The sequence below is a fragment of the Tursiops truncatus genome, chromosome X (genome assembly GCF_011762595.2).
Source record: "Tursiops truncatus isolate mTurTru1 chromosome X, mTurTru1.mat.Y, whole genome shotgun sequence".
Taxonomy (NCBI): Eukaryota; Metazoa; Chordata; class Mammalia; order Artiodactyla; family Delphinidae; genus Tursiops; species Tursiops truncatus.
In genome coordinates, this window is record NC_047055.1 from 46,265,553 (window position 1) to 46,337,641 (window position 72,089).

Here is a 72,089-nt window from a genome sequence, read left to right on the forward strand (position 1 = left end):
TTGGTTAGCCATGCTGGAAGTCTGATGTGGGATATAACAGTGATTTATCTAGGCCCTTTAAATAAAGTAAGAATGGATTACTCTCATTCCTTGTCTTAGCACAGGTTTTCCCTAAAATCAGAGGCTGAGACAGAGACAAAGGCTGATGGAGGTAGTTGAGTCTCAGAGGGCAGGAGTGAGGGACAGAGAGAGGGAAACAGGAAGGAGGGAGAGCCTTATATAAGGTGACTTGGAGAACTAAAATTATCTGATCTGAACATTCATGCACTCCTTTCCTCTCTGGGACCAACAGACTCACTCACCCCCTCTAAATTCCTCCTTCTGAGGAATACTGAGAAGAGAACAATTCTGAGACCAGGACTTCATGGCCTGAAATGGGCCACATCACAAAGAAAAACAACTTCTTTCGACAAGATTGCAACATCTGCCTGACCAAATCAAGCCACCAATCGTGCAACTGCACTCTGCTGTTTTTGTCTCCTTTCCCTGTAAAACCCTTATCATCCTCCAAATTCATTTGTCTGTCTGTTGCAACTGTTTGAATAAAGTACCTTACAGTTTTCGTGTTGGAAAATTTTTTGAAAATTTGACAGCTTCCTATCATTACAGGGTGAATGCTTGATCTTGAAGAGGACTTCTGAGGAGCCTTCTGAAATGCATCTCAGAATCATCTACCTAGGGAAAGAAAGGGATATACATTTATCCCTTATGAGTCAAAAGTTGGCCTACAGGGGGCTCTAATTCCCCCACACAACTGGGTGTTACAGGCTTGAATGTGAATAGGTTTCAATGGGTGTTTCACACTTCAGCCTCAGAGAAGCTCTGGGGTAGGAAGACCAAGACTCAAGGTGCCAGCCCAAATTGAGGTACCATCAGGCTACACCTGTGAGGAACTGAGAGCACCTGTTTCCATGTGAACTGGCTGCTCTGGTCGGGGCTGCAGTAGAGGTGAGGCTGAGAGGGTTTGAAGTGATGCTGGAGGTACCTTCATGTGTAGTACTTGTTTGGATGGAGTTCTCACTTTCCTATCTTCTTGACCTTCTCAAAATCTCCCCCACCAATATGTGTGTAGGGTTGCACCCCATAGGCCTACAAGGCCTGTGCTTGCCCAGCTTCAAGACTGAAGAACGAGCCCAGAGTCAGCAACAGAGACATCAATGGTTTAATGGATGGGGGAGCTTACACATCTGAAGCAAGGTCCTGGAGTGACACCCCACCCTGTGCAGTGGATGGTGGGCAGGACAGAGAGGCAATCTTTGCTCCTGGGGCTGGGGGGCCGGAGGGTGAGTAGGAAGGGGAGATTACCAGTTACAGGGTAATTGATGTCAGGTGGGCTATTAGTTACCAGGGAAACCAGTAGAGGGACACTCTGCTCACTGTCCCTTTGATAAGAACAATCACTAGCTGGGACCTGGGGCAATATATATGTAGGAAGGTCAGTCATGTGAGTAGAATGTAGGTGAATAAGGCACTGGTTGGGCAGGGCAAGCACAGGGTGACGGCTTGACAAATATCTATTGGAAGCTATATTTTTTTCTCAGCAACTTCCTCTGCCCTGGCTTGGTTCCCTCACTTCCCTATAGACCCTTCCAGAGAGTCTTCCCTCAATGAAGCACTTGTACAAGAATTCTGGCCTCAGACTCTGCTTCCAGGGAACCCAACCCAAGACAAAGAAAAGGAGAGTCAACTGCTGGGGAGTACTGTTCTCCTTAACCCTCTCTATAGGACACCATGGGTAAGGCCCCCTGGCTACCACTCCAATCCTGCCTCTTGTTATAATAATTGTGCACACCTTGTCTCTGGTTAAGACAACAACCTGACCTCTATTATGTCAGGATCCCTTGATCTACTATTATTTTCAGGGGACTCAGTTCAACGACTAACTCTTATTATCAATCCTTGCCTACAGGGAATGGCAACCACTGTACTTCTCAGTGCTCATGGTGCCTGTTTCACCAACACATTCCTCATTACTTTGATCCATGGGGTATCCTCCAGACCTTACTGGAGGAACATAGACAGCTGCTGCATTTTCTGGTCATTCAGAATCAATCCTCTCTAGCATGGCCACTTCACTAAGCATTTTGATATCTTTTTCCATCATCTTCCATGGCAGTTCTGAAAGTTTTACTTCATTTACTTTGGACCATCACTTTATCCAAAATCCCAAGTGCCATCCTAGTAGCACATTAGCCCCATCATCCAGGATCCTTGCCAGGGTGTTTAAATTGTATTAGAAGAGAATGTGTCAATATCGATAAATTCTCACTTCTCTAACTGAGAATTGAGATATTTGCCCACACCCTCCCTTGATCCAGCGTCCTCGGGATACAGTCCCATACATACTTTATCAGATCCCAGCACCTGTTGGTTAGGTTCTTCAGACTTTGCCTTGGCCTTTTCCTCCCTTCCCATGCTCCACACTTCCACATCCAGCTTATATGTGACATAACTCTAAATATTGGTTTGATGGCTAGGAGGGGAGCTAAGGGAAGACCATAAAGGGCCTTTCTTTTTCTTGCAATAAAGGCCTCTGTGGGAATTCCCTGTTGGTCCAGTGGTTGAGATGAGGGCTTTCACTGCTGTGGGCCTGGGTTCGATCCCTGGTCAAGGAATTAAGATCCCACAAGCCGCATGGCACAACCAAAAAAAAAAAAAAAAAAAGACTGCATCATTATCAAGCAAGGTGGGAACACTGCCTTTAAGAGGGAGAAACAGATCACTTCTGCAAGTCCAGAGAATTCAGGGGAATCAGAGAATTCAAGATGTCTCAAAAACAGCTTTATTGAGGCATAATTCACATACCATACAATTTACCCATTTAAAGTGCACAATACAATGCTTTTTAGTATATTGACAGATATGTGCCACAATCACCACGGTCTATTTTAGAATATCTTCATCAATCAAAAAGAAACACTGTGCCCTTTAGCCATCCTCCTGTCCCCCTGCCATGAATAGAGACCATATATGGTCTTTGTGACTTCTTTCACTTACCATCATGTTTTCAAGGTCCAACCATGTTGTAGAAGTCAAAGGTGTCTACCAGATGTCCCCATCCCACATCTCAGGCCTCCTCTCCTTCTCAACCAGGAGCTCCTCCTTTCTGTAATAAACATGCCAGAGATGGGAACATAACCCTTACCTGGACCTGCACTGTCGTTATAATTAAGTCCTGGGTCTGATCCTCTGGGTACAGAAAGTAAAAGTCTCTTTAAATGCTTCCAAGGCCCTCTGACTTTCACACTTCACCTTAAGTTGGTCATTAATCACCCTCAGCCTTTCATGGTTTTTCCCATGCATCTGTCACACTCAGCCACAACCGTCCATTGTCCATTGTCCTTATCATTCCTCCCAAACTCCTGAGCGATTGCCACTGCCAATGCATTCCCCTGCACCCTGAGAATTTTAACAATTATTTTGCTATAACATGCCAAAGGCTATCCATACACCACCTCCCACCAGTGGCAGCATTCTTATTTCCAGTCACCTGATGAGTGATCCAGATACAATATCCCATTTTAAAGTCTACTTTTTCAAAGCATGCCTACCACCTGAGACGCAATGTCAGGCTCTCCATGAAACAGACTCTGAGATGAATATTTGAGTGCAGGAAATTTATCCAGGGCTGCTCTCTGAAAAAACACCTATGAGGCAATGAAAGAAGCAATATTGTGCAGAGAAAGGTCAGTTGCAGATTAGTAGTAATGAAGGCTTCATTTGAACTCACAGGGAGCTCTGGAGCTGAGATGCCCCCTCAGAGCTTTAAACTGACCATTCACTGAATGTGGGCTGCCCCCATGTAGGGGCATAACCTTGGCCAAGGCAGCTACCTTCAGTGGAGGGCATTGCCCAGGAAGAGACTCAAATGTTTGAACTCTTAGCAGACAACACTCCCAGAAGCTGGGAAAATGAGTGTCCTTGTTCTGAAAGGAGGTTTGTAGCAACACATTAAAGCATCCACTGCAAGATCATAATTCAGAACTTGTCATTGACAATAACTGCCTTGTCCCCAAAATCTCAATTTCAACCTCCTATTCTTCAACCACCACCTTCTATTTTTTTTAATTTTATAACCTAAAATACTTTAACTCCAACAATCTTTGAACTGAGACTTCCAATCCACTCATCCTACTCTATATTTTCCATTCTTCACTCCCTTGAATTCCTCTCTCCCTCTACCCATCTTAAATCCATGATCAATTAATATAATCATTGACTTGTATATAATATGGGGTACTATTCCCTGCCTTTTCTCACACACTTTTTTGTTATGTTTTCTTGTTTTGTTATGGTAGCCTGAGCTGACTAATACACCAGCTCTCTGCCTACTCTGTGTCTATACCTTTGCAGCTGAACCTGGCTAAAGAAAAATACCCACTCACACTAACTAGCTCACTTTAAATTCATGACCATGAATCTCAAGTACACAGTGATGCCTGTGAATCATAATAAACTTCCTAACTTTATTTAATCGTCCCATTCTCTTAGATGAATATATCATACTTATTCTCATTCCTCAAACTCCTGACACTTCACTACCCACCCTCATGAGAGCTGCTGACTCTGATTCTTCATCATTGAGAAAATTGAAGCAATCAGAAAAGTATTCCCACAGTTCCCACCCAAACTATAACAACCCTCCTACCAGTATCCACAACCATATTCCTTGCCTTCCCACTTGCTACCACAGATGAAATATCCATGTTATCATCTAAAGTCTCTCCCCCATCTTGTGTACCAAATCCCATGTCCTCTCCGCTATACAAGGGGATCCATCCAACATCCTCTTCCACTTCTTTTATTTTTTTCCTCTCTCTGAGATCCTTCCATCAGAATACAATCATGTAATTATTTCTCCCATCTCAAGGAAAAAACTTTAATCCTGATCTCTCCACTAAATTATGCTCCATTTATTTGTTCCCTTTTCAGTAAAACTCTTTGAAGACTTGTTTATACATTACTGTTTCAAATTCCTCTCTTCCAATTCTCTCTTAAACCCACTGTATTTCAGCTTTCACCCCCTGCTACTCCACTGAAAGTGCTGAAGGTTATCAATGACCTCCATGTCGTTAATTTCAGTGGTCTCTTCCCAGTCTTCAGTTTACTTGATCTAACACAGCAGTTCTCAAACAGAGGTGATTTTGCACACCTGGTGCCAAATATCTGGAGACATTTTTGTTGTCACAATTCAAGGGATTGTGGGAGTGGGGTCCAGGGGATGGTGGACCAAACTAGCATCTAGTAAGTAGAGTCCAGGGATTCTGTTAAATTTCCTACAATGCAAAGGACCCCCTCTCCCTAACACCACCACCACCAAAGAATTATCTGGCCCCAAATGTCAATAGTGCTAAGGCTGAGAAACCCCAACCCGCATCATCTGACACACTTAATAGATTTTCTGCACTTGGATTTCAGTGTACCACACTCTCCTGATTTTCCTCCTACCTCACTGTGTGCCCCTTCTCGTATCTGTTGCTAGTTCCTCCTCTTCTCCCCAACCTCCAAATGTTTGGATGCCCTAGGGCTTGGCATTGTACTTTTTTCTTCTTTATTTATACTCACTCATTAGGTGGCCTCCTCTCTTCTCATGGATTTAATGCCATCTATGTGCTGTTAACTTCCAAAGTTGTACTTCCATCAGTCCTTTCTCCAGATTTCTGTACTAATTTCTGTACAACTGCTTACTCACACCTCCACTTGATATCTAATAAGCATTCCAAAACCTAATATGTCCAAAATGAAATTTCTTACCTTCCTTTGCAAACCTGAGCAGAGAGTCCCACAGTCTTCTCTATCTTGGAATATGGAAACTCTAATTCTTCTAGTGGCTTAGGCCCCAAATCATAGTCATCCTTGACTTCTCTTTTTCTCTTGTACCTTACATCCAATCTCTCATCTCGGTCTACCTTCACATTATATCAAAATCTGACTACTTTTTACTGTCTCAATTCTTGCTTCCCTGGTCCAACCCATCATCACTTCTTACCTCTGAATATAATCATCACCTCTGAATAACTGAAATATTGTTCTAATTGGTCTCTCCATGTCTACTGTTTTTATTACTGCAGTATATTCTTACATAGAAGCTAAAGTGATCTTTTCAGAAGCCATATCAAGTTACTCCTGTGTTCAAAACCTTCTAATGGCTCTCCATTTTGCTTAGTGTAAAACTCAAAGTCTTCATGATGGCCTACAAGTTCCTATGTGAACTCTTTCCTTTTTATCCCTCTGATCTCATCTCCTGCCACTCTTCCCCTCACTCATTCTGCTCCAGTTGCACTGATGTCCTTCTGTTCGTCAAATCCACCAGACATATTTCTTCCTTAAGGCCTTGGTAATGTGATGCTGTCCCTTAGATATCCACACACTTGCAACCTCATACCCTTCAAGTCTTTGATCAAATGTCACTTTTTCAATGAAGTTTACCCAAATTACCCTATTTATAACTCCAACCACAACGTACACTCCCTATACTTCTTATCACAGTCTTATTTTTTCCTCCAGTGTGATTATCACCTTCTAACATACTATATAGTTCTCATATTACTTATTGTCTATTATCTTCTCCCCTGAGAGCAGGGATCATTGTCTGTTTTGTTCACTGCCATACTCTCAAGTGCCTATAAAAATGTCTGGGGCTTCCCTGGTGGCGCAGTGGTTGAGAGTCTGCCTGCCAATGCAGGGGACACGGGTTCGTGCCCTGGTCCAGGAAGATCCCACATGCCACCGAGCGGCTGGGCCTGTGAGCCATGGCCACTGAGCCTGTGCGTCTGGAGCATGTACTCCGCAATGGGAGAGGCCACAACAGTGAGAGGCCCGTGTACTGCAAAAAAAAAAAAAAAGAATGTCTGGCACACAAAATGTGCCCAAAAAATATTTGTTGAATTAATGAATTTTGACTAAAGCGAGATTTGGTACCAGATTCTGCCACTAGCTTTTACAATAAATTAATTTTTGATGGCAGTGGAAACTTTATTTTTGAGATTTTGTTTTCTTATGTCTTTCAGAAGAATTGTGATTAGAAGTTCAAAAAGTCTGTATTTTAAACCAAAATTTAATTTTCTCTTATGTATGATGATTCCAGGCATCAACTTTATTCCTCTTGGGTTTGGATACATCTTCGTTCTTCTTTATTCACTCCCAGCTGCTTTAAAGTTTGAGAAGCATCGATATTTCCTATTTGTCTTGCAGTTTATCATAAAGACTACACTAATTGAGTTCATTTGCACACCTATTAGTTTTGAAGCAACACTTTGGGTCTAGTCCTACTATATCTCTCCCACCCTCATCCCCCACCTCACTTTTTTAGAGAGAAGAAATTGGCTTTCTCCAAAATGTTTCTTTGAAATATACTGTTTCCTTTCTCTTAATCAGAATATAGAAAAAACTTTGCTCGCTCTCTTATGCTAAGAACAAAAAAAAAAAATCTTGGAAGGCACATTTCATGACTCTAGGTACTGAGCAACTTCTATGGACAGCTTCATTTGAATCTTGGGAGATGATAACTGAATCCTTTCACTTGTCTGCATCCTGTCTTCTTTTCTCATTAATGTTTATTTTGCCTCAAATACTAAAGGTAATTCATTTAGTCACCTGGAAAACTCCTAGCATTTTATTTTTGACCTGACTCATTTCCAGATACTTCGTATAGGTGTCAACTCCCTTGCCTATTTTTTTGGCTTTTCTCTTCTAAAGATTTAAGTAAAAACTCAATGGCACATACTAAATTTTAAACAAAGATACACAGTCATTTCTTCACCATGGTTAAGTGAATGAGGTCTGTAAACCTAAGAATTGACAAGCTAAATGACTTTTTGAGGTCTTATATAGCCTATGATAGAGCCAAGCCCAGAACAAATGTCCTAAATTGCAAGGCTTGGAATGGCAGCACGGGTACTTTAGACTTATGCACTTGCTGCCATACTGTGCTTTGAAGCTGTAAGTCTCTTTCCTGACTGCTTGCATGTGTTAATTTTTATGTTTGCTTTCCTTTGTATAAGGAAATTATTAAAATCAAATGCATTCTGGTGATGTAGGTTTTTGTATTATGTTAAACTCTGAATTTTTGTGATTTATGATGTGATGTAAATTTTCTACGTATTTGTAGAAAGCAGTGTAGAGTTAGCATTCTAAATTTCTTAACTGTCTTGATATGAATGGAAGTCATATGAAAACATTATGTATTGGCAAGGTTCTGTCGAAAATCTACAACTGACCAAACTGAACCTGTGTCAGTTTACTGTAGTCACCACTGTTGTCTAGTACATCAGCCAGTCCTGAGTGACTCTGTTGGCCTCTGCCAACTGATATTCCCTCTCTGTTCTACAACCCAAATCCAGATTACTTGGGTTTAGAATTGATAGTCAAAAACATTCTTATTCCTATACATGCACATTTTGCTGATACCAATTAAGAATTTCGCTCAGTTTTCAGTCTCTGAGGTATGTGGGTGGGAAAGGCAACAGCAAAATAGTCAAGGGAATTGGAAGATCACTGGGACTTGGTGACACATTGGATGTGGGTGGTAGTCACTTGTAGAAAGCTACACAGGAAGTGCTTCCTGAGTCATTAGGCTAACTATCAAGATGTATCATGTTTACAAACAAATAGTAGGATAATGGCAAACTTGAAATTTGTTTTTCCCACTGCAATTTAAACAGGATAGAACTAATTTTAATTGTTCCATTCCCGGCCTCTCTCTGGAAATTTGATGGTCACTTTTCAGGCATTTTGTTAACATTGCAGTTGCAGCTTCATGAGAAGCTAGCTTTGATAAAGAGAATTTCTGAATACTTAGAACTGAAATGGAGTTCAGAAATTGTTTTTCCCATCCCTCTGATGTATACAGATAGAAAACTGAGGCACAGAGACTTGAAGGACCTGTCCAATCTATACATCAAAATTGGAGACAGAATAGAATCTAGAGGTCCTGACCCACATCTACTGTGTTTTCCTCTACACCACATTGCCTGACCTGGAAATTATTAATAATTTTAAAGCCTTCTTTTTCAGAAACTGGAAATGTGTTATCAGCTAGCCTTGCAAGTATATTTGAGTTGTGATATTCGGTCACTTGCAGCATCATTTTTAGATATCACCACAATGCTATAGGATTAGTTAAAATCCTCAGTGGGATTTGTTAACAATTTCCAAACATGGGGCAACTTCTATTTGTACTAAACAGTAACCATAGAAAATTTTCTCCACTGCTAAGGTTTATAACATATTAACCTAAGAGCTAAAAATGGCTATTAAAATAATGCTGCTTGATTGTAAGGCATTTATATGTGTTTTTCCCTAAGCAGTCTTCAGAAAGATCTGCTAGATACCACTAAAGGAACATCTGCAAGACTTCTCAGGGGTGAAATCAACTGACCTCACTAGCTTGAAGGCTCCATCAGAGGTCACACCAAAGTGCAGAGGGTTCCCACACTGTTGTACTACATTCCCCATATAGCTGATTTGCTTGTCACAAATTAGAGCAATAGCCCTGACTTTCTGTAATGTACTCTCCATATTCATGTTCTACATTGCAATTAATACTTGCAAGAAAGAGAAATGAAGATAAGAAAATAAATCCCAGTAAATCACATTTAATCAACTTCCATTTTTTGGTTGCCATTGACTGCTTTGTCCCTCCCATCCCTCACAGCTTCCCAGGACTGCATTTGAAGCAATGCTTGTAGTTGCTTCTTTCTATGGTTTCATGATTGATTGGCAAGCTGTATAGCAGCACATTATTCTGCTCTACCATTTTCCCAGTGGGCGGTACTGCACAATAGTGATGGGGAACTGTAATGACACTGCATCAAAAGTCACTAAAATATAAATATGACACAAATTTCATTTCATTAAGCTGGATTCCTTTATCCATTTACATGCATCACTTTTGCATGTAGCAGTGATGGAAAATGTTAACCCTCTGCTTTCCAAACCTACTCAAATAGGATTTGAATCTAAATGCTTTTTGAAGACACACTTTAATATAGGTGTACTTGAGGACTTAAAGTATGGTCACTCTTTGTACTTATGCAGTCTCCCTTCTAAGCACTTCCTATTAGAGGAGATTTAAAGTGAGTGGAAATTATTCAATGTAGTTATAAATTGAAAGCTCATAAGCTAGCTGCTCTTCAAAGTGCTCAGAACACCTGGGCCACCAGAATTGCTGAACTAGACAATGACATTTATACTGAGATTACAGCATCATCTTATTCTAAATGGTATTTTTGTCTTTAGAGTGCATAAGAGATTCCAACACTTCTCAGTGCTTAATTGGTTTTCTCCCTTGACTTTAATTAAACTTACCCTAAGCTTGCAAAACCCCAAGGCTGCCGCTTAAGGGTGAGAAGTCCCAGTGTTTCCAGCTTTGAATACAGTATGATAAAGAATCAACTGTATTGTTTGATTAATTGAGTATGCAAGTATTTTATGTTTTTAGACAGCAACATTGTTACATAATCAACAGCATTCTAAAACTTGCTCTTTTGTAGATGAAAAGGCATGATTTTTGTAAATCTCCAACAAAGATTTTAGAAAATATTTAACTTGCCAAGCTGTAATATACATGTTCACTGCCCGGAAATGCATCATTTATATTATGCCCAATTATAAAGCCTCATTATTTACCATTATGATATTATTTAGGTATCATTCACATCATTTAAAAAGAATCTCACCTTCCATATTTGTTTTTTTTAGTGGTATGGCAACGATCAAGGTATTAAGCATTCTGGACATAACCCAATTCCCATCTGCTTACTCAACCCTTTACTGGAAGGTCATTTGAATTGACTGAGTCAGTGGCACCTGAACCAGGAGAGGAGTCTTCTGTCTTTTTTGGGATGAGTCAGCACTCAGTTTTAATATTGTACCTGTACGTAGGGAATGGACAATGAAAACACGAATAGAAACACATATCCTTACAGCAGGTATCAGAGTTATGTATCACCTGAAGCCATCCCAGCCAGCAAACATAAATTAAATACTGAGTCAGGAAAAGAGGACAGAATAGAAACCTATCTAAAGTGCTCCCACACTACATACATATAAACGATTGAAACTCTAGAATAGCATTTCAGGAATGCAGAGTTCCTGGCCGTGTGTTTTCTTAATAATAGGTTCTGCTACTTCTTTAGGACTTAATATGCATCAAGCACTCTGCTGGGCATCTAAAATGTATTACCTAACTTAATATTTACATCAACCCTATGATGTAAAGAATATTATTATCCTCACCACTTAGACACAGAAACTGAGGCACAGAGATGTAAAGTAATGCACCCAAGGTCACATAGGTAGGAAGTGGTAGGCCCAGAGGAAAACCCTGGCAACCTGATGCCAACGCCTATATGTTTAAACACCATATTACAGCGAGACAGAATTAGCAGTTGAACAAATCTTAGTATACTGATTTGCAGAGAAGGGTGAAAGATTGCTTTTAAGCTCAATGACCCTGAAGATTAAACAGCTATTCTAGGAACATGATTAGTAATGTTTTAATAGCCCAATTAGAATTCAAGTAAATGTCCCCAGAAGCCTTATAGGCTGAAGACTGTGTTAATATTCTCATTATGCACTGTTCTCCCAAGAACATGACTGGGAAGAAGCACAACTGAATCAAAATTGAAGACCAGGTTCATCTTGTCAAAATTAATTTCAGCAATTTAAACATTCAGCAAATATTTATTTGGCTCCTCACTATGTGCTAGGTACCAAGCTAAGCAGTAGAATTTGCATTCCTCTCATCTGAAGGGAAAACAACATCGTGCACTAGAAGTACCTGCAAGTTGAAACGCAGAATGAAAACACAGCATGGGAAATAAAGCATTAAGTTCCATCAGGTTTATTAAGAGTGATAAGACCTGGTGACTGCCTTTAGGAAGCTTGTATTCTAAGTGAAGAGACAAGACACACCCATGAAAAACTAATTAGTTTAATCTGGTAAAAATATAGACAAGAACTACTGTGGAAATGTGAAATAAATGAGAGATCACTATGAGCTGAAGAAGAGGTCTTAAATGTTCATTTACATGCAAAAACCTGGGGATCTTGTGAAAAAGCAGATTCTGATTCAGAAGGTCTGGGAGGGAGCCCAGGGTTCTGCATTTCTAACAAGCTCCCTAGCGATGTTGGTTTGTTTATCCACAGATCACACCTGGAGTAAAGAAGAGCTAAGAAAATTAAGAAGATGTTTAAGGAGAAGGGGAGGCTTGAGCTGGATTTTGAAGGAAGGATAAGATATACATAAGTAAAGAAATATAGAGAGAACAGTGGCAGGAGCATAGGGGAAAAGTATCAGACTGGATCACAATTTATGTTGCCAAATACTAGGTGACTGGTGGAAAAATAGGTTAGGACTAGATCTTGAGGAGGGGCAGAGACAGGTAGGATACACCCGGGATTCAGGAATTTGAACTTAAAGAAATTAGGAAAGATAAATTATAATGTTTTAGATTTTTTTAAAAAAATCTATAAAATTAACTGCAAAAGTTTCTATTTGATTTTGATATTTGGACCTCTATTTCCTTGAGAAATGGTTTGAAATTATTTGCCACCCTAAAGCATTGAGTTCTGACTTTATGGAACTGTACACGACATAAAACATCCAGATACTAATTTTGCAAATATTAGGAAAATTAATCCATCATTATATTGTTTAAACAACCATGTTAATTGTCAATGTACAGATAATGGCTTACTGAAGATGATTTGAGGAATTAATCTATTTACAGTACTTCATTGCTGAATTTCCTGAAATTCCTACGAGCAATATTTTGTTTTCTTTTAGCTGTTGTAGACTTCTACTTCAAATGAGGACTTACCTACTATGTTGGAATAGTTTATTGAGAAGGAATTACCAAAGAACGCTTAAAAATGAGGAAGAAAGACACAAAGATGATGTGAATGATTGTGTCACAATGCCTGAGAGGTCAGCCTGCATCTTGTTCAGAATGCTAGTGGTGATTAGAATTCAAGAAAAGTCATTGAACGTTTTAGTTTTATTTCTTATAAAAATAAAATGGGTGAGTTAGTGCCTATATGATGACAAAATATGTCATCAATTCACTGAAAATGAGTTAGTTTGTTATTTTTAAAATAAATTTACTTTCACTTTTCAACCGTGGTTTTGACCTTGAAGACATAGCTTTACAATATTTTTGAAACATTGAATATTGTGCTGTTCATTCATCATTAAAATGGTAAAATTCTACAGATGGTAGTTATTACTTGACTCTGCAATCTGGAGATAAGTAACACTAGAGTATTGGATTCTTCTTCTTGTATACAGTGAATAAATAACCATTTCTCTCATGTAGAGAAACTCAAGGGTCTGAATACATTCTCTTCATCAGAAAAATGCAGATTTTGTGAAAAGTCAATATAAAACACAAACTCCTGTGTCTATCCTTGAATTCTGAAGTCAGATCACAACAGCTCTTAAATGAACAAGAACTATCCACTTCAGACATTGGAAACACTAGACAAAGACAGAAATAAAACTCTTCAACATTGCAAATATGTGCAAGTCCTAGCTTTATAAGAACTATAACAACCTTAGCAAAGAAACATTCATTTTATAATTGTATATGTATAAACACACTTCTCAGAAAATTACTCCAAATGATCAGACTCATAGTACTAAGCAGACACCAATCAATGTGGTAAACCTGCATGAGGTCAAAATCATTAAGATGTAACTTACAAATTAAACTTCAAAACAGTGGAATTCTTGTGGCCCATTTACAACATTGCAGATTATTATGCATACTTATATGTCCTCCTTGGCTCCTTTGCTCACAGGTCTCAAATGGAAAAAGCACTCAGGGAAACATCAAGTCACTTGCCACTATTATTGAAAATGAAATTATTCTTGTATGTATTTTATAGAGCTGGTAGGTCTGTCTTGATTTCTGTGGTCCTTGTAAGAATTTACCCTGCATTTAAGGGCTTTTCTCAGGATTGCAAAAGCAATCAGGCTATCAGCGCAGACCACACAGATGCGCATGAGATGCTAAGGTTGCTACTGCAGCCACCAAGAAGCCTGTGTGCGAGCACAGGTCACTATCCACACCACTCTCCTGGGATCCTCTACTGACTGCCACTGCCAGGATCCCATGATCCAGGGACACCTTCCCCTGGAGAATGCACAGCACACATCAGGCTGGTGCAACGTCACACTGGCCTCTGCTGCCGCAGGCTCGCCCCGCATCCATAGCCCTCCGTCCCCCTGGCCTGAGTGAGCCAGAGCCGCCAAATTAGCTGCTCCTTTAACTCTGTCCTGTCTGAGCGAAGAACAGATGCCCTCAGGTGACCTACACACAGAGGCAGGGCGAAATCCAAAGCTGAACCCCAGGAGCTGAACGAACAAATAAGAGAAAGGGAAATTTCTCCCAGCAACCTCAGAAGCAGTATATTAAAGCTCCACAATCAACTTGATCTACCCTGCATCTGTGGAATACCTGAGTAGACAACGAATAATCCCAAATTGAGGAGGTGGACTCTGGGAGCAACATATATTATTTTTTCCCCTTTTCCTCTTTTTGTGAGCGTGTATGTGTATGCTTCTGTACGAGATTTTGTCTGTATAGCTTTGCTTTCACCATTTGTCTAGGGTTCTGTCTGTCCGTTTTTTTGTTTTTCTTTTTACTTTTTAAATTTCTTTTCTTAATAATTATTTTTTAATTTTTATTTTATCTTACTTTATTATATTTTATTTAATCCTCTTTCTTTCATTCTCTCTATTCTTTCTCCCTTTTATTCTGAGCTGTGTGGATGAAAGGCTATTGGTGCTCCACCCAGGAGTCAGTGCTGTGCCACTGACGTGGGAGAGCCACTTCAGGACACTGGTCCACAAGAGACCTCCTGGCTCCACGTAATATCAAACAGTGAAAATCTCCCCGAGATATCCATCTCAACACCAAAACCCACTTTCACTCAACGACCAGCAAGCTACAGTGCTGGACACCCTATGCCAAACAACTAGCAAGACAGGAACACAACCCCACTCATTAGCACAGAGGCTGCCTAAAATCATAATATGGCCACAGACACCCCAAAATACACCACCAGATGTGGAACTGCCCACCAGAAAGACAAGATCCAGCCTCATCAACCAGAACACAGGCACTAGTCCCCTCCACCAGGAAGCGCACACAACCCACTGAACCAACTTTAGCCACTGGGGACAGACACCAAAAACAATGGGAACTACAAACCTGCAACGTGTGAAAAGGAGACCCCAAACATAGTAAGATAAGCAAAATGAGAAGACAGAAAAACACACAGCACATGAAGGAGCAAGGTAAAACCCACCAGACCTAACGAATGAAGAGGAGACAGGCAGTCTACCTGAAAAAGAATTCAGAATAATGATAGTAAAGGTGATCCAAAATCTTGGAAATAGAATAGAGAAAATGCAAGAAACAATTCACAAGGATCTAGAAGAACTAAAGATGAAACAAGCAATGATGAACAATACAGTAAATGAAATTAAAAATACTCTGTAAGGGATCAATAGCAGAATAACTGAGGCAGAACAACGGATAAGTGACCTGGAATATAAAATACTGGAAATAACTATTGCAGAGCAGAATAAAGAAAAAAGAATGAAAAGAACTGAGGACAGTCTCAGAGACCTCTGGGACAATATTAAACACACCAACATTTGAATTATAGGGGTCGCAGAAGAAGAAGAGAAAAAGAAAGGGACTGAGAAAATATTTGAAGAAATTATAGTTGAAAACTTACCTAATATGTGAAAGGAAATAGTTAATCAAGTCCAGGAAGCACAGAGAGTCCCATACAGTATAATTCCAAGAAGAAACACCCCAAGACACATATTACTCAAACTAACAAAAATTAAATACAAAGAAAGCATATTAAAATCAGCAAGGGAAAAACAACAAATAACACACAACAGAATCCTCATAAGGTTAATGGCTGATCTTTCAGCAGAAACTCTGCAAGCCAGAAGGGAGTAGAAGGACATATTTAAAGTGATGAAGGATAAAAACCTGCAACCAAGATTACTCTACCCAGCAAGGATCTCATTCAGATTTGATGGAGAAATTACAAACTTTACAGACAAGCAAAAGCTGAGAGAGTTCAGCACCACCAAACTAGCTTTACAACAAATGCTAAAGGAACTTCTCTAGGCAACAAACATAAGAGAAGGAAAAGATCTACAATAACAAACCCAAAACAGTTAAGAAAATGGGAATAGGAACATACATATTGATAATTACCTTAAATATAAATGGATTAAATGCTCCAACCAAAAGACACTGACTGGCAAAATGTATACAATGACAAGACCCATATATATGCTGTCTAGAAGAGACACACTTCAGACCTAGGGACACATACAGACTGAAAGTGAGGGGATGGAAAATGATATTCCATGCAAATGAAAACCAAAATAAAGCTGGAGTACCAATTCTCATATCAGAGAAAATAGACTTTAAAACAAAGATTATTACAAGAGACAAAGAAGGACACTACATAATGATAAAGGGATCGATCCAAGAAGAAGATATATCAATTGTAAATATTTATGCACCCAGCATAGGAGCACCTCAATACATAAGGCAAATACTAACAGCCGTAAAAGGGGAAATAACAGTAACACAATCATAATAGGGGACTTTAAGACCCCCCTTTCACCCATGGACAGATCATTCAAAATGAAAATAAATAAGGAAACACAGGCTTTAAATGATACATTAAATAAGATGGACTTAATTGATATTTATATGACATTCCATCCAAAACCAACAGAATACATATTTTTCTCAAGTGCTCATGTAACATTCACCAGGATAGATCATATCTTGGGTCACAAATCAAGCCTTGGTAAATTTAAGAAAATTGAAATTGTATCACGTATCTTTTCTGACTACAATGCTATGAGACTAGATATCAATTACAGGAAAAATCTGTATAAAACACAAATACATGGAGGCTAAACAATACACTACTTAATAGCCAAGAGATCACAGAAGAAATCAAAGAGGAAATCAAAAAATACCTAGAAACAAATGACAATGAAAACACAATGACCCAAAACCTATGGGATGCAGCAAAAGCAGTTCTACGAGGGAAGTTTATAGCAATACAATCCTACCTTAAGAAACAGGAAACATCTCAAATAAACAACCTAACCTTGCACCTAAAGCAATTAGAGAAAGAAGAAAACTCCAAAGTTAGCAGAAGGAAAAGAATCATAAAGGTCAGATCAGAAATAAATGAAAAAGAAATGAAGGAAATGATAGTAAAGATCAGTAAAACTAGAAGCTGGTTCTTTGAGAAGATAAACAAAATTGATAAACCTTTAGCCAGACCCATCAAGACAAAAAGGGAGAAGACTCAAATCAATAGAAATAGAAATGAAAAAGGAGAAGAAACAACTGCCACTGCAGAAACACAAAGGATCATGAGAGATTACTACAAGCAACCCTATGCCAATAAAATTGACAACCTGGAAGAAATGGACAAATTCTTCGGAACGCACAACCTGCCGAGAATGAACCAGGAAGAAATAGAAAATACGAACAGACCAGTCACAAGCACTGAAATTGAAACTGTGATTTAAAATCTTCCCAGAAACAAAAGCCCAGGACCAGATGGCCTCACAGGTAAATTCTATCAAACATTTAGAGAAGAGCTAACACCTATCGTTCTCAAACTCTTCCAAAATATAGCAGAGGGCGGATCACTCCCAAACTTATTCTACGAGACCACGATCCCCCTGATACAAAAACGAGACAAAGATGACACAAAGAAAGAAGACTACAGACCAATATTACTGATGAACATAGATGCACAAATCCTCAATAAAATATTAACAAACAGAATCCAACAGCACATTAAAAGGATCATACACCATGATCAAGTGGGGTTTATTCCAGGAATGCAAGGATTCTTCAATATACACAAATTAATCAACGTGATACACCATATTAACAAATTGAAGGAGAAAATCCATATGATCATCTCAATAGATGCAGAGAAAGCTTTTGACAAAATTCAACACCCATTTATGATTAAAAAAAGTGCAGAAAGTAGGCATAGAGGGAACTTTCCTCAACATAATAAAGGCCATATATGACAAACCCACAGCCAACATTGTCCTCTATGGTGAAGAACTGAAAGAATTTCCACTAAGATCAGGAAAAAGACAGGGTTGCCCACCCTCACCACTATTATTCAACATAGTTTTGGAAGTTTTAGCCACAGCAGTCAGAGAAGGAAAAGAAATAAAAGGAATCCAAATCAGAAAAGAAGAAATAAAGCTGTCACTGTTTGCAGATGACATGATACAATACATAGAGAATCCTAAAGATGCTACCAGAAAACTACTAGACCTAATCAATGAATTTGGTAAAGTAACAGGATACAAAATTAATGCACAGAAATCTGGCATTCCTATACACTAATGATGAAAAATCTGAAAGTGAAATAAGAAAACACTCCCATTTACATTGCAACAAAAAGAATAAAATATCTAGGAATAAACCTACCTAAGGAGACAAAAGACCTGTATGCAGAAAGTTATAAGACATTGATGAAACAAATTAAAGATGATACAAATAGATGGAGAGATTTACCATGTTCTTGGATTGGAAGAATCAACATTGTGAAAATGACTCTACTACCCAAAGCAATCTACAGATTCAATGCAATCTCTATCAAACTACCACTGGCATTTTTCACAGAACTGGAACAAAAATTTCACAATTTGTATGGAAACACAAAAGACCCCGAATAGCCAAAGCAATCTTGAGAACGAAAAATGGAGCTGGAGGAATAAGGCTCCCTGACTTCAGACTATACTACAAAGCTACAGTAATCAAGACAGTATGGTAGTGACACAAAAACAGAAATATAGGTCAATGGAACAGGATAGAAAGCCAAGAGATAAACCCATGCACATATGGTCACCTTATCTTTGATAAAGGAGGCAAGAATATACAGTGGAGAAAAGACAGCCTCTTCAATAAGTGCTGCTGGTAAAACTGGACAGGTACACGTGAAAGTATGAAATTAGAACACTCCCTGACACCATACACAAAAAATAAGCTCAAAATGGATTAAAGACCTAAATGTAAGGCCAGACACTATCAAACTCTTAGAGGAAAACATAGGCAGAACACTCTATGACATAAATCACAGCAAGATCCTTTTTGATCCACCTCCTAGAGAAATGGAAATAAAAACAAAAAAAAACCAAATAGGACCTAATGAAACTTCAAAGCTTTTGCAGAGCAAAGGAAACCATAAAGAAGACCAAAAGCCAACCCTCAGAATGGGAGAAAATATTTGCAAATGAAACAACTGACGAAGGATTAATGTGCAAAATTTACAAGCAGCTCATGCAGCTCAATATCAAAAAACAAACCACCCAATCCAAAAATGGGCAGAAGACCTAAATAGACATTTCTCCAAAGCAGATATACAGATTGCCAACAAACACATGAAAGCATGCTCAACATCATTTATAATTAGAGAAATGCAAATCAAAGCTACAATGAGATATCATCTCACACCGGTCAGAGTGGCTATCATCAAAATATCTAGAAACAGTAAATGCTGGAGAGGGTGTGGAGAAAAGGGAACCCTCTTGTACTGTTGGTGGGAATGTAAATTGATACAGCTACTATGGAGAACAGTATGGAGGTCCCTTAAAAGACTACAAATAGAACTACCATATGACCCAGCAATGCCACTACTGGCATATACCCTGAGAAAACCATAATTCTAAAAGAGTCATGTACCAAAATATTTATTGCAGCTCTATTTACAATAACCAGGAAATGGAAGCAACCTAAGTGTCCATCAACAGATGAATGGATAGAGAAGATGTGGCACATATATACAGTGGAATATTACTCAGCCAGAAAAAGAAACGAAATTATTTGTTGTGAGGTGCCTGGACTTGGAATCTGTCATACAGAGTGAAGTAAGCCAGAAAGAGAAAAACAAATACCGTATGCTAACAAGTATATATGGAGTCTAAAAAAAAAAAAAAAGGTCATGAAAAACCTAGGGGCAAGAATGGAATAAAGACTCAGACCTACTAGAGAATGGACTTGAGGATCGGGGAGGGGGAGTGGTAAGCTGGGACAAAGTGAGAGAGTGGCATGGACATATATACACTACAAAATGTAAAATAGATAGCTAGTGAGAAGCAGCCTCATAGCACAGGGAGATCAGTTCGGTGCTTTGTGACCACATAGAGGGGTGGGATAGGGAGGGAGGGAGGGAGGGAGGGAGATGCAAGAAGGAAGAGATATGGGGATATATGTATATGTATAACTGATTCACTTTGCTATAAAGCAGAAATTTACAAACCATTGTAAAGCAATTATACTCCAATAAAGATGTTTAAAAAAAGCAGTATGGTATTGGCACCAAAAAAAAATGCAAATAGATCAATGGAACAGAATAGAGAGCTCAGAAATAATCCCATGCACCTATGGTCAATTCATCTATGACAAAGGAGGCAAGAATATACAGTGGAGAAAACACAGTGTCTTCAATAAATGGTGCTGGGAAAACTGGGCAGCCACATGTAAAACAATGTGATTAGAACATTTCCTCACAACATACACAAAAATAAACTCAAAATGGATTAAAGACCTAAATCTGAGACCCAAAATGAAAAAGCTCCTAGAAGAAAACATAGGCAGAACACTGTTTGTCATAAGTGGTAGCAATATTTTTTTGGATCTGTCTCCTATGGTAGAAGAAATAAAAGAAAAAGTAGACAAATGGGACCTAATCAGACTTAAAAGCTTTTGCACAGCAAAGAAACCCATCAACAAAATGAAAGAACAACCTACTAAATGGGAGAAAATATTTGCAAATGATGCAACAGACAAAGGGTTAATATCCAAAATGTACAAAGAGTTCATACAACTCAATATAAAAAATAAAAAATGGGCAGAAGATCTAAATACACATTTTCCCAAAGAAGACATACAGGTGGCCAAGAGGCACATGAGAAGATGCTCAACATTGCTAATTATTAGAAAAATGCAAATCAAAACTATAATGGAGGTACCACTTCACACCAGTCAGAATGGCCATCATTAAAAAGTTTACAAACAACAAATGCTGGAGAGGGTGTAGAGAACAGGGAACCCTCCTACACCATTGGTAGGAATGTAAATTGGTGCAGCCCCTATGGAAAACAGTATGGAAGTTCCTTAAAAAACTAAAAATGGAGCTACCATGTGACCCAACAATCCCACTACTGGGCATATATCTGGAAAAAAACAAAACTCTAATTTGAAAAGATACAGGCACCCCAATATTCATAGCAGCACTATTTATAATAGCCAAGACATAGAACCAAGCCAAGTGACATCAACAGACAATTGGCTTAAGAAGATGTGGTATTATCTATATTCACAATGGAATATTACTCAGCCATAAAAAAAGAATGAAATTTTGCCATTTGTAGCAACATGGATAGACGTAGAGAATATTATATTTAGTGAAGTAAGTCAGACAAAGACAAATACTATATGATATCACTTATATGTGGAATCTAAAAAATAATGCAAATGAACCTATGTACAAAATAGAAACAGACTCACAGACATAAAAAACAAATTTATGTTTACCAAAAAGGAGAGGGAGGGAAGGGGGAAGAGATTAGGAGTATAAAATTAATAGGTACAAGCTACTATGCATAAAATAGATAAGCAACAAGGATTTACTATCTAGCACAGGGAATTTTTTCAATATCTTTTGACAACATATAATGAAATATAATCTGAAAAAAATGCATATAACTGAATGACTTTGCAGTACACCAGACACTAACACTATATGTGTACATATATATATATATATATAGAACTATATATCAACTATATAACCATAGTTGATACTGTAAATCAACTATACTTCAATAAAAAAAAGTAATATCAGGGCCTTTAAGAAATGTTAACTTGAATTAATTTTCTGCATATAGCCAACTACTGAATTGCCTTGAAAATTATAAATATTTCCCAGTGTATCTGGAACAAATTTAAAATTTTCGTGGTTCAGGTCATTATCAATTGCTTTCCTTCCCATTAAAAGTATTTTAATTTGTACTAATAGAACAGTGTGTGCTACATTAGGTGAGGAGTATGATATTTTAGGTTTAGAGAAAGTGGCAAAATATGGGCCATCTTTTTGATGAACTGAATCAGAAATATAAATTTTGTACCATGTTCAAATTGTAAACCAGAATTTTAACCTCTGGCCAAGATGTAGTAACAAGGACCAGATTTACTTTCCTGCCTGAAACATCAGAAAGCCAGTCGAAGTATATGTGATATAACAGTTTGTAAGACAGTCAGCATCAGATAGCAAAGGAGAGTGATCCCTGATTGACAGGAAAGAGACAAAGTGAGCCCTAGGATTGTTCCAGATTGCTGGTTTGAGAGCATTTATAGGCCATGGTTCAATGAGGGAAAAACTTGGCTGAGTCTGGCAGACAACCTGAGATCAGAAGATGGAACTAGAGAGGCCACAGCAGCTTGAGTTTATAGGACACAGTACTGGAGAGAAGAGAGCTGCCCAGAGAGGAAAGCCCAGAGATCTAACAGGAGATCGCTCTTGGAGTATTCTGCAGAGTGCTGATCAGTGCATGCATGTGAGGAGACTCAGAAAAAGAACCACATGAAAAGATTAGAGGAAATAGTATCCAGCGCTGTCACAGGGCCAACATTTAGTGCCTGTTCCCACCAACCAGACTAGCAAAGCTCCTAGCTCATGGGTCAAATACTTGGAGAGATATTGCCTCAGTAGTGGGAAATAACTGGCCTTAGACTAAATGTGGCTGTGATCCTCCCTAACAAGTCTTAAAATCCAGGCCAGAAAGGATCAAACTATTCCCAATTAACTTATCTGCATCCCAGAACACAACTCAATAGTTTTATAGTAATACAAAAATATCCAGCATCCAGCATTGAGATGTGCTACTTAGACGTTCTTCAAGAGAAACTGCCATGAAGTGCCTACTTAACTGACAGCCTCCACATGTGTTCTCTTGTGAAGGGTAAGGCCACAAATATGCCCTGTTTCTCTCAGTCAACGGGGGAGCATGGTAGGAGTACTAGTGCAGTCTCATTCCTGCCCAACTGGGGATTCCTCTAGCAGGCAACTGTGGTTCAGGGATTCCCAGATTGCCTGGCCAAGGCTTTCTCAAAACGGAGCTGCAGTCTAATTATCTTGTTGCCCCATTTTCCTTTATTCCTTCTCTTATTTCACAGGTGTCAGACTGGCACTGCATTCTGAAGGCTCTCCCTGTCTACTCTAGCTCCCTCTACCTTTATCTTTCACAGGTGTTTTCTGCAATTAATCTCTTGCTTTTCTAATCCTATCTTGGCATTAACTTCTTCTAGGTCTCAAAGTAACACAATCCAGGAAGTCCTTAAGTGGATATATTATTTAACTAAGGAGACACACCGTGGTATGCCATGCAAAATAAAATGAGTGACACCAAGGTTATTATAAAGATATTTTATAAAGTTATACACCTATGCTATTATTATTATTATCAGTATAATTATGCACTATGTTCCATGTACTATTCTTGGTGCTTTCCATACATTATCTCTTTTAAGTCTCCATAATAATTCTATGAAGCAGATACTATCAATTTCCCCCTTTTACAGATGATAAAACAGGCTTAGAGAAATTAAACAACTTACCCATGTCCATACAGGTAGTAAATGGTTAAAATATATTACAAACCCAGGAAGTCTGCCACTATAGCCCACATTTTTTATTATCACACCATTCAGTCTATATGCCTCAGTGGCTTCTCCAACTGCATGACCCCTACCAGCTTCAGACATCTCAGCCAGGTTTCAGAGGTCATCAGTTTACAGGCTGACTCTTGACCCCAGGTATGCTCTGACACAGATCCAGGGGCCAGTACAATAAAACGTGGCTCTGTGCTGCCTTCTGACCTCAAAGCTGAGAGAACCTCAGGATCCTAAAAGACCAAGGATGTTACCCTCTAGATATCAAGAAAAGACAGCACAGGGCTTCCCTGGTGGCACAGTGGTTGAGAGTCCGCCTGCCGATGCAGGGGACATGGGTTCGTGCCCCGGTCCGGGAAGATCCCACATGCCGCGGAGCGGCTGGGCCTGTGAGCCATGGACGCTGAGCGGAGCCTGTGCTCCGCAACGGCAGAGGCCACAATAGTGAGAGGCCCAGGTACCGCAAAAAAAAAAAAAAAAAAAAAAAGACAGCACATTGGAAAACATGGCTCCCCGGAATAGATGATCACTCCCTTTGGAATGTGGTCTAAAGGAAAAAGAAAGAATTCGGAAAACTTTGTGCACAAAAAGAAAGATGATGAGAATAACTTTTGCCTTGTTACTCAAATTACAAATGTTTACAAACATCAATTTCTTTAAAAAGTATCAATGGAAGTTGATGAATTTAAATTAACTTTTTGATGATTCTCGGAAGGTAGTGACTTAAATTTTTGCAGACTTCTGACACTCGTGTTGATTCTAAAACTTGGTTTCTAGGAGCCATACGTTTATCAGCATCAGTCTAAAGAATAAATATTCATGTTGAAATGTCTAGTAAGATGTGGTCATATGATATTTGCTTTATATACACAAATGTCAGTGTTTAGTAGAGGCTGAATGGAAAGCACCAGAACAAAATTACTCTTGTCTTGGTATACTCAAATAGAACCTAGGCTCCCTTCTGAATTGTGCAAAGCTTAAAGAAATCTTATTCTTAAGAGATAACTGGAAGAAAGAACTCCTTAAAAATTTCACAGAATTGACTTTTGAGTTCTTGGCAAATTCATATAGAATCACAAATGGATTATAAATGTTAGAAAGGTACGAGACATCAGTGTAAATCCATAACAAGGATGGACAAACCTGTTCAGATAAAATTGGAATGAGCAGTCTGAAACCTACAATCTTTAACCAAATCAGAACCTCATTAAATTTGGAAGTTTCATCGAATATTTTTAGAAATATTCCTCTCCTCATTTTCAAGTCTATTTCAAAGCAGAAATAAGACATAAGTAGGCTTATTGTGAGCAAGCCAGGTCTACTTTTACTTTTGCAAATGCTTGACAAGTTCAATAGATATTAAATCATAGTAATAGTCTAGGAAAGTCAGTTCTCAAAGAGGTATTGATGAACAGAAATCAGGAAAGATTCACCAATCAAGATAAAATCAGAAATCTTGGGCTTCCCTGGTGGCGCAGTGGTTGAGAGTCCGCCTGCCGATGCAGGGGACATGGGTTCGTGCCCCGGTCTGGGAAGATCCCACATGCTGCGGAGTGGCTAGACCTGTGAGCCATGGCCGCTGAGCCTGCACGTCCGGAGCCTGTGCTCTGCAACGGGAGAGGCCACGGCAGTGAGAGGCCCGCGTACCACGAAAAAAAAAAAAATAGTGCATGAAAACACATCAGCAAATTTGATGGCAAATCTAAGAAAATGCAGACAAAAACAAGGTACAAATAAAGAATGAGTCTTTTCTTTATAAGCAAAGTTATTATACAGCTTGTCAAACATCCGAATACCTACTACAATAACATGGATGTAGCAAGTGCTCAGTAGACAGGAAGATAAGGAAGTGTTATAAAATAAATAAATCATTAGGCTTATAGAAAATTATTCCTGGGTCCAGATCCAACCTATGTCATTTACTAGCTATTTGATATCACCTGGCCACATCATTTCTCTAATCCTGATTCTTCATTAGCAAAATGGGGATGATGATGATGATAATGCTTATCTTTTAAAGGGTGGTTTGAAAATTAAATTAAATTAGATAAGTTAAGTGGCTGGCATTTAATAAGTGATCAAAAATGTTAGCTCTTTTTTCTACTTAGTGAAGCTAAAGTAAATAACATACACAAAACTGAAGAATCTTTAAATAGTGGACATATAAGCAACAAAAGGAGACTTTCATGTACCCAAAATAAATGAATAACTTTTCCAGGCACCCACTGGGATTTTCAGCAAAACATAGAAGCATTAAAATATTGTCAAAAGTATTTCCTTTAATGTTGAGGGATGTAATATTAATATTTCAAGAAAAAATATTTCAGTTAATAAATCCTCACATATTTTCTAATTAAGCTATTCAGTTGTCTTTGTTTCTAATTGTCAATAGGTAATTTGTGTGACTTCATTTTATCATTTATATCATGCCTTAAAGTGAAATTCAAATTTCTTCTTAATATGCCAACATAGCTAATTTTCCCTTTTGCCCCATCAGGCTCTATTATCAAAAATTATTTGAGCTTGCTTAATTTTGAAAAGTAATCTACTCCTCCATCATATCTAAATAGTTATCTATAAAAGGTAGAATATAGATCTATGTTACTCTTTCTGCATGGTTTTCCCAAACAGCAAACACATGTACATGAGATGAATGTAAACTGAGATCCAGATGATTAAGTACTGGAGATTGTGACATAAAAATCTGCTCACGTGGGCTTCCCTGGTGGCGCAGTGGTTGAGATTCCGCCTGCCGATGCAGGGGACACGGGTTCGTGCCCCGGTCTGGGAAGATCCCACATGCCGCGGAGCTGCTGGGCCCGTGAGCCATGGCTGCTGAGCCTGCACATCCGGAGCCTGTGCTCTGCAACAGGAGAGGCCACAACAGCGAGAGGCCCGCATACCCCACCCCCCCAAAAAAAATAAAATCTGCTCACCAGCCCATCATTTTTTTGTTTGTTTGTTTTAATTTAATCATTGGTCCAATTCCACTAAATATGTTTATGTTAAATTGCAGTTATTTGGTTAACCTTTGAAGAGCAAAGCTAAAATAGTGACAATAGTCAACAAAGCTTGAAATTGTGATGGATTAAACTCTAGAAAACTGGTGATTTATGTCAAATCCTATATGGACAACAGATATATCCTATTAAATACCAATATGTCTGATATATAATTTACTCATTATACAAGGGGGTGCATTTTTGAAAATATAATGATCAGTCTGGCAAACAGTTTTTTTTTTTGTAAACAGCCTGAAGTTGATTTAGATAAGTTGATGTGGCACAGCACTTTTGTTCATTATTTCGTTTTTAAAGCATCACACGGTATAACTAAGATATCAATATTCACATTCAAATGGCTCTTGACATTAAATGTATAACCTTTGAGTGCTTTTAAAGCATTATCTTTTTTTTTTTAAAGCAGAGTTAAAAAAAAATAGCTTCAACAATTCAAGGCATTTTAGTGCTTGGATCTACATTTTTAAAGAACCACCTCATATATGCCTTTGCCAGGCTTTGAGATTTAACATAGTTGTCAGGCTGGATGAAGAGGATCCCTCCTGAACACCAGCTTCTGCTCTTCCTAGCCAAGAAGAAGAAAGGCCTTAACTTAATTGACCCTGTCTTCCACAAGTGACAATCCATGCCTGTTCCAACTCAACGTGAGATGGTTTAGCATGGCTACATTGGTGTTACCATGCCAAACCCAGGCAGAAGACTGATTCATTTAGTGGGAAAACTTTATCTCTTTATACTTTATCTTCTAAAATCTCCAGTCATTTTAACCAGTTACTTAAGGTGGGCAGCACTTTACGGTAATTAAAACATAAATATCTTGCTATTCACTTCTAACTTCAGATCCATAACAGTCAGGAACAAGGTAAAGTAAGGTGACTTAAAATGGAACTTTGAACTAAGCAATAAACCCTCAGTAGTGAGTTGTGATTTATCTTTTTTAGGATACCAGATATTCTCCTTATTTCCTAGACAACTTAGCTTTGAAGGGTGTTTTTATTTTATTTACTTCTAACTTTCTGACTGCCTTCTGACTGTCTATCTTTCAAGGCATCCTCTCTCTATAATGAAAGGATAAAATTATGTTTTCTGAACTCTTAAATTTTCATTGAGTCTAAAAACTGAAAGAGAATCATACCTGGGAATAGGAACTCCTGAGATTTATTTCCATTTTCATTCCTGGTTGTGACACTTAAGACAACTCATTTACATTCTTTTATACTCTCATTTACAATGTGCTCATGCACTGAAGTCTCTGTCACCAAAGTACAGGCAGTAAGAGATTTCCAACTAAAGAAGATAAAAATTGGAAATGAATTATGTCACTAGAGACAAACATGGACATCTAAAAACAAAGACTAGTCCAGGTCTTTGGGTCCCCACAGAGCACCTCACCCAGTCTATAAGGACACTGTAACTCTCTCATCCCCCATGACTTTCCACTCCTTGAGCTCATCATAGAGACCAAGAACAATGTCGTGACAATTAGCAATAAATATTCTCTTTCCTAAAACCATCAATAAATACACTGACTCAAGTATAAAAAAATAAACTATAATCTTTCTGTCTGTGGTATATTATTTGAGTGAGGTTCAAAGACACTGAATATTTGGCACTTATTTTCAAGTGTCCTTCCTCATTGTCAGAGTGAACACACATCTTATTCTTGTATATACATAAGTAGTCAGCCAACTGAATCAATAAACTGCAGGTAATAGGCAAATTCACAAATGAAAATCAACAAATAGAGGTTATTCTTTGCTGCTCACCAATCTTATTTTTTTGCAACTTAATAGTGACTCATAAAACCACACCCATGAACTATATGTTTCAGTAAAGGAACAAAATAACTCATAATTCAATGGGAAGCCAAGAAGACACCCAAGTCCTTCCTACCAGATTTACAATGCCCTGTCCACCCCATGGCCAACATTTTTATCACTTATCATGTGCTAAATTCTTTGTTGAGATTATGCCACTTGCCCCTCATTAAAACCCTATTAAACAGGTAGTATTATCATCCCTATTTTACAGTTGAGAAAACTGAATCTAAGCTACATTAAGTAACTTGTTCAGGTTAAACCAGCTGAACCAGGACAATTTGACTCCACACCCTGTCTTTTTAACCACACTATTACCTCCTATCCCTTCTTGGCTTTCTGGCCCTGTTGTCCTAGTTCAGCGATTGGAAAACTCTTTTCTCTGTGAAATGCCAGGCAATAAATACTTTAGACTTTTAACTACATGGTCTCCTTTGGAACTACCCAGCTCTGCTGTGGTAAACTGAATTCAGCCACAGACAATACTGAAACAAATGGGCACTCCAGTATTCCAGTAGACTTTATTTATGGACACTGAAATTTGAATTTCATATAATTTTCTGTATAAAAAAAGCATATTTTTCTTTTTATCTTTTTTCAACCATTTAAAAATGTAAAAGTCATATTAGCTTGTGGGCCCTATAAAAACAGGCAGGGGGCCAATGTGATCCAAAGGCTGTAGTTTGTTTGACCCCTGACTTAGCCAATTGCATAAGTGAGTTCCATAATGTACACTTGTAATTCTGTGTGTGCCTCACCTGCCCTGAGACCTCCTTTCTTATTCCTATGCCAAGGATGTCATTTGGGTTGGCTTCTAAAGCCATTTACTTCCCAAAGCTCCTTCCCTGACCAATCTCACCTTCTCTTTGACACATAAGCCTTCAGTTTCTTAAATTAATATTCTCCCCTCTCATAAATAACATCAGGAAATAGCTAAAAGTTTTGATAGTGAACTTTTAAAAAGATTTTGCATGCTTTTCTGTGGCAGATGCACAGTAATTCCAACTTCGTGCTTCAGTGTCTAACATCCCATAGTCAATCTGCCATCAGTTCTCTTTGGAGCTCCTCAATATCATTAGAGCCACAATAGAGAGATTTACATTAAGTTTCAAGAATACTGTCCACATATCTTATTGGTAGTAATCTTGTTTTTATAAATAATGACTTAAGCCCAGACCATTTGCATGGTAAAGGCTATGAAAAAGGGCCATGAGTAACACATGGCAAGAACTGGTTGGTACCATTGTCTCCATCCCTTACTATCATGGAGATTTATGCATTTTGCCTTGTATATTTTATTTTTTAACTGCTTTTTCTTGTTCCATTTCTTTTTCTATTCTTCTACATCTCTATTTTGTAATTTTGCCCCTATTATTACCTACTAGACTCAGCATGGGGTAGTGGAAGGAATCCTAAGCTTGTATTGCGAAGAATGCAGGGTGAGTCAGAACATTTTCAATTCTAAGAGACAGAAACCAAACTAAAACTAGCTGAATAAATTGTCAAGAGGGTAGGAGGAGAGTATAAGAATTAGTTGATTTGCATAACTAAGAAGTCCAGGGGGGCTGGAAATGTTTAATGCATACTTTAGTCCAGTTCAAATAATAGCATTAACTGTTTCTTTCTCCAACTCTTGACTACAACTCTGCTTGTTTCTATTTGTCTTCTTTTCCAGGAGGTTTTCTCTATGTGGCAACAAGATAGTTGCCAGTAGCCCCAAACCCATGTCATTCTTACCGCTCCTAATTCCAGAAGAATGATAGCATATTTCCTAATAGCTCTTGAAAAATTCCAAAGTATGTTTTAATTGGGCTGTGTTGGGTCACATGACTATCACTGAATTAATCGCTCTGGTCAGAGTCATGATATATTTTTTGGCTAGTTTTGGGACTGTTCCTGTCCCAAGGCCATGTGGGAGACCAATGTGAATAAAACCACATAAGCATAGAAATATTACAATGCAATGGGGAGGAGTGGTTCTCCAAAGGAAGGTAGGCTGAGAAGACGAATACATGTCCATGAACTAGTGTATGTGAATGACTTCCACTAAAGCAACTGTATGACACCAAATTACTCAAGGTACACTATAAAATGTGGAAAACTCTGTATATGCAATGGATCTGAAATATTCATATCTCTGAAATATACAAGGGATTATGGTGATTTAGGCTTGTCAGTGAACTCTAGGGTTACCCTAAACATTATTTTGTCCCTAGTGAGTATAAGGATCTAACTTTTATTGATTGCTTTCTTAGACTTTCTAAGAGGTAGACTATCACCATCCATAAAATTCTATCTATAGATTGTTTGTCTTATGTCATCCTGTGAGATTATTATTATATTAGCATCTTATTTTATAGATAAAGAAATGAGACTTGGAGAGCTAAGTAGGTAATAAAGACAGGATTCAAACTCATTTTTGTTGTTTCCCCTGATTCCAATTTATGTTCTTCCCTGTTCCCATGGTGTCCTGTAACCTTCAGGGCTAAGGGGGGATTGGCTCCTATAAGCTCATTCTTACAGTATTTACACATAATGAGGTGTGTTCTACAGAGCAACTCCCACAAATGTGATCCTATAATTTATTTGGACAGTAATGTAGACACTTCATCAGGACAGTGATGTGTGGTTTAAAGACTGGAGGGTTTTCAGGGTATGGGTTCCTGTAGTCTACCAATAGTGTTGTCTTTCTCCTTCATAAGTTTTCTGAGAAGGGAAAGTTTTCAGTAGGGAAAGTTTTCTGAGAAAGTATAAATAATCAAAAATCTCATGCAGCCAGAATATCCTGCTGGATGCTTATTCTAATGAGATAAGATGGGTGGAGTAATATTCTATTTACACTATATAACAATTTGATCTTGATTTCCAGTTAACTTCAACTCAGTACTTAGAAGTTTCTCTCATAGATTGCCAGAGAAAACATTCTGCATAAATAATATTTTTGAGAAAACAGAATATCCTGAAAAGCTCTCCCTTGGCCTTAGAAACTGGCAACACTTTTCAGAGCCTTCTTTACTTCATACTTATACAATTGATATTCTTAAACCAGCAGAAAGTTCTTTCTAAGGACTCTTCTTGCAGCCTGTTAAGAATATAATTATACTCTATTTTCAGATAAAATGACAGTCTATACGGAAAATTTTTAAAGACTTCTCAAAAAAAAAACTATTAGAACTAATAAGCAGGTTCAGCAAGGTTGCAGAATACAAGATCAGTATCCAAAAAAAAATGTATTTCTGTACACTAGCAATAAAAATCCAAAAATAAAATTAAGAAGGCAATTCCAGTTATAATAGCATCAAAAATAATACAATACTTAAGAGTAAATTGCACCAAAAGAGTGCAAAATTTTTACATGGAAAACTACAAAACATCATTGAAAGAAATATAAGACCAAATAAATGAGAAGATATCCCATGCTCATGGATTAGAAGACTAAATAATTTAAGATAACAATACCCCCCTAAATTGATCTACAGATTCTCTATAAAATTCCCAGTTGCCTTTTTTGCAGAAATTGATAAGGTTACCCTAAAATTCGTATAGAAATGAAATAGCCACAGAAGAGCCAATGCAATCTTGATAAAAAAGAACAAAGTTGGAGAACTCACACATCCTTATTTCAAAATATACTACAACACTATGGTAATGAAGACTTATGGTACTGGCATAAAGATAGACATATTGATATCTTTGGAATCAATGGAATAGAATAAACAGTTCTCATGTTTAAGGTTAATTGATTTTTTGACAAAAAAGCCAAGATAATTCAGTAGGGAAAGAATAGTCTTTTCAACAAAATCGTGCTAGGACAATTAGATAGTCACATGCCAAAGAATGAAGGTGAATCCTTGCTCTACACCATATATAAAACTTAACTCAATATGGATCAAAGACATAAATATAAGAACCAAAATCATAAAACTCTTAGAAGGAAACATAGCTGTGAGCCACTGAGACCTTGGATCAGGCAATGTTTTTTTTGGATATGGAACACAAAACACAAGCAACAGAAGGAAAAATAGATAAATTGGACTTCATCAAAATTAAATACTTCTGTGCATCAAAGAAATGAGAAGATGTCCAAAGAATGGGAGAAAATATTCACAAATTATAGATCTGAAAAGGGAATTGTATTCAGATTATAAGAACACATGGAACTCAATAACATAAAGATGAACAACCCAATTTAAAAATAGGCAAAGGAGCTGCATAGATATTTCTCCAAAGAAGATATACAAATGGCTAATAAGCACATGAATAGATGCTCAACATCATTAGTCATCAGAGAAACACAAATCTAAGCTACAATGAGATACCACTTTACACAAACTAGAATAGCTATAATAAAAAAAGACAGTAATGAGTGCTGGTGAGTATGTAGAGACATCAGAACCATCAAACATTGCTGTTGAAAATATAAAATGGAACAGTGGCTTTGGAAAAAGTTTTGCAGTTCCTCAAAAATAAAACATATAGTTACCTTTCAACCCAGAAATTCCACTCCTAGGTATATACCCAAAATAAATAAAAACATACTTCTACACAAAAACACGTATACAAATGTTCATAATGGTATTATTCATAATAGTCAAAAAGTAGAAACAACTCAAATGTCCATCAATGGATGAATGGATAAACAAAAAGCAGTATATTCATACAACAGAACTCTTTTGCAAAAACAAAAAATGAAAAGAAAAAGAAATACTGATATAGGTTAGAACATGGATAAGCCTCAAAAACATTGTGACAATTAACATATTTCAATTAAATAAGCCAGACACAAAAGATCACATATTACATGATTCCATTTATAGGAAATTTCCAGAATAGGCAAATCTATAAAGACAGAAAATAGATTAATGGTTGCCTAGGTATGAGAGGAGAGGCGAATAAGAGGGAAATGCAGAATAACTCTTAATGTGTAGGGAGTTTCTTTTTGGGGTGATGAAAATGTCCTAAAATTGATGTGGTAATGGTTGCACAAATGTGTGTATATACTAAAAACTATACACTTTAAATGGGTGACTTGTAGGGTATGTGGATTATATCTCTATAAAACTGTTATTTTAAAAAGAATATAATCATAATTAACTTGCGTAAGCCATTCTTGAGTTATTTTGAGCTAGACTTTCTTGGCACTCCAAGGTTTCATTCAATTCAATTCAATTCAATGTATCAAGTACTATGCCACAGGGACTGCAAAGATGAGGAAGTCCCAGTCTCTGCCCTCAGGGTAATCTTAATCTAATAGTGAGGCAAGACAAGCCAACAAATATCTTTAATATGAGACAGTATGTGGTATACTAGTTACAATTATACTAGCTCCTTTAACAAATAAATCTCAACATTTCAGTGGCTTCACACATTTATTTCTGCTCACATAATAATCCAGTGCAGATGTTGGCCTTCCATATGGTGATGATTCAGGCACTCTGGTACCCTTCACTTTGTAGCTATAGCATCCTCTAGGGTCCCAGAATCATCAGTATCCAGCTGACAAAGGTAAGAGAGAGCAGGCACAGAAGGAACACCTTCTTCTTTACATCCTTAGTCCTGCTTGGTTCTTCCCATTGACAATAAGTGGTCCCAAGGTCCCACTTAGATGCCAGAGTACCTTGGAAATATAGTCTCTGGCCAGGCAGCCACTCCCAAGTGATAACTGTATGCAATGGAAAAGTTTAATCCTGCTGAAACTAAAAAGGGAATTTACTGGCTTACATAACTATAATTTATGAGAATAAGTCTCACTTCAGGCATGGCTGGATCCCAGGTGCTCCAGCAATCAACTCAAGATTCAATGTCTGTATTTTCATCTCTGATTACCTCTGCATTAGATTCATTTTGAGATAGGTTGTAATATGTCAAGAATATCCTCTTGCAGTTCCTGACTTACATAGTTTTTGGAACTCACTCTCTCAGAAGACTAAAGATCCATTTTAGAGACTCATTTTCTATCAAAATCGATACCAATCACTATAAAGAACTCTGATTGGTCTAGTTTGTATCACATGACCAACCTTGAATTGATCACTTTATCTACAGTGATGAAGTGCTCTGACTAACAATTTCTGGCCCATGTGTCCACCACCATGGCAGGAAAGTGGAGGATCACTGAACTGGAAGTTTACCAGGTGAACTTTTTATGAATTTTTACTCATAAACATAAAAGGGGTTCTTTATCAGAAGAAAGGGAGAAAGAACATGGGCAGTTAAAAATTTGTACCTTCTTTAGGAAGATATTCTGAAACTGTATGTGAGGCCCTCAGCAAGATTAACTGAAATTGATATTTTAAACCCAAGTGAAATACAAAGGTGTGACTTTCAAGATGTAGAGACTTACAAAGTAGAATGTAAAAAGGTTTTGAGGTTAACAAGAGACAAAGACCATCTAGACTAATTCTAGGGACATTGCTATGATCTCTGGCTTGGACTGAACAGTCATTGGCTTTTCTAAGTAAAAGTGGTCTCCAAATTTGTATGTATAAAATAACCCCTTGGGGTATGAAAAGAAAAATAGTTTGCTTATAATTTACAGGATGTCATCAACATAGTTAATTTTACATAAAACATTAAATAGTAGAATCTCTTCAATATAGATATGGTGAGTGGCCCGAAACTATTTTGTATTGTAGAGGTTCTTTGATTATCCTGTGGTAAGGTACTTAGAGAATTGTAGAGCTTAAATATATATTAGACATTTTTCTTTTACTGAAAGATAAGTGTTCCAAGTGTGCCAACCTTATTCTGATGACAAAAGACTTTCAGTAATGTGTTACTTAGAATGTACTTTAAAAATAATGAACACTCCATCAACACCTTCAGAAGAAAAGCGTTATTTTACCCATAATGAAAAGGACATCTGATTTTCAAAAGAAGGTCACACAATGGAGAGAACATCTTAAAAAGGAATATTTGGAAATATCTTCAACATTATGTGACTTTATGGCTGAAACTATGGGTGTCACCTATAAAAGCAAATAATACACATATATGTGAATCCTTAAAAATTGAAAACACAATAGAAAAAAAATGACAAGAGATAAACTATTTACATATAAAGAAAAACAAATTGTCCTTAAACATGTGAAAAATGCTCTCACATTTAATAAGGTATTAAAATTGAAACTACACTGAGATAGCATTTCTCAAATATGCTGACAACTAAGTTTATTAGCTTGATGTGGAGAAATAGGGACTCTTAAATTTCTAGTGGCTCTGCAAAATGTCAAACCCCCATGGAGGGTTATTTGCAACATCTAACAAAATTATATGTTTTTACTTTGTGACCCAGTAATTCAACTTCTAGGAATCTACCCTAAAGATATAACTCCAAAAATATGAAATATATGCACAAGGTTATTCATTGAAGCATTATTTGCAATAACAAAACTTGGAAACAACCTAGCTATCCATTCATAGGGGACTGATGGAATAAACTATGATACCTTCATACAATGAGGTACATGCAACCAACAAAGTAAAGAAAAGGAGGAAGATTTGCTTATCCTTGCAAAAAGAAATACAGGAAGGATGGAAGGACTAACTAGAAAATTATCCTAAACTAACAAAAATGGGAAAATGAAGTGGAAGGCATAGAGAAAGAAGCAAGTCTCCTCCTTGAGTATATCTTTTAATATAGTGTTGACTTTTGAACTATGCAAACACTTTATTTAAAAAACAAAATAAATTTTAAAAAGTATAAACCTTTAAGCACAAATAGAAACACATGAGCATAAATATGTATCAAACATAACCATATAAAGAAAATGATTACTTAAAGTATTTTTTGACACAGTATTCTGACTGTACATCCTTAATTGGATATATTTCAAAGACAAAAGAACTGCAAAGAAAGCTCAGTAGATTTCCTGTTGTTAGTAATATTGATTATAATTTTGAAACTAATCTAGTTATGTCACAGGATAAAGTAAATAAATGTACATGTATATATATGGTTAGGCATCTATATTTTCGGAGTTAAGAAAAAGAGATGCATCAGAAAACTCTAATTAAAAAAAACGTGAACTGAAACCTGATATGAAAAATAGCATGGAGGTTCCTCAAAACTAAAAATAGAATTACCATAGGATCAAGCAATTCTACTTTTGGGTATATAGCTAAAAGAATTAAAAGCAGAATGTCACACCCATATTCATTGCAGCCAAGATTCACAGTAACCAAGATGTGGAAACAACCCAAATGTCCATGAACATATGAGTGAATAAAGGAAAATGTGGTATATCCATACAATGGGGTATTATTTTCTTATAAAGAAGGAAATCTCGCATACTACATGATGGATGAACTTTGAGGACATTGTGCTGAGTAAAATAAGCCAGACACAAAGAGGCAAGTACTGTATGATTCCACTTATATGAGATATCTAGAGTAGTCAAAATTACAGAAATAGAAAGTAGAACAGTGGTTGCCAGGGGCTGTAGAGAGGAAACAATGGAGAAATGTTGTTCAATGGATATAGAATTTCAGGTTTGTCAACCCAATTAAAAGATGAGCAGAAGAACTGAATAGAAATTTGTCCAAAGAGAAAATGCAGATAGCCAACAGGCACATGAAAAGATGCTCAACATCACTAATCATCAGGGAAATGCAAATCAAAACCACTGTGAGATATCACCTCACACCTGTCAAAATAGCTATCATTAAAAGAACACGAATAACAAATGTTAGCAAGGATGTGGAGAAATGGGAGCCCTCCTACACTGTTGGTGGGAATGTAAGTTGGTACAGCCACTGTGGAAAACAATATGTAGGTTTCTCAAAAAAACTAAAAGTAGAACTACCATATGGCCCAGCAATTCTACTCCTGGGGATATATCCAAAACAAAAACAAAAGCAAAAACACTAATTCAAAAAGATACACACACCCCAATGTTCATAGCAGCATTGTTTACAATTGCCAAGATATGGAAGCAACATAAGTGTACATCAATGGATGAATGGGTAAAGAAGATGTGGTATATATACACAGTGGAATACTACTCAGCCATAAAAAAGAATGAAATTTTGCCATTTGCAGCAACATGGATGGACTTGGAGGGCATTATGCTAAGTGAAGTAAGTCAGACAGAGAAAGACAAATACTGAATGATGTCACTTATATATGGAATCTAAAAAATACAACAAAGTAATGAATATAACAAAAAAGAAGCAGACTCATAGATACAAAGAACTAGTGGTTGGGACTTCCCTGGTGGCACAGTGGTTAAGAATCTGCCTGCCAATGCAGGGGACATGGGTTCAATTCCTGGTCCAGGAAGATCCCACATGCCACGGAGCAACTAAACCCGTGCACCACAACTACTGAGCCTGAGCTCTAGAGCCCGTGAGTCACAACTACTGAAGCCCTTGTGCCTAGAGCCCATGCTCCACAACAAAAGAAGCCACTGCAGTGAGAAGCCTGCACACCACAATGAAGAGTAGCCTCCACTCTCCACAATTAGAGAAAGCCTGCATGAAACAACGAAGACCCAAGGCAGCTAAAAATAAATAAATTAAATAAATAAATTTTTTAAAAAAGAACAAACTAGTGGTTACCAGTGGGGAGAAGTGGGGAGGGGCAAAACAGAGGTAGGAGAGTGGGAGGTACAAATTATTGGGTGTAAGATAGGCTCAAGGATGTATTGTATGACACGGGGAATGTAGCCAATATTTTGTAATAACTATAAATGGAAAATAACCTCTAAAAATTATATAAAAATAAAATTTTTAAAAATTTCAGGTTTGCAAGATGAAAAAGTTCAAGAGATCTGTTACACACCAATGTGAATATAGTTAACACAACTGAACTGTGCACTTAAAAATGGGTATGAGAGTAAATTTTATCCTATGTGTTTTTATCACAAACTTTTTTAAATAAAATGAACTAAAAATATCAGTATGAACTGATAATTTTAAAAAGTATTTCCCCTAGCTCTGACATAGATAATCCTAGAAGCAATGACACCCCAGAAGCATTAACACACCTAGTGCACTTCTAAATTCAATTTCTTAATCAAAGGAACCAAGGCTCCTTTGAGAAATGGTGATTCCATGTTTGAGGCAGGGTGAGACTGAGACATCTTGTGCCATAAAGAGCAAAGAGGTACTCAGGGATGGACAGGGACACGTCACTTCAGAAGAATACAGGATCCGGCTATAAGAAGCTTCCACTGGCCATATTTGAAACACTTCGATCATTCAAAGAATAATATCTATAATTATTTGTAACACACTGAATAAATAAAACCCATTAATCCATAGTGATACTTACTCCCTCCAAAAAAGAAAAAAAAGGTGGATAAAAGGAGAGCTCTTCTTTATAGAATGCCAGTTAACAACTTAAATATAAAATGAATAATGGATTTAGAAAACCACGATGTTGTAACCTTCAAAGCAAAAATGGATCAAGGCAAGGATCACTGATGAATGCTAAAGCAATTAGGTGAAAGATTGTTGCAGAAAAGAATATTCACCATGTGGAAATGTACCTAGGGGAAGGGACCTTTACAGTGGAGGGGTCTGGAGGTCACCACCTTAAACAAGTGGTCAAACTTAGTCACTTGTATAGGTGCAGCCAGACCTAATGTGCTGAACAAGATGATGCAAGTTGAATTGAACAAATATCACCTTTGAAATATTCTGCTGAAGTATTTCATCTTAATCTAATAAGCCTCTAGAGACCTTACTTTTGGTATGTAAGGAATACATGAGATTTTTACAGTTAAACAATACCAGGAGGAAACAACCAGATAAATCCAGAATCCAGGGCATTCTATGGGATGACAGTTCTGGGTTCTTAAAAAAAAAAATGAGTATCATGAAAAATATACAAGGTGAGCGAGAAGTATTCTTTTTTAAAAGAGTCTAAAGAAACACAAAAATTATAATGTGTGAACTTAGATTGCACATTGGTTCAAAAAATAGAGCTGTAAAAAATATTTGTGGGACAATTAAGGAAATTTTAATATGGACTATGTATTAGGTGATACTAGGGAATTATTGCCATTATCTTGGTTGTGAGAGTAGAGTGATTATGTAAGAGAATGTCTTTATACTTGGTAGATACAAGCTGAATATATAAGAGCAAAGCACTATGATGTCTGCAATTTACTTCCAAATGATTAAAAACAAAAACACCTAATTTAACCAAAAACTGTTACAAAATTGGTGCTTGGAACTCACTATTGAGCATCAGTATTTAGGAAATGCAACCAACAGTACACTCCTTTCATTTGGATCTATATATTTTTGTGAAGTACCTTTTTAACTATTACAACCATTAAAACCAGGTATGAAAATATACTGAATTTAGAATCAGACCATTAAATCACTGTATCACAAACTATTAAGCCAAGAATTTAAAGTAATGAACTACATCCAGTCTTGAGTAGGTAACTCTCACTAAAATATAATTATGTATAACATTTATAATAACATATGAGTGAGAACAAAAATGCTTTATGTACCATTAAAGATTAAATACAGAATATTTTCAGGTACTTTTATTTCAATTTTATCTCCTTTTCCATTTCTATTTGTAAAATATGCATTAGAATGTGCATAAACTGTTATTACACTACTATGTGTACATTCTTGAGAACAGGTCCCATAAATACACATATAATCTATTCATGATTTTATTTTTATTAAAGATTTTGACTGGCTTAAGTGGTGCAATATGAGTCAATGTGTAAGGCTTAGCCCTTTGTGACCAAATCTTGAAACACAAAATTTTGAGAAAGACGCTGTATTAGTTCCTTAGGGTTGTTGTGACACAGTACCACCAACTGGGTGATTTAATACAACAGAGACTTATTCACTCAAAGTTCTGGAGGCTAGAAGTTCAAAATCAAGGTGTCAGCAGGAATGGTTCCTTCTGAGCACTCTGAGGGAAACTGTTCCATGCCTCTCTGCTAGCTTCTTGTGACAGTGGCCGATCCCTGGCATTCCTTGCCTTGTAGATCCATCACTCCAATCTCTTCCTCTGGCTTCACATGGCTTCTCCTTATGTATCTGTGTCTCTTCTCTTCTTATGAGGACATAAATCATATGGATTAAAGGCCCACTCTAATCCAGTATGACCTCAGCTTAAATAATTACATCTGCAGTGAACCTATTTCCAAATAAGGTCATGATCTAAAGTACCAGAGGTTAGGACTTCCACATATCTTTTGGGAGGACACAATTTAACCTGCAGCAGAACCTAATGGATGTTTTCTCCATCTTGTTCTATGTGCTGATTCTCTATCTTAGTCTCTTCCATATTTTTTACATTCACATATTTGGTAGAGAGAAATCCAAGGAGAAAGGGGAAAGAAAGCTCAATATGTCTGAAGACACATTTTGTGTTGGGATTCATTTTACAACATTTGAACTAGAAATGATGAATTATTTTGAGATGTTAGAATTGTTATTATGTCTTATCATGAAATAGATTTTTTCTTTTTCCAAATACTAGAATTAAGGACTGTGAATTCTATCCTTGCAGTTTCCTAATCCACATTATAAAGCATGACTCTTTTTTATCAAATTTTCTGTAGTCCTTAAATTCTCAGCTTCACCCTTTAGCACTATTATAATTCTTGTTCTCTTCAAGTTATCAGATCCAACATGTACAGTGTCTCTTTAAAATGACTTTTCTGCAGATTATTACCTTCGAGGTCTAATTTATCTTCCTTTAAACTATGGCTCTTACTTCCTTTTACATGATATGTTCCTACATTTTGTTTCTAACCAATAAATCTTAAGGCTCATCAGTGTGTGACCTGTTTAATTGATTGGATGCATTTGCAACTGCATTCCTAATAGATACAATAGGCTCAAGCTAAAAGGAGGAAATGTTTGGTTTGTTGTTCTCAGTTTTTCTAAATACAGAAATGTGGACATTAATTCCTATACCCCAGTCTGCTTCAAGTTGCTCTGTATTGTTTAATATGGTTTCAGTTTGATGGGCAGTAGGAAAATCTTATTTAACACACAAATGTAAAGAAGAAAAACCCCTTCTGTAAGAATAAAGCCACTATGGTGGCTACTTAATAAATATTAAGTAATAACAGCAGTACTCATGGGGGAAATAGCACAAAATAGTCTTTTATTGTTGGACAAAAAAAGCAATCACACTTTTCAAAGGTCAATTGACTTGGAAAAGCATGTTATATTTGTAAACCGTTAAATAAACATTTATCCCATTTATTGAAATTCCCCTTTTAAGGTGTAAAGCATATTGTATTTAGGAAGCTGTATTTTCTATTCTACAGGTGAGTGCACTGTGCCAATTCCACAACTACACATTGCAGTTCAAAGATTTCTGGTCACTAGTTCAGGCCTTCAGAAATGTGTAAAGTGCAGCTTGTCTTAGAGTGATTCTTATTGTCTCTTTTTCTTTCTTCCCTCCCCCTTTCGTGCTCTCCTTCTCTCTCTTTAGCTTTCAAAATCTGCCCTCAGGAAACTATCTGATAGCTCATTTACACTAAACCAGGGGTGCTCAAATAAAGAGTGATTCCTGTAACTTCAGCATCTGCTGGGAACTTGTTAAGAATTCACATTCTTAGTCCCCACCCTAGACTGACTGAATCAGAAACTCTGGGGATGGAGTCCAGCATTCTGGGTGATAACATGACCTCCAGGGGATTTCAATGTCCCCTGATGTTTGAGAACCATTCCACTTTCCCATAAATGACAGATAGGTTTTTATGTGTTAGCCACACCAGGAATATTTACATTATTTTTAAAAAGGGAAAAAAATTGAATTTTTAATTAAGAAATTTTAGTTACTAGCTGTCTTAGTCTGTTTGGGCTGCTATAACAAACTACTATAGACTGGGTGGCTTATAAACAGCAGAAATTTATTTCTCACAGTTCTGGAGTCTGAGAGCCTAAGGTCAGGGCACCAGCATGGTGGGGTTTTGGTGAGGACCCTCTTTCAGACTGCAGACTGCCAGCTTCTTGTATCATCACATGGTAGAGAGCAGAGAGGGGAAACAAGTTGTCCTGTGACTCTTAAAAGGGCATGAATCCCATTCATGAGGGCTTCATCCTCATGACTTCATCTAATCCTAATTACCTCCCAAAGGCCCCACCTCCTAACACTGTTACCAAGGCTGTCACCTCAGAATCAAATACTTGCCCCTCCCTCGAATAAAAACCAATTACTCTTATCTAAGTTTCAGGAGGAAGCTGCAAAGAGAAAAAAATAAGAACTGGTTAGAACCAAATAGACCCAAGATGGCAGAACATTTGACTTCCAGTAAACCTTGAACCTCATTATGCACTCATTGTAATACATTAGCATGCTAAATGACACAGCCACCAGCACCATAACAGTTGACGGTTGCCATGCCAACAACCAGAAAAACCCATAAGGGACTGAAAGGAGAGTTACATCAGTTCCATGTCCAAACTACATCCCTGTTCTCAGATAAGTCATGAATATTCTTCCCACTCTTTCCAATTCCCTCCCTTTTACCTCAATCCTCTTATATATTTGGTATCTACACCCGAATTGGGTTGAGAAGTTAATTTGAAAACTAGGTTCCCACTTATCCATCCTTTAGCCATTGAATAAAGCTTGCGCTTTTCCAGTCCCAGCATCAGTTTCTTTATTGGCTGCTCAAATCCGATCAGAAAAAGAACCTCCCTGGCCAAGAAAAGATGTCTTGGCCCAGGCTAGGACCCCAGTGTGGGTCCAGCTGACCAATTCAGTAACAATACTATCACATTGGGGGATAGGGTTTCAGCATATGAATTTGGGGAGACACAGACATTTAGCTCACAAAAACAATCAGTGGGGAAGGTGATCAGAGGTGGGATGCTTTGAAGGCCAATGGCAGTAATACTTTGGTGACAATCCTGCTTCCTTCCTGGCTACGTGAGAGTTGCTTGTCACTAGGATTCCCAACTGGATTTGCTAGGGTCTGTGGGTCAAGTGATCCTGAAATCAGTAAACTACATTTTATGATGCTTTTTATGGTTCATTTTGAAGGAGGGGTGGGGATTATCCCAGATAACCTAGAAGAGTAGTTCTCAAAGTAATCAAGATTGTTTAGGCTAAAAGACAGGAGTTGTCTTTAAAATACTATTTTTTTTAAGTTGGCTGCCTTTGTGTTGTTCTTGTTTTTATAATTTGTGCATATCACACCAGAGCTCCACTAATTTCTGTCAGACTGCTAGGTGTGTCTTTTTTGCCATTAGAATTAATGTTTAAATGGCAAAACCCCTGGGCCAATAAACCATTTCACTTTAATAGTACAATTAATCAAGAGCATATTGTGTGCTGAGTATGGCTGATTGAATCTTGAGACCCTGATTCTATTAGATACAAATTCTTGAGAAAATGTTTGATCAGAATTCATAATAGATCCCTCATACATGGATTTTTATAAAAACAGGTTTAATAAATAAAACAATATTTTAAATATTTTAAAGTATCTGTTACTATCAACTTTCATTGAATTTATGGTGTCTTAAACTTCCTTGTGGATTATAAACATTAAATGAATCCTATAGACCTTTGTATTCACCTTAAGGTACTTTTAAATATAAACATGATATTTCTTTTTACTTAAGAGCCTATTAATTTTAACAGAGACCAGTAAATATATCAGTTGTGATTAACACTCACTCAACAAATATTTGAAGGCTTACTATGTGTACTTAATGCATTTCATATTCTCTTCATGAACACGGGCACCATCTCTATTTTGTTTGCTGCCGTTGAATAAATAAATGAGTGGGTGAAGGAACAAAGGCTAAGAGCCATGCGAATATAGAGATAAATGCCAAGTAGCCCCCGTCCTCAAGAAGTGTATATTCTTACTAAAGCCTGGCTCATTAACTGAAAAGTAATAATTGATAGGTACCATGAGAGAAAAAGAGACCATTTCTGTTGGATTTCTGAGGCATGAGAGGTTACATTAGACTAAAGAATCGGAAAAGTCTTCCTGGAGGAGATGAATCTGCATTTGGAGAATTTGAATATGTGGAAGGGGGGAGGGGAGACATTTTGGGCAGAGGAAACAGTTTCTACAAAGAAACTGAAGCAGGAAATACAGAATATGTGTGGAATGTAAAGTGTTGAAAGAAAAAGTAAGAAGTAAAACAGAAAGGGGTGGTTGCAGCCAAGCAAAATACTTTAGAATGCTTTCAATCATCAGCAGGAAGCAGGTGAAGTTATCTGACCAGAAAATAGAAACTATTACAATAACCTGATGAGAGATAATGGCCCAGACTAGAATGAAAATGAGAAAGAAAAAAAAAAACAGAAAAAGACTACTGTATTAACCTGTCTCTGATGAACATTTTGCAAGGTCCTCAGGCCCCTAATTCCTCAACTAGATTTCTGCTGGAGCCAGTTACCTGAAGATTAAATGTACAGGGAACACTCCAACCAAACGCATGCACATCTCCTGGTCAGAGTTTTGACCCCAAAACTCCTTCCCTGGGGTCAGGAATGGGCCATATGTGAATCTTAAAAAGCTTGATTTTGTCCCTAAAAGAATCTCTGACCCTACCCCTCTAGATTCTACCATTTCACTGTGAGAAGCACAAAATGCTGAAAAAAATTCCCTCCTTTCTCAACCTGGGGGAGAACCACCTACTTCCTTCTCTTCTGCCTCTGGGCCCCACCCAAACCAGAGTCAACCCATTATACCACAGAAAAATGGCCAAGTTCCAGGGAAAATCAGAAGGTGGGCCTTCAAGGTGGGTCAGTTTGGGGAGGAGAAGGTCCTCTGTCAAAGAGAGACAGAGAGACAGAGAGATATACAGAAACAGAGACAGAGAAGCTCCCAGAGAAGACAAAGCTTTTACTATACACTTTCCTCTTTCTAGAAGAAGCACCATCCCTTACAAATCCTACTAAAGAGTTTAGAGCAATGGTGAAAATGATGGGACATTGATGTCAGCCTGACTGGGTTCAAATCCTATTTCTGACACTTATGTGTAACTTTAGACAAAATACTTACAGCTCTCTCTGACTTAGTTTCTCCATGTTTAAAATAGGGACTATAATATCAATAGTACACCAAGCTTAGTGTATTGCTGTCATTAAACAAGGCAATGTTGGTACTTAGCCCTTTCCATGCTTACTTGATATGAGGTGTTGTTTTTCTAATTGTGACTCTTAATGCATGGCAGGAGCTACTGCTTCTTGGAAAGAGTTAGGAGCAAGAGACCTGAGTACTATTTAAAATTAGAACATATGGCTTTTAGAAAGTTTATTGGTACAAGGATCATAAGTAAGGAAGGAATGGTGGGTGGACACAGGAAGAAAATAAAAAAATTATAGCAAGATTTCCCACCTGGATGACTAAAGACACAAAAAGTTGGACATCAGGAAAAGGAGCAGGTATTACAGCATGCATGTTGTTTACTTTCAGGTTCATGATGCCACTCTAACTACCACAGGCAAATTACAGATAATAAGCACATATTATCAGTCAGCTTAGGTTACTCTGTGTTTTAGTAACAAACAATCACAAAATCTCACTGGCTTAAAACAACCAAAATTTATTTTTTCATTCAAAGTACAGGTCTACTGATGGTCAGCTGCAGCTATGCTCCATGATGTATTTACTCTGGGACTCAGATTAATAAATAAGTCCCTTTCTAGGATAGTTCTGATCTCACAGTAGAGAGGGAAGGTGAGCATAGAATAGCGCATGCTGGCTCATAAAGCATCTGCTTGGAAGAGAGTTATACTTCATTGGCCAAAGCAAGTCACATGGTCAATGCTGGCATCAATAGAGCAAAGAACTCCCTTACGGATGGTTCTTACGGATTGGGATCAATTTATTCTCAACAGAAATACAATTTACCACACCAGGACTTTGTGGTCTAAGATCAAAGAAAGAATAGATGAATCCAATCTACTCTGGTACATGGATTATGGCCTTTCTTTATGAGACAGAAATCATCAACAAAATGTTCTAAGTTGGTTAAAACCTGGAAGTAAATTTAGGTACACTACAGGGAAAAAAGCAAACAATTTGTGAATAAGAGGTTACTTGGGCAAAATTGAAGATGAGATGTAATGAATGGGTATAGATCTCCAAGATCATATTATACATTCAGGTTTGAGTAGGAAATGAGCCATCAAGGTCCCTGTTAATATAATGTTGGTAAAGGTTAAAGAAGAGATTAAGGATTGAGAAGAAGGTATGATAGTTAAATGAGATGTCCAGAAACTAAGTTGATCTGAAGGGAGAGAGGAAAACACAGGGTAAGAGTCTGTGAGTGTGTGTGTGTGTGTGTGTGTGTGTGTGTGTGTGTGTGTGTCTGTGTGTGTGTGTGTGTGAGAGAGAGAGAGAGAGAGAGAGAGAGAGAGAGGGAGAGAGAGAGAGAGAGACAGATGAAATAGCAGCATTTGGCAGTTCAGTTAGTAAAGGACACAAAAAGCAGCAGAGTCAAAAATCACAGGAGGAGATGAGGGGAAGAGTAAGATGCAGAGATCACATTCCTCCCCACAGATACACAAGAAATACATCTACACGTGGAACAACTCCTACAGAACACCTACTGAATGCTGGCAGAAGACCTCAGACCTCCCAAAAGGCAAGAAAGTCCCCACGTACCTAGGTAGGGCAAAAGAAAAAAAGAATAAACAGAGACAAAAGGATAGGGACGGGACCTGCACCAGTGGGAAGGAGCTGTGAAGGAGGAAAGGTTTCCACACACTAGGAAGCCCCTTCGCGGGCGGAGACTGCGGGTGGCTGAGGGGGGAAGCTTCGGAGCCGCAGAGGAGAGCACAGCAACAGGGGTGCAGAGGGCAAAGCCGAGAGATTCCCGCACAGAGGATCGGTGCCGACCAGCACTCACCAGCCGGAGAGGCTTGTCTGCTCACCTGCCGGGGCGGGCGGGGCTGCGAGCAGAGGCTCGGGCTTCGGTCGTAGTGCAGGGAGAGGACTGGGGTTGGCAGCGTGAACACAGCCTGCAGGGGGTTACTGCACCACGGCTAGCCGGGAGGGAGTCCAGGGAAAAGTCTGGACCTACCAAAGAGGCAAGAGACTTTTTCTTCCCTCTTTGTTTCCTGGTGTACGAGGAGAGGGGATTAAGAGCGCTGCTTAAAGGAGCTCCAGAGACGGGCACGAGCCGCGGCTAAAAGCGCGGACCACAGAGATGGTCATGAGACGCTAAGGCTGCTGCTGCCGCCACCAAGAAGCCTGTGTGCGAGCACAGGTCACTATCCACACCTCCCTTCCGGGGAGCCTGTGCAGCCCGCCACTGCCAGGATCCCGGGATCCAGGGAGAACTTCCCCAGGAGAACGCAGCACGGCACGCTTCAGGCTGGTGCAACGTCACGCTGGCCTCTGCTGCCGCAGACTCGCCCTGCACTCCATATCCCTCCCTCCCCGGGCCTGAGTGAACCAGAGGCCCCGAAGTAGCTGTTCCTTTAACCCTGTCCTGTATGAGTGAAGAACAGACGCCCTCCGGTGACCTACACGCAGAGGCGGGGCCAAATCCAAAGCTGAGCCCCTGGGAGCAGTTCGAACAAAGAAGAAAAAGGGAAATATCTCCCAGCAGACTCAGAAGCAGCGGATTAAAGCTCCACAATCAACTTGATGTACCCTGCATCTGTGGAATACATGAATAGACAACAAATCATCCCAAATTGAGGAGATGGACTTTGAGAGCAAGATTTATGATTTTTTCCCCTTTTCCTCTTTTTGTGAATGTGTATGCTTCTGCGTGAGATTTTGTCTGTATAGCTTTTCTTCCACATTTGTCATAGGGTTCAATCCATCAGGGTTTTTTGGTTTGTTTTTTTGCTTTGCTTTTTCTTTAAAAAAATTTTTTTCTTAATAATTTTTTTTCTTTCTTTCTTTCTTTCTTTCCTTCCTTCCCTCCTTTCTTCCTTCCTTCCTTCCTTCTTCCCTCCCTCAATCCCTCCCTCCCTCCCTCCCTCCCTCCCTCCTTTCTTTCTTTCTTCCTTTCTTTCTTTCTTTCTTTCCTTTTTTCTACTTTTTCTCCCTTTTATTCTGAGCCACGTGGATGAAATGCTCTTGGTGCTACAGCCAGGAGTCACTGCAGTGCCTCTGAGATGGGAGAGACAAATTCAGGACACTGGCCCGCAAGAGACCTACCAGCTCCACGTAATATCAAATGGCGAAAATCTCCCAGAGATCTCCATCTCAACAGCAGCACCCAGCTTCACTCAACAACCAGCAAGCTACAGTGCTGGACACCCTATGCCAAACAACTAGCAAGACAAGAACACAACACCACCCATTAGCACAGAGGCTGCCTAAAATCATAATAAGGCCACAGACACCCCAAAACACACCACCAGACATGGACCTGCCCACCAGAAAGACAAGATCCAGCCTCATCCACCAGAACACAGGCACTAGTCTCCTCCACCAGGAAACCTACACAACCCACTGAACCAACTTTACCCACTGGGGACAGGCACCAAAAACAACGGGAACTACAAACCTACAGCCTGCAAAAAGGAGACCCCAAACACAGTAAGATAATCAAAATGAGAAGACAGAAAAACACACAGCAGATGAAGGAGCAAGATAACGAATGAAGAGGAAATAGGCAGTCTACCTGAAAAAGAATTGAGAATAATGATAGTAAAGACGATCCAAAATCTTGGAAATAGAATAGACAAAATGCAAGAAACATTTAACAAGGACCTGTAAGAACTAAACATGAAACAAGCAATGATGAACAACACATTAAATGAAATTTAAAATACTCTAGATGGGATCAATAACAGAATAACTGAGGCAGAAGAACGATTAAATGACCTGGAAGATAAAATAGTGGAAATAACTACTGCAGACCAGAATAAAGAAAAAGGAATGAAAAGAACTAAGGACAGTCTCAGAGACCTCTGGGACAACATTAAACACACCAACATTCGAATTATAGGGGTTCCAGAAGGAGATGAGAAAAAGAAAGGGACTGAGAAAATATTTGAAGAGATTATAGTTGAAAACTTCACTAATATGTGAAAGGAAATAGTTAATCAAGTCCAGGAAGCACAGAGAGCCCCATAGAAGAAAAATCCAAGGAGAAATATGCCAAGACACATATTAATCAAACTGTCAAAAATTAAATACAAAGAAAACATGTTAAAATCAGCAAGGGAAAAACAACATATAACACCAAAGGGAATCCCCATAAGGTTAACAGCTGATCTTTCAGCAGAAACTCTGCAAGGCAGAACGGACTGGCAGGATATATTTAAAGTGATAAAGGAGAAAAACATACAACCAAGATTACTCTACCCAGCAAGGATCTCATTCAGATTTGATGGAGAAACTAAAACTTTTACAGAAAAGCAAAAGCTGAGAGAGTTCAGCACCACCAAACCAGCTTTACAACAAATGCTAAAGGAACTTCTCTAGGCAAGAAACACAAGAGAAGGAAAAGACCTACAATAACAACCCAAAACTATTAAGAAAATGGGAATAGGAACATACATATCGATAATTACCTTAAATGTAAGTGGACAAAATGCTCCCACCAAAAGATACAGACTGGCTGAATGGATACAAAAGCAAGACCCATATATATGCTGTCTACAAGAGACCCACTTCAGACCTAGAGACACATACAGACTGAAAGTAAGGGGATGGAAAATGATATTCCATAAAAATGGAAACCAAAAGAAAGCTAGAGTAGCAATTCTCATATCAGACAAAATAGACTTTAAAATAAAGACTATTAGAAGAGACAAAGAAGGTCACTACATAATGACCAAGGGATCGATCCAAGAAGAAGATATAACAATTGTAAATATTTAGGCACCCAACATAGGAACACCTCAATACATAAGGCAAATACTAACAGCCAAAAAAGGGGAAATCGACAGTAACACATTCATAGTAGAGGATTTTAACACCCCACTTTCACCAATGGACAGATCATCCAAAATGAAAATAAATAAGGAAACACAAGCTTTAAATGATACATTAAACAAGATGGGCTTAATTGATATTTACAGGACATTCCATCCAAAAACAACAGAATAAACATTTTTCTCAAGTGTTCATGGAACATTCTCCAGGATAGATCATATCTTGGGTCACAAATCAAGCCTCAGTAAATTTAAGAAAACTGAAATTGTATCAAGTATCTTTTCCAACCACAATGCTATGAGACTAGATATAAATTACAGGAAATGGTCTGTAAAAAATACAAACACATGGACGCTAAACAATACACTACTTAATAATGAAGAGATCACTGAAGAAATCAAAGAGGAAATTAAAAAAATACCTAGAAACAAATGACAGTGGAGACACAATGACCCAAAACCTATGGGATGCAGCAAGAGCTGTTCTAAGAGGGAAGTTCATAGCAATACAATCCTACCTTAAGAAACAGGAAACATCTTGAATAAACAACCTAACCTTGCACCTAAAGCAATTAGAGAAAGAAGAACAAACAAACCCCAAAATTAGCAGAAGGAAAGAAATAAAAATCAAATCAGAAATAAATGAAAAAGAAATGAAGGAAACAATAGCAAAGATCAATAAAACTAAAAGCTGGCTCTTAGAGAAGATAAACAAAATTGATAAACCTTTAGACAGACCCATCAAGAAAAAAAGGGAGAAGTCTCAAATCAATAGAATTAGAAATGAAAAAGAAGTAACAACTGACACTGCAGAAATACAAAAGATCATGAGAGATTACTACAAGCAACTCTATTCCAATAAAATGGACAACTTGGAAGAAATGGACAAATTCTTAGTAATGCACAACCTGCCAAGACTGAATCAGGAAGAAATAGAAAATATGAACAGACCAATCACAAGCACTGAAATTGAAACTGTGATTAAAAATCTTCCAACAAACAAAAGCCCAGGACCAGATGGCTTCACAGGCGAATTCTATCAAATATTTAGAGAAGAGCTAACACCTACCCTTCTCAAACTGTTCCAAAATATAGTAGAGGGAGGACCATTCCCAAACTCATGGTAAGAAGCCACCATCACCCTGATACTAAAGCCAGACAAGGATGTCACAAAGAAAGAAAACTACAGGCCAATATCACTGATGAACGTAGATGCAAAAATCCTCAACAAAATACTAGCAAACAGAATCCAACAGCACATTAAAAGGATCATACACCAAGATTAAGTGGGGCTAATTACAGGAATGCAAGGAATCTTCAATATACGTAAATCAATCAATGTGATACACCATATTAACAAATTGAAGGAGAAAATCCATATGATCATCTCAATAGATGCAGAGAAAGCTTTTGACAAAATTCAACACCCATTTATGATAAAAACCCTGCAGAAAGTAGGCATAGAGGGAAATTTCCTCAACATAATAAAGACCATATATGACATACCCACAGCTAACTTCATCCTCAATGGTGAAAAACTAAAAGCATTTCCACTAAGATCAGGAACAAGACAAGGTTTCCCTCTCGCACCACTCTTATTCAACATAGATTTGGAAGTTTTAGCCACAGCAATCAGAGAAGAAAAGGAAATAAAAGGAATCCAAATCACAAAAGAAGTAAAGCTGTCACTATTTGCAGATGACATGATACTATACATAGAGAATCCTAAAGATGCTACCAGAAAACTACTAGAGCTAATCAATGAATTTGGTAAAGTTGCAGGATACAAAAGTAATGCACAGAAATATCTAGCATTCCTATACACTAAGGATGAAAAATCTGACAGTGAAATCAAGAAAACACTCCCATTTACCATTGCAACAAAAGGAATAAAATATCTAGGAATAAACCTACCTAAGGAGCTAAAAGACCTGTATGCAGAAAAGTATAAGACACTGATGAAAGAAATTAAAGATGATACAAATAGATGGAGAGATATACCATGTTCTTGGATTGGAAGAATCAACATTGTGAAAATGACTTTACTACCCAAAGCAATCTACAGGTTCAATGCAATCCCTATCAAACCACCACTGGCATATTTCACAGAAGTAGAACAAGGAATTTCACAATTTGTATGGAAAAACAAAAGACCCCGAATAGCCAAAGCAATCTTGAGAACAAAAAACAGAGCTGGAGGAATTCGTCTCCATGACTTCAGGCTATACTACAAAGCTACAGTAATCAAGACAGTATTGTAGTGGTCCAAAAACAGAAAGATAGATCAATGGAACAGGATAGAAAGCCCAGAGATAAACCCACGCACATATGGTCACCTTATCTTTGATAAAGGAGGCAGGAATATACAGTGGAGAAAGAACAGCCTCTTCAATAAGTGGTGCTGGGAAAACTGGACAGGTTCATATAAAAGTATGAGATTAGATCACTCCCTAACACCATCCACAAAAATAAGCTCAAAATGGATTAAAGACCTAAATGTAAGGCCAGAAGCTCTCAAACTCTTAGAGGAAAACATAGGCAGAACACTCTACAATGTAAATCACAGCAAGATCCTTTTTGACCCACCTCCTAGAAAAATGGAAATAAAAACAAAAATAAACAAATGGGACCTAATGAAACTTCAAAAGTTTTGAACAGCAACGGAAACCATAATCAAGACCAAAAGACAACCCTCAGATTCGGCGAAATTATTTGCAAATGAAGCAACTGACAAAGCATTAATCTGTAAAATTTATAAGCAGCTCATGCAGCTTAATAACAAAAAAACAAACAACCCAATCCAAAAATGGGCAGAAGACCTAAATAGACATTTCTCCAAAAAAGATATACAGACTGCCAACAAACACATGAAAGAATGCTCAACATCATTAATCATTAGAGAAATGCAAATCAAAATTACCATGAGATATCATCTCACATCTGTCAGAATAGCCATCATCAAAAAATCTAGAAACAATAAATGCTGGAGAGGGTGTGGAGAAAAGGGAACACTCTTGCACTGCTGGTGGGAATGTGAATTGATACAGCCACTATGGAGAACAGTATGGAGGTTCCTTAAAAAACTACAAATAGAACTACCATATGACCCAGCAATCCCACTACTGGGCATATACCCTGAGAAAACCATAATTCAAAAAGAGTCATGCACCAAAATGTTCATTACAGCTCTATTTACAATAGGCCGGAGATGGAAACAACCTAAGTGTCCATCATCGGATGAATGGATAAAGAAGATGTGGCACATATATACAATGGAATATTACTCAGCAGTAAAAAGAAATGAAATTGAGCTATTTTTATTGAGGTGGATGGACCTAGAGTCTGTCATACAGAGTGAAGTAAGTCAGAAAGTGAAAGACAAATACTGTATGCTAACACACATATATGGAATTTAAGAAAAAAAAATGTCATGAAGAACCTAGGGGTAAGACAGGAATAAAGACACAGACCTACTAGAGAATGGACTTAAGGATATGGGGAGGGGGAAGGGTAAGCTGTGACAAAGCGAGAGAGTGGTATGGACATATATACACTACCAAACGTAAAATAGATAGCTAGTGGGAAGCAGCTGCATACCACAGGGAGATCAGCTTGGTGCTTTGTGACCACCTAGAGGGGTGGGATAGGGAGGGTGGGAGGGAGTGAAATGCAAGAGGGAAGAGATATGGGAACATATGTGTATGCATAACTGATCCCCTTTGTTATAAAGTGGAAACTAACACACCCTTGTAAAGCAGTTATACTCCAATAAAGATGTAAAAAATAAATAAATAATTTAATTTTTAAAATAAAATAAAATAAATAAAAAATCACAGGAAATTTACAAGATTGGAGATAAAATAATTTATTATTATTATAGCCAGTACGTTTGGAAATGTTGAACACCTTTTTCATATGGAGAAGATGGGAAGTTATCTCAGTTAAGATTTCTTGAGATGGAGCTTCATAACAGGCCTATGGATTAGAAGCTGAAATTAGAGGATACTCTTTGACTATGTTATTATTTACTTAATGCCTGTACCTTCCATTTGCATTTAATCACCTTCTTCCTTAAAATGCTAATGCATTATAATCTGTAAATGTATTTAATTTAAATTTACTCTATGCTTCTAGATACAGTAATTCTACACAAGTATGATAAAACATATCTGTTTGTGACACCCTAAGAAACTTTGAGTTAATCATTATCAAACAGAGCTCTAGGAATGAAGAACATGTTCTGCTTCCTTGTATCATTCACAGTTATCATAGTGCTTCATCCATAATAAGCAATCAATTGATAACTGTTGAGTGAATGAAAGAATTACAGTTTTATTCGTGTTGTTTTCTGTAGAATAGTTACTTGAATGACTGGTGAATCCAGCAATTGTATCTCTTTGGGCCTTTGCCTCCTCAGATGTTAAATGTAAAGTGGATTATCCACTAACCTCTTTGCAGGACTGTTGAGAAATAAGAAATGCAAATGTCAAATAATTTGTACCCATAACATTCGATGACTATTTGGAAGTAAAGTTATGCAGTGATATTTTAAGTTAGGATTCTGTATTTTTGAATAGCCAAGACAGGGAAACCACCAAAATGTCCATCAACAGATGAATGGATAAAGAAGATATGATACAAATACACAATGGAATACTTCTCAGCCATAAAAATGACTGAAATAATGCCATTCACAGCAACATGGATGGACCTAGAGATCATCATACTAAGTGAAGTAAGTCAGAAGGAGAAAGACCAATATTATATGATATCACTTATATGTGGAATCTAAAAAAAGTAATACAAGTGAACTTATTTACAAAATAGAAACACACTCACAGACATAGAGAACAGACTTGTGGTTGCCAAGGCAGAGTGGGTTGGTGAGGGAGGGAGGGAGTGGGAGTTTGGGATTAGCAGATGCAAACTCATATATAGAATGGATAAACAGCAAGGCCCTACTGTATAGCACAGGGAACTATATTCAATATCCTGAGATAAACCATAATGGAAAAGAATTTGAAAAAGAATGTATACATATGTATAACTGAATCATTTTGCTGTATAGTAGAGATTAACAAAGCATTGTAAATCAACTATACTTCAATAAAATGAAATGAAAAAAAAGATTCTGTATTTTTCAAATCTTAGTAGTTTCTAGTTAAGTAAATATCTAAAATGGCATCTTTGGAGAATCATGCTAGATCTAGGTGATACCAAACACCCCAATGAAAACTGAAAATACTGAACAATATCTAGATATTTTTCATGTATTCAGAAAACAGCTACCATATACACAGAGTAATTGGATGTGTAACCATAGAAAATCTGACTTCCAATGATATGTCCTGAAACTGATAGGTGGCATATAACAAAATTTTTTGAACTTGGCAGAAAGAACATTTAAGTTTTCATGTAGGGCCTTGACATAATAAAAGTTTAACCATAGAAAGCAAAAATGTCCATTATAGATTCTATAGAAGTTTATTTCTCTATGACTTTGCAAATATCATTACCTTCATTCAAATAATGTATTTATTTCTTTATACTGGGCAAAATCAAAAAGATCAAAGCAATTCCACATTTTTAGACTGCAATTTCACACATATATAGTAAAGCATAACTATTTCTGACAGTTTTAGAAGTTTTGAAAGCATCATTACCAGACAAACTCTAAGAAATAAGAACACATTTTTGGTTTTACTCTTTTGTTTCTATATTTGTTATTATTTATACAAATCACTGTGGTTAACTGAGAACAACATTTAATAGGTCCCTTGCACGTTCACATATATGCTTTTGGAATATCAAACAACTTATATATACTCACGGAAAGTGACAAGCAAAGGCTAAGAGAGGTGGTGGTAAAAGGTTGTAGTTAAAATTATGCTCTCTACTTACATTAAAATTGTTAATTTTTACCACAACATAATTTCCTGGCTATCAAAAGATTAATTGACTTTCTTTTAAGAAGATTCCTTAAATTATGTATGCATCACTAAAAATAGTGGTGATGTTTCAATATATTTGGGAAATTATCATCTAACATGAATAAATCTGATAAGATGTGTAATAGATAGGAAGATGCCATCACCTATTAAACTATCAATTCAGGGACAGCCAAATGGGATTCTTTCTTGGACCCTTTAAATCATTTAAATTCAATCATTTTGGGTCATTTTTTTCAATAACTAGGCTTTAACATGCATAGCTTATAGTAGGTACTAATATATTTAAAATGTTTCAGACATTGAGTACACTGTATCACAAAGCCATTTTCTTCAAATTAATAATACAAAGCTTTCAACTTCGTTTAATTTGGCATGTAGACAAAAATACTGGGAGATAGCATAAGGCACTCTATCTACCATCCTTTCTCCACCCTTCAGGCCAGGCAAACCTGCAAACCATTCTGAGGCTCTTAGATCTAATTGCTAAGCAGCATAGATGCCACTTATTAGAGAAATCGAGGAGGAATCAGTAATCTAGAAACCACAATTTGATTGGAAGTAGGAATATCATTAATGTACACAATTCCCTTACTGCACATTACTAGGGCATCTAAAGTAAAGGGAAAGGAAGTGCTTCTGAAAGAGGAACCTCTGTGGTTCCTTTGAAAAAAAAAGCCAACCAACATGAGTTTTATAAAGTTTAGCAGCATTTTACTCCCTTCCATCTTACGTAGTATGTTAGTTGCAGAATCATGATTTTCTCTTGGCTATCCTTTATGTTGCCTATGAAAAGTCTCCTATGTGTCTGCTCTGGCTGCTATTCTGTGTGTTCTTGAAAAATGCCATTCAGTGGTAAAGACCAAGCAATTTTGTTTGCCTAGAGGACTGACTTTCTACCCCATCAGGTCTGGCTCTTTACTTTTTTCCTGCTGTATCTCCTGATAATGTGCTTGAAAGAAACCCCCAAATACCCTTGGTACCAGGTTGCCTGTCTTGCCTAGCCAGAGGTATGTGGTTTTTCAAGATAAACTGTAACATAATAGCATTGTCACATTTAAATCTCAAGCTGTGGAGTCTAGGAGTAAAGGCATATCAAATCTGGGTATTATACAAGATGTTGGCATATATAAGATGCTATCTCAAATCCATTAGGCAAGCATTGTGCAGGCTGGTGGGACTTGCAATGAATAACCAAATGATGGTTTGGCATGGAGGGTAAATGGGTGTGCAGAATCAGCACAATCCATGAACAGAGCTTTGCTTTCATCGACTGATGTCTGTACCAGTGTTTCAAGGCATGTTGGTTAAAAACACTGTCAAGACTGATCCTCTAGGGACACATCCTTTCAAAGTGGTGTTTGCCAATAAATGTGCAGCTGTCAAGTTCTACAATTTATTATGGGTTTTGACAGCACAGGAAATGTTGATGGATTTAAAAAAAAATCTTGAAGGAGAGGGAACACACAGGTGAAGAGAATGCCTTTCTTCCTGTTGCTACCTTATTTGGTTATGAGTACATTATCAGAAAAATAGAAAAGCTCATCTCCTCATCTTCAAAATGGCACCCCTTGTAAAGCAGTTGTATTAGATATCAGACAGCAGGACAAGAATGGGGACAGAGGCTAAAAATGAATGAAAGAAAATTGATACCATCAAAAGAGGAAAGAAATATAAGAAAGGCGAAATGGCTAAATAAAAACAGTTTTTGTTTGTCTTGGAAAACATGTGAGAGGGTGGTGAGCCTGTAATTCAGTTTAACGGCACAGGACTGGAACAGCCTGGCAAGTAGGTCTGGGACTAGAAGGATGGCAAGCTGAGAATTGCTATCATTGTTCAGCTATTCCTTCAGAGAAGCCCTACCAGGTATGTCTCAGAGGAATCCTCACAATAGCTACCTGCAAGCTAGCTAAAAGCTGGAAACCTACACTGGTCTCTTTATCATCATTCTTGAAAATAGAGGGAAGGGAGTATTCCTCGTGGTAAATTTAATCCACGTTTCCCCAGCTTGGAGGTCTCTAATGAAGGTGGGTTTGAGTTACAATGACAGTCATTTCTGACTCTGAGCTCAATAAAAATTGACAATAGCCCATCCCTTTGCGTCCTTCCATTACCACTTAGCAAAGCCTTCTTGGGGATCAGCACTGTAATTGTCCTGAGCAGCTGCTAGCGTGCATTTATCTGCTCCATCCCAATGTAGCCTCTACTCCAATGCTCTCAGTTGACCTTGGTATAATCTGGTCGTGGTATATCTTGGTATAATTTATCAATCATTTAAAAACGGGGGCTTCCCTGGTGGCAGAGTGGTTGAGAGTCCGCCTGCCGATGCAGGGGACACGGGTTCGTGCCCCGGTCCAGGAGGATCCCACATGCCGCGGAGCGGCTGGGCCCGTGAGCCATGGCCGCTGAGCCTGCGCGTCCGAAGCCTGTACTCCACAACGGGAGAGGCCACAGCAGTGAGAGGCCCGAGCACTGCAAAAAAAAAATGGATAAAACCATTCTTATAATAATCTTGGTATAATTTATCAATGTCTGATTTTCAGGACTCCTCCCACAACCATATGGCTGTTGTAACTACTAATTAGGATCACTATACATCCTGGATAGCCCAAGACAATCTCAGATTAATTCTCTTGACCCAGCAAAATTTTTTACAGTGTCCCCTTTCATTCTCAAAAGTGCTACCTTCTATTGGAGATGGACTTTCTTCCATCAGTTTGTAATTCTTGTGCAATAAGGCTTCCAAATAGAACAGTCTAACTCAGTTTCTTACAGTTCTCAGACTTTTAGAATTCTTCTGCTTGTCTTGTTCATTCAGATTTGTCCACCCCATGATACAGCAGAAAGAGCATAGATTTGGGAGCCCAACTGATTTGTGCTCAAATCTCAGCTCTGGTACTTACTAGCTAAGTGGAGCAGGGTAAAGTCTCAATTTTCTCATCATAAAAGTGAGAATAATAATATGACTTAGCTCATATAATTATTTTGAGGATGAATCAAACATAATATGAGACTAAAACCTAAGCACAATATCTAACATTGTAGAGAATGAATAAATGTCAACTTTTCACTCCCTCCCTCTAAAGATGGAAATGTAAAACAGCTTCTCCAGGGCTTAGGCCAGAAAACATTCACCTAATGATATTTAACAACTTACTCAAAATTCTCTCTTCTCTTTTCCTGTAAGACAATTTCTCTTACAGGATAGTGAATAAATTCCTTACCCACTGAATTATTCCCTCAGTGGTTAGAAGTGACCCCTTACCCCTCTCTTCCAGCCTATACTTCAATTCTTAGTCTTAGATAGAAACATAAATTTCAATGAGCCCATTACCATCTCCCTAGGAGACCAATAGGAAGCTTAAACAAAAAGAACTCTTGGGCATCACCATTTTAGTTAAACCAGAGGTCAGCAAACGTTTTCTGTAAACAGCCAAATTGTAAATATTTTAGGGTTTGTAGGTCATACAGTTTCTGTTACAACTACTCAACTCTACCGTTAGAGCACACAAGCAGACATAGATGATTCGTAAATGAATAAGCATGGCTGCGTTCTAATAACACTTCATTTATGGACACTGAAATTTGAATTTCACACAGTTTGCATGTGTCACAAAATAATATTCTTTTTTTGCAATCATTTTTTTAAATTAATTTATTTATTTGGTTGCACCGGGTCTTAGTTGTGGATCACCAGATCCTTGGTTGTGGCATGCAAACTATTATTTGAGGCATGCATGTTGGATCTTGGTTCCTGACCAGGGATTGAACCCGGGCCTCCTGCATTGGGAGTGTGGAGTCTTATCCACTGTGCCAACAGGGAAGTCCCCCAATCATTTAAAAATGGATAAAACCATTCTTATCTCATAAGCAGTACAAAAATAGGCAGTAAGCTAGATTTTGTCAATGGGTTTTAGATTGCCAATCATATAGTTTGACTCTTGGTTGTAAATGGCAGGAAAACAAGCTCAAACCAACTTAATCAAAAAGGAATTTATTAGTTCACCTAAACAAAAGTCCAGGAATATATGTTTCAGGTATAGCTTGATCCAGGGGTTCCAAACAGTGTCATCAGTCTCTGTCTCTCAGTTTCTCAATCTTCCTCTCCTTCATGTTGACTTGATTCTCATGTCCTGATTGTGTTAAGATTTGTGTTCATATTTAAGATTTGTGTTAAGATTTGTGTTAAGATTTGTGTTCATATTTCTAGGGCTTTTTCTTCCATGTTCAAATATAGAAAAAAAGAAAATGAGTGTTCTTCTTTCTAAAACTGTTAACATAAAGTACTGGGTCTGATAATCAGTACTCTGAACTAGATCATGTGTCCATCCCTAATTCAATAACTATGACCAGAGGCATGAGATGTCTCTGGCTTAGGCCAATAGCATATTCCTGTACCTGGGGCTTGGGTGGGATCAACTCTACACAAACTATTCAGAAAATCAATAATTCCCCCAGGGTATTTAAAGACACTTCTACCAAAGAATAGGAAAGGGGTAAGGGTGGTGTTGGTGTATGTTAGAAAATGTAACAATTATGTACCATATACCATAGAACATGCCTGCCTTTCAAGGACATTCAAATTTGGCTCTCCCTAATGCCCTCAAAAAAAAAAAAGTGAACTTAAATATTTTGAAAATAAAATTAGTCAGTGGCATAAGGTTGATCTTTCAGAGAAGGCCATTTCATATATATGTATGTAGGTATATGATGAATAAATAGGCCTCAGTTTTTCCCTATAACACAAAGAAGTTAAATTAGACTATGACAAACTTTTCTGCAAAGGACTACATAGAAAATTTGTTAGGCTTTGTGGGCCATATATTTAGTCACATTTTTCTTCTTTTTCCCCCTTTTACAACCCTTTTAAATGTAAAAACCGGGGACTTCCCTGGTGCTCCAGTGGTTACTACTCTGTGCTCCCAATGCAGGGGGCCAGGGTTCAATCCCTGGTCAGGGAACTATATCCCGCATGCCACAACTAAGACCCGGGGCAGCCAAATAAATGAATTAAATAAAATAAATAAATATTAAATAAATAAATAAAATGTAAAAATTATCCTAAGCTCAAAGGTCATAAAAAACTACAAGCCAGATTTGGCCTGCAAGCCATAGTTTGTCTACTTCTAAACTGGATAATCACTAGCACCCCTTCTAGCTATGCTAATCTATGAGTCTAGGCTTCTGTCTTTAGCAGCTGATACCTACTGCCTCTGCCCAGGAAGGTCTCATCCTTTCACAGAAGTATTCAAATGCCAATGTCACTGTTATCCCCTGCTCCAGGAAGTGTGGTGAAAATATCTAAATGGTTCTGTGCTCACCTGCATCCTTTTGGCCATTGAATACTCAGGTATCCGTATTTTCACTGTCCCCAAAAGATGCTCTCTTCTCATGGTTTTCTCTCTTACTTGTGAGAAGCAGCTTCTGCCAGGCCAGAGGTGTGAGGTGGCAGGTAAGGATTACCTTTCTAAAATACAAATATGATAATATCACTCTACTGTTTAAAAGTCCTTACTGACAGTCATCACCTTCAGGGCAGAGGCTATACTTCTCAAACATGGCATTTAAGGACCATCACAATCTAACTCCACCTGGCTTTTCAGCCTTGTCTCTCATGACTTTCCTCAACTGCTTTATCCACTACCAAGCCCAGTATACTCATAGTACACAAACTTGTCATGCATTGGGTGCTTTATATTTTTGCGTAATAGTAAACCACTCACTTTGCCTATGATGGGGTTCAGAATATGCTACTCCAAAATATGGTACCTTGGCATATGGAATATTTTAGGGTGAAGGAATTTGAGAAATAGCAGGTACAGGGACTCTCTAACTTCCCCGTATTCGCTGAATCAGGCCATAAAACCTTCTTGTGAGAGGTATCCTCTCCATACCCAGAGGAAAGGAGCATCCTTACCTCTGAAGATGAGAATCTGAAGACACAAACCTTACTGTTTCCCCCAGTTTACTACCCTTACCTCAATACTCTTTTGTCCTACTGCATTTTCCCATGACTTTCTACCCTTCATCAAATTTAGTATAAATATGGTCAGGTTTAACTGTTTCTTTGGGTCTTCATTTCCTTATGAAGGCTCCTGTGTCATGTAAAGCATATATTAAATATATTAAATACATTTGTATGCTTTTTTCCTGTTAATCTGTCTTTGTTATTTTAATTTTCAGGTCCAGCCCCAGACCCTAAGAGGATCAAGGAAAAGTTTTTCCTTCCTATACCTATAATCGGCTTCCTTTTTATCATGCTCTTGAGATCTTTCCTTCATAGGCCACAACCTCTTTAAAGCCTTCATTGCCCCCATGCTTGGGAAGAATTTACTCCCTCCTTGTGTACCTTTATGATCATATTCCTACTTAGTTATACAATGAAATCATACCTTATGTGGGGAATGGAAGTCTGAAAATATAAGAAAAAAGAAAACCTCACATTAGTTTCAAATTCACCTTGAAAATAAATGTCTTAGGAAGGTTATCCTTCAGGCTGAATAGTAAGTGAAATAGTTAGTTGCCTTGCATGTAGGGACCAAGTTGTATAAAAAATATAACCCTTAAACTTGAGAATCACAGACAGCACAGGGAGATGTTCACACTGTGAGAGGTAAGTGGGAACCTACACTGAGGGAATTGCAGTTTCCTGTCTTTCATTATCATACTAATTATAGGGCCTTGCTCACTTAATGGATTAGGGGACAAGCCAAATTGGATTAGTGCACCAGCCAAATTCTCTCTCTATCTCACTCTGTCACTCAACTTATCTACTTAAATATACTTTAAATATGCACTATGTAGCCTGCTTTCTCCTTCTAACTTGAGATTATAAGATTCTTGTGGGCAGGAATTATGTCTTCTTCACTTTGGATCCTTAGTACTTATCTACTATGACATCTCCTGGGTGCTCACAGGTGGAGCATTATAGAAGCTCATTAAATGTGAAATGGGATTGAATTCCATGTTCCTTCAGTGTTTTCTTCTTATTTCTTTTAGTCCCTAACAAATTAATTCAACATAATTTGCTGATGGGGTGGTGGACAATCTTAAGTGGAGAAAAGGAAACTCTGCAGCAGGCCTTTCCAAAGTAGCCCAGTGATAGTTCAGTTTTGCAAAATGTAAATGACACAATGCTACTTTCTTTCCAACCACAGGCCATATCAAATAATTAGATAAGGAATTAGATGAGACCAAAGTTGAGTCCATTTTAATTTGTCAATAAGGCCTTCTTACCCCTTTCATGATTAAAATCAAGCAGTAAACCTGCTGAACATCATTATACTTCCTGACAGTCCAATAACAAAGCTTTCTAAATACTTTGGACCTCAAGTTCTCTTAATTCATCCAGTCCTTCACATTACTATTCATATGAAATTAATCTCAAATCTGTAAAACTTTTGATAGTTTATCAATACCTTTCCGAATAGCAGGAGAATTTTTATTATTTTTTCTTCCAGTACTGAAATGAAGGACTTTCTGATATAGAATCATCTACTGAACTGCTCAGGGAATGAATTACATGTTGACATTTTGTAAGAATTTTATTTTTCCACTTCTTTCTTTTCTTTTCATAATTCCATGCACTCTCTCTCTTTTTTTTTTTTTTTTTTTTTTTTTTTGCGGTACGCAGGCCTCTCACTGCTGTGGTCTCTCCCGTTGTGGAGCACAGGCTCCGGACGCGCAGGCTCAGCGGCCATGGCTCACGGGCCCAGCCGCTTTGCGGCATGTGGGATCCTCCGGGACCGGGGCACGAACCCGTGTCCCCTGCATCGGCAGGCAGACTCTCAACCACTGCGCCACCAGGGAAGCCCCCATGTTGACATTTTAAGTAGGCAAAGTATTCTGTCCTCTTATCGGTTTTAAGGACTTTGACTTCAAAAACACCATGAGTGATTCAGGAGATGGAGGCTCTCTCATGTTTCTATGACTCTCTGATTCTTGGTCAGATGGTTATACATGAGAATATATTTTGGCTGCCAAAGAATATTCTCCCATAAACAATGTTCAAAAACAGTTTAATAATTAAAGCACTAAATATTAAATAAATAAATGAATATATATGAAAGATATAAATATATGAACATGACTTAATAATTAATTCTTAGTATTTTCGGTTGGTTTCTCCCTAGTGCAACTCAATCAGAGGGAAAGGATATAGCTGAGTCAAAACTCATGTAACAAACTAAATGACTCCTTTCACACATAGCCTTAGCTTAGCTCTGTCTATATCCCCATTCTTCAACCTCTTCTGCTGTTGGACTAGTAGATTGTGTGACAAATGATAAGCTGGTTAACGTTTGTTCTGTGATCAAGTCTAACATAAGTCCAGGTCATTCTAAGGTCATTCAGTAAGCAGGTTGAAGAGAAGGGATGCAAACCCAAGTTGCTCTGATTACACAGCCTGAGCTCTTAGATGCTCTATACTGTCTACCCTATCTCCCTTTGTTTCCTGGTTCTCTAAAGTCAATCAAGCCTGTATAGAACACATGATGATTCTAATCCGCCATGATATATAAAGATAGTCATATAAGTGACTGGTTTGGTTCCTTCCTGTTCTGGAACTAGGCCAGTGTGTCACAGCATATTGGACTGACAAATGGTCTTTCACATTTGATTAGGTTGCATGTGCTAGGCAACATGGACAATGAAATGATGACGTTAAAGCACGTTTTTGTTTCCCCTTTATTAAGGATTTGACAGACTAGCATCCAAATAGCTATAATACAAAGCAAAAACATAGGGTTGTAAATATCTAAGGAATGTAAAATCATAATGCTGGAATACTTAATACACAATTCAAAGACAAAGGTACGTTAAAAGGTTTGTAGCGAGAATTATCTAGTAAGGAACTGGAGAAAAGAAAAAATGTTTCTCTTGGGTGCTTTTGGAATTGATGATAGGAAAAGCTGGGAAACAAATTACCATGAGTCTCCCTTTGTATGACAGGAAACACATACTCTTTTTTCAAGAACAGCAGGGAGTGGATCTTCTTTTGCCAGTGATTCAGGGGTCTACCTAGAACTATTGTTTAACCCAGTGGTTAGAAAGTTTGGCTCATTGTTATTTAAGTCTATTTCCTACAAAGCTACTCTATAGAAAAATGGATCGACCAAATGCAAACCTTGTTTTTCTTTTTAACAAGCAGTCACGTTGTAGAATGCTATTAGCTGTCAGAGGAAACAAAATGACTATGCTGACTGTGCTACAGTTTTCAGACATAAACATAGTATTCAAATCTGCAGACCCTGATGATTTTTATTCCAAGTTTCTATAAAAATTAGGTCAAAGTTATTGTGGGACCATACCAGTAGTATATTTATACATTTTCTCCAAGAGGAAAGTGATGATACTAGAAATGATAGGCATCTAAGTTTAGCTTCTTTACCTGTATATATATTTTTAAAAATTCAAAGTTTGTCCTCAAATCTATTTGTAGGCAAATTAAATGGGAAAAGAAATGAACTAAAAGCCATAATAGCTTTGTGAAAACCAAATCCTATCAGAGTAAACTTACCTCTTTCTGCAGCAGATCCAATAGACTAAAATAGGGTTTTGTTTTTTGTTTTTTGTTTTTTTTTTGAGGTTTTCAATTCCACCCTGCTAATATAACCATCAGTGAAATGGGAAAGTGTGGTATGAACTATATAGCTATTAAACTGGACCACAGTTGGCTCTAGCATCATGTTTAGAAAGTGTCATAAATCCAGGAAATATAATAATTAGGGGTTCAAAACTTCCACTTCAGAATTTTAGAAAAATGACTCTTCTGAGACTTTTAACACCATCATTACTAGTTAGGCTAGAAATTAAAAGATTATACCTGTACTTCCAAACAGGTCAGAATTTTGACATACATAAACAAAAATGATCAAAGAATAATAGAGAGGAATTGATAAGCAAAACAAATGGACTTTCAGATTTTGCACTTAGCAGGAATTCAATAACATCTGTTGATAGATTTAATTTATGTGTTTTGGTGTCATAGCTGTTGATCATTCATTCATTTCACACATATTTAGAGAGGCCTTAGTATGTGCCAAGAACTATTTTAGCTGCTGGAGATCCAGAGGTATCTATTAGGAAATGGGGCTTGTCTTCATTATTTTTCTCCACCTTTTTGATGTTAGATGCTGCAGAACTTTGCTAATATCTTTATGTAGCATTAATTCTAGTTTGTCATTCAAGCAATAAAAACCCAGAACATGAACAAAAATCATATATTTATAGATTTCACCCCTAAGATAGCCACTGGGCTCATTAATATGATATTGCTATCTCTGAAGATGTTAAAAAAATTATTTGGGACTGAATAATCCTTGATACTTTTAGCTGAGCCAGTAGTATACCTTCAGCCCTGTAATAAACTCATATCAAATCAGGTGTATACAAGATGTTAAAGATTCCTTCCAACTCTGTTGTCACTTCTACATGACGTAAGCATTTTCCAATTGTACTAAATTGTTTGACCCAAAATCATGGTCTTCTATTGTTTCTTTTCACTTGCCTCCTGGGCAAGTCAGAGGCTGGGAGAGAAGTAATCATTTAAGATTTCAAATACAGATAATGCATTTTATGGAGTGTAACATGGTCTTAAACATATCCACAGATCTGTAGACCCATCCCTCTAGATGTGTTCCTGCTCAGAGACAGAAAAGACGTCCTCAGACCCATGGTGAACAACCATCCCAGATTGCCCAGGCCTGTCCCAATTTTAGCACTGGAACTCCCACAACAGGGGAAACCTTTCAGTCCTAGGCAGAAGAGGACAGTCAGTGATATTAAATGCCACTAAGTCTTATCTTGACAAAAATTTTTGTCAGAGTATGAGATAGGATTCCACAGGTTAGGACCACTTTTTACCATTAGTGAGTTAACTACATTTGCCGGGATGGCAGGAGGGAGGGAGGCAATCTAACTCTGATAATTTTTGTAACAGCTCTTATCACCTTTATCAAGTTGTTTCTCTTCTTATGTACACATACCATCATTATAGTCATTGTGAACTCTTTTTTCAATTCTTGTATGTAGGCCAGTTCACAACAAATTTATAGTTGAAATGTTTTTTTTAACAAGTTTTGTTTTGCCATCAAGAACCTGATTTTAACAATTTAGGATCTATTTTAATTCTTCATAAATCACACACATACACACACGTGTAACCATAATATATATATAAGATCAGTTTTATATATATATATGTATCATATGTATATATTCATTTATATGTTAATTTATAGTATCAATCAACTCTTCCTTACATTTTCACCTGTTTTTTTAAATAAGGTAAAAGAAAATACGAGCATTGTTCACTACACCAAGTGAAAGACCTAATCAAAATTTGAAGTTTGGTACATACCCGGACATTTATAGCAAGGCATTTCCAGATCAAATGTGTCTGCTTTTAAGTGAACAAAATCCTAGGCTTCGTCCCAGCATTGATTAACAGGAGGAGTTAGAATGGATTTTTGTCTACAATTTAACTATAACAGCAAAAAGATTTTGAGTGTTTTTGTGGCAGAATGCCATGCTTAGAAACTAGGGTATTCTAAAGGCCCTTAACTGATAATTGATTTTTCAAAGTTATGAACCACTCTGAAAGTCCTTCAATCCACCATTTCCCAGCAACTGGCAGAGTCAGAGATCCACCAGGCACAGAAGCTTCCTGTGTTGAATATTACGGTATAGTTGCAGAGCCAGATTAACTCTACTGGTACATACAGCCTTGACCTTCACAGTGATCCATAGGAAATCAAGAAAAACTATTTAGAAAAATATTTTAATACTTAATCATTTTCTCAGTTTGCTCTAACTCTCAGGACACACACAGCAAAGAAAAAAAGATAACCAACCATTAAGACTCCAATTACAAAAATAAATAAATAAAATAAATAAATTTTTAAAAAATAAAAGGGGCTTTCCTGGTGGCGCAGTGGTTAAGAATCTGCCTGCCAATGTAGGGGACACAGCTTCGAGCCCTGGTCAGGAAGATCCCACATGCCGCGGAGAACTAAGCCCGTGCGCCACAATTACAGAGCCTGCACTCTAGAGCCCGCAAGCCACAACTACTGAAGCCCATGTGCCTAGAGCCCGTACTCTGCAATAAGAGAAGCCACTGCAATGAAAAGCCCGCACACCGCAATGAAGAGTAGCCCCTGCTCTCCGCAGCTAGGGAAAGCCCTTGCGCAGCAACAAAGACCCAACACAGCCAAAAATAAATAAATAAAATAAATAAATTAAAAAAAAAACTCCAATTATACTTGACTTATCCTCAGGAAAAAAAAGTTTGGTAAAAGTATAAGATGGGAGACACCAAAGAGTTCATTTTGTCTTTCTTATAAATTCTTTCTATTAATTTTAGGTTATATTCATAATCCCAGAACTAAAAGTCAACATCAGTGTTAAATAAATGTGAAAGGAATTTTCAGCAAAATTTGGAAGCAATTTGGGGGTCAGGAGAACCAAAGTCGAGTCTATTGCACTCCAGGAATTTAGAGATGAAATGAGATTTATTGATTTGAGATACATCAAAAAATTTATTGTTACTTTGAATTATAGATGCAGAGAAATGCTGAAGGCTAAAGAGGCAGGTGTGGGGTCAGTATTGCAGACATTATACCATGTATTTACCACACGTACCCATGATCACAATATGGATTACTGAACTGCTTAAAATTAATAAAAAAATATATATCTACTTTCTGTCCAAAATTTAAATAGAAGTCAGATTGACTGCATAAGTATATTTTTTAAAAAATGCTAGCTTAAATATCATCTACATCCCCAAGTTTTATGCAGATGACCAAAGGCACTTTATCAGTACATTTACCAATCATCATAAATTAACCAGAACACCAGGTACCAGAACAAATTAAAAGGCACAACTTTAATAACCTAATGATACATTCATATGTCTGATTTTGATGATGCAGCATTATGCAAGAAGTAAAATTGAGCTGCTTCATTTCAGTTTGCACTTATACCTCTGAAATTTGTTAGCATTCCCTTCAGTTTCCACACTGAAATCATTAAAAGAGTTCTAAAAATCAATGAGACTGTTTGATTTGTATATCAACCTACTCTGTAGTAGAAGAAAGATAATAATATTCAGTAATCTCAAAATTCTTTAAATTCATTGATTTAAAAGTAGTCTAACTATATCTTATCCCCCTGTGGTTTGGTCTTGAGAATTTTTATCGAACTGAAAAACATGCATTTTCACTTCCATTGTTGCCCATATTTGCTTTAATATGGGTCACCTCAAAGGTTTCTTATCTTCCATAACAAATCATTATGGATTTATCCTCCACAATTTATTAAAACTCTTCTTGAACGTATTTATGTTTTGGAGTTAGTCATTTATCATTCTAATTACTTTCATAGATTTACTACCTGCTTCATGAAAAGATCTTAATTTGCTCTTAAATTAGCCATCTTCAACTGAAATATTGCTCTTGGCTCTAATTTTTATGGGATTTGTTTAAAAAAAGCCCAAATTCACCAACCTGTATATTTCATAATGTTAAAAACTATAATCAAGTCCCTATATTCAGAAGTTTTCATTTTGGTAAACATAGCCTAAATGTACTATAATTTTTAGACTCTTTCTGATGTTCTTAGGCCCAGAGTACTAAGGTGGTTATTTGTATTTAGCAGTATCTCTTCACATTGGGATGGTGAAACTGAGATATGGAGAAGAGAAGTAGTATTATGAGCATGGACACCAAATCAGTTTTGCTGCCAAGAATAGGATCTGGGCTTAGATGTTCAATCTAAGGAAGAGAAATTCCCAAGCATGGGTCTTTCTGGCTGTGTCAGAATCATTGGGGATTAAGGGTGCTGGAGCAAATACAGATTCCATACACATAACACCAAAGATTTTGATTCAGTAAGTCTGGGTAAAGCCCAGAAATCCTGATTTTTAATGAGCTCTCATATTAATTCTGATGAGCATCCAAGTGTGGGAAACCATTGATATAGTATATCATTGGTGTCAACTAAAATATGGTAAGGGGTAATGATGTGCTATTTTCCAGGACTCAGCCTCCACTGTACTGTCTCCAATATCTCCAACTCATAGCATGTTGAGCCATTCTCTGGGAAATTAAAAAATAATTGAATAACATTACTGTGCTTTTACTGATCTTTCATACAATGATTTAAGATATGTAATGTACAACATGAGTTATATCTAGCCTTTTGAAGAGTGGATCTCATTTTTTACAGAAGATTCATCTTTTGCATTGGAAGCTGCCTTGTAATACATATCCCAGTGTTTTATTTTCATGAAATGTCTGTGTCAACTGAAGACATGTAAATCAGCACATATTGTGCTCTAGCGCAGCTGAATTAGAAACCCATTAAGGGCTGGAATTACGGAAATGATGACCTAGTCTTCAGTACAGCTCCACTAGTCCATACCTCCAGCTGTTGTGTATCCAAGCTATGGCAGGAACATTTGAGTATGATCTTGAGAGAACTTCAGAAAGTTAAGAAAGCTTTGACCCAAATGATTTAGTTTGGTTTTAACTAATTGTGTAGGGTGTGTGTGTGCACACACACGTGTGAGCGTGTGTGTGTATGTGTGTATGTGTGAAGGGAGAGCAGGGGAGAAACACAGAGAGGGGAAGAGAGACTGAGAATGAAGCACGGTAAACTTTTCTTCAAGCTCACATCCAGAATAGTGATGAATAAAGAACAGCATAATTCATTGATGAAATCAAGTTGTATTTCATTTAATTAGGCACACGTAACTCCTGCTTTTGGATTTTTGTTTATTTTTCAAAGGTGGTGACTGTCAATGCATTGATTTTTAATTTATAATATCAGAAAAAAAAATTGTGTTATAGAATTGATCTTGTTGGGAAAAACCTCCCTTGATAACCTAAACTAAGAGGGTGTGATGCTGGGGGAGTGCATTTTGTTGTTGTTGTTACAAAAGAGAAAATTGTTCTTTCAGCTATAGCAATAGTGTCTAACAGCAACTGCTTCCTGTGAAATTGTTCCAAGCACATTTCCATAAAGAAGGGTTCTATTGTACTCCTTATATTCCAACTCCATCTACATTCTACTCCAGGCCTTGGAGTGCTTTTCCTCCCAACAGTTTGGCTATTTAATGTTTGTACAGGCCTATAATTGTTCTGATATCATCAAGCCAATCAATCATAGAATTATTCATTAGGATATCTGCAATCAGGGCAGTGTCAAAGTGAACTATATTCATTTTGCTACTAAACATGGCAAATTAAACTCTTATTGTAATGATGGCATTAAAGTGAATGGTGTGCAATTATATTTTTTTCTCACCATTGCATTATTTTTACTAGAGAAGATAGTAAACATGGGTTTTACTGACTTTAAGACTGGAGCAGAGCTGAAAGAAAGAGGGCAGGGGTATTTATATTTCCACGTGAAAAGCCCCTTATATGGCATTGATGGAAAACAAGTCAGTAAACATTACATTTTAGCAAAATAAGAATGCATGAGCCTATTTTCCATTTATAGTCAGCCTATGACCATGTGTCAGCACAAAAAATAGATGAATGTAGGTGCACTGAGTACTCCAACAGCAACACAAATCCCACAGAAACAAATTGCTAGTTATAACCGAAGAAAAATAATTCACATGCTTACATATTTCCCTCCTAGAAAAAAATGTGCTCTTTTCAAAATTAAGGTTAATACAATATTTTTTCATGGAAAAACTACACCATAACCTTTCATAAATTTGC